The 70130-nt window shown below is 39.8% G+C and overlaps 6 protein-coding genes across 9 annotated transcripts in view; 3 read left to right on the forward strand and 3 right to left on the reverse strand.

Annotated features, from left to right (window-relative positions):
• The window catches only part of LOC110960055 (ranBP-type and C3HC4-type zinc finger-containing protein 1), an 11183-nt gene extending 8759 nt beyond the window's left edge, over nt 1-2424 (reverse strand). For 3 of the 4 annotated variants that reach the window (XM_022207123.2, XM_022207122.2, XM_022207121.2), the window contains exon 1: nt 1944-2423. In XM_022207123.2, coding sequence (XP_022062815.1) covers nt 1944-2207 — 264 coding nt within the window. In that variant the 5' untranslated portion in view covers nt 2208-2423. Of the gene's footprint in view, nt 1-1943 lie in introns of all 4 variants that reach the window. The other variant, XM_051953554.1, reaches the window with a different exon arrangement.
• A 2398-nt stretch (nt 2425-4822) lies between these two features.
• On the forward strand, nt 4823-10358 carry LOC110960054 (alanine aminotransferase 2-like). Its single transcript, XM_022207120.2, has 11 exons — nt 4823-4975; nt 5075-5164; nt 5255-5363; nt 5935-6068; nt 6164-6407; nt 6500-6579; nt 6676-6812; nt 9104-9272; nt 9369-9524; nt 9643-9755; nt 9919-10358. Exons 1-11 carry the CDS (start codon nt 4871-4873, stop codon nt 10007-10009), a joined length of 1428 nt encoding a protein of 475 aa, XP_022062812.2. The 5' UTR covers nt 4823-4870; the 3' UTR covers nt 10010-10358.
• dhx30 (DEAH (Asp-Glu-Ala-His) box helicase 30) lies at nt 10108-18838 on the reverse strand. The gene is made up of 19 exons (XM_022207119.2): nt 18645-18838; nt 18307-18443; nt 18102-18212; nt 17736-17990; nt 16732-16881; nt 16494-16646; nt 15668-16138; nt 14772-15155; nt 14587-14665; nt 14372-14476; nt 14092-14267; nt 13758-13964; nt 13584-13665; nt 13302-13495; nt 12242-12401; nt 11976-12133; nt 11588-11691; nt 11365-11504; nt 10108-10740 (listed from the first exon to the last, which is right to left on the reverse strand). Exons 1-19 carry the CDS (start codon nt 18814-18816, stop codon nt 10481-10483), a joined length of 3498 nt encoding a protein of 1165 aa, XP_022062811.1. The 5' UTR covers nt 18817-18838; the 3' UTR covers nt 10108-10480.
• A 1964-nt stretch (nt 18839-20802) lies between these two features.
• Nucleotides 20803-23386, forward strand: LOC110960057 (chymotrypsin-like elastase family member 3B). Its single transcript, XM_022207125.2, has 8 exons — nt 20803-20849; nt 21605-21693; nt 21922-22004; nt 22207-22332; nt 22534-22670; nt 22822-22964; nt 23057-23209; nt 23312-23386. The coding sequence occupies exons 1-8, from the start codon at nt 20810-20812 to the stop codon at nt 23327-23329; spliced, it is 789 nt and encodes a 262-aa protein (XP_022062817.2). The 5' UTR covers nt 20803-20809; the 3' UTR covers nt 23330-23386.
• On the reverse strand, nt 23372-31077 carry wrnip1 (WRN helicase interacting protein 1). Its single transcript, XM_022207117.2, has 7 exons — nt 30439-31077; nt 28787-28981; nt 27709-27947; nt 26313-26536; nt 24727-24882; nt 24276-24355; nt 23372-24160 (listed from the first exon to the last, which is right to left on the reverse strand). The coding sequence occupies exons 1-7, from the start codon at nt 31042-31044 to the stop codon at nt 23879-23881; spliced, it is 1782 nt and encodes a 593-aa protein (XP_022062809.1). The 5' UTR covers nt 31045-31077; the 3' UTR covers nt 23372-23878.
• Nucleotides 31078-42242: 11165 nt separating this feature from the next.
• Nucleotides 42243-53564, forward strand: mylk4a (myosin light chain kinase family, member 4a). The gene is made up of 15 exons (XM_051953765.1): nt 42243-43039; nt 45590-45727; nt 46194-46290; nt 46615-47026; nt 47800-48152; nt 48581-48686; nt 49202-49295; nt 49664-49773; nt 50115-50256; nt 50358-50428; nt 50538-50666; nt 51089-51241; nt 51336-51414; nt 51741-51795; nt 52018-53564. The coding sequence occupies exons 1-14, from the start codon at nt 42509-42511 to the stop codon at nt 51792-51794; spliced, it is 2469 nt and encodes an 822-aa protein (XP_051809725.1). The 5' UTR covers nt 42243-42508; the 3' UTR covers nt 51795; nt 52018-53564.
• Nucleotides 53565-70130: the final 16566 nt, after the last annotated feature.

Here is a 70130-nt window from a genome sequence, read left to right on the forward strand (position 1 = left end):
TGGAAAGTCTGAACACAGTTGAAACCATATGAAACCTGAGCAGAAGCGGATGGTTTCAGAGCGTCTAGGAAAATGTACCTCTGTGTTCAAAGCGGTGAGTGGAGTGCCAGGACTTCCTGTTAATCTCACTACTGCTCCATATAGTTATTTTTATCAACGGTACTTAACTTCGGCTCTCTTTATCTCAAAGAAAGGCTGTATTCACCACCACAAATGTCATAAAGAAGCCACAGCTGAAAAGTACAACAAAATCCCCCTTTTTTAAGGCTCAGCTTTAGTTTTTACATTCTAAGTCCCGCTATTTTCTGGTAAGCATCGTGGGTACACATTTAGGGGCTAAAATGTTCCATTGAATCAAAAGACGCAGAGTTCAAAGGACTAATATAGACTTCCCATAACATGCAGAGAGAGAAACTAGAGCTTCTCTGTTCGGATTCTCAGTCATCCAGGACGTGCTACTCCCAAGAGGTTCAGTGAAAACAACTGGACTTCTCTTTTTGGTTCATGAAGATGTTTCACCTCTCAACCAAGAGGCCTCTTCAGTTCCAGTTGCCTTTTCTGGCTTGGTTAGGTCCTTATCGGATAGGTATTCCACACACTTTTCTGCAGTGCCCTCTAGTCCTCTTGTTTCTCTCTTGCTGGTGTATATGTTCTGCTACTCATCACAGAGTGTATTATCTGAATTCCTGCCTTTGCTTTCCTTGTGTTGTGCTAAACTTGCCATTTCAAAAAAAAAAAAAAGAAAATTTGTCTATAGCTGTAAGGGTAGGCATGTTGAACAGATCCTGGTGGGTCGGTTCACTTCCGTCTTCAAGCACATTCATAGCAAAGTAGACCTATTACATTCTCTTACTTGGTAGGCGGTCGTGTGCCTTCAGCAGCATCTCTTCTGCTCTATAGCATTTGACAGATTAGCCGAGGCAAAAGCTGTTAGAGACCAGACTGAGTTGTCTGTATCTCATGCTGAAACGGAGGTGGTTCATGTAGTCTGAGAGTTTTCTTGACATCCTCTCGTACTCCTGTATCATTTGAAGAGCGTTCATCCCAAAGTGCAAAGCAATGTGTCTGTGTCGATCCTCAGTCATCCAGGTCTTGGTAATCCTAAGAGCTTCATAAAAAATTAAACTAGACTTCTCTTTTTGGTTCTTGAAGACATTTCACATCTTGCCCAAAAGGTTTCGTCAGTTCATCAGACTCCACACTAGTTGAAAAAAAAAAAAAAACTAAAAGAAAAGTTGGAAGCAAAACCAGATAGGGACCACAAAGGTAATCAGAACTGAAGAAGCCTTTTAAATAGAGGTGAAGCATCCTAAAGAACCACAAATAAAAGTCCAGCTGTGTTTAACTGAAGCTCTCAAGATATCATAAAGCTTTTTAAGCTACACATGACAACACAACACTGCAAACTCATAATTTGTTTGCTTTGAAGTGTTGCCAGAACAGAAAAAGACAGTCAGGGGAGTCTCGCTGTAGCTATTTATCACTGTAATCAGCGATGAAGTATTTCCACAGGATGCTGTTAGGATGGCAAGTCTGGAAAATGAAAGTGAAACTAAAAGTCTTCTGAACTACACTCCTGGTAACTCTCACAGCAAAATAAATTTTTTTTAAATACAAATATATCAGCTGCACTGTTTGGGGTTGAATTCTGAAGACTATGGAAATTGTCTGGTATGCAGTTGAGACACTGGATCCTTATGACAGCTACAGTAAAGTGTTGTGTTGCAGCCTCCTGTTGTACTGAATAATATTGTGATTTCATCCTCAAATCTGTCACTGCGGAGCTGCCTGTCTCTAGCCCAGAGCTCCATAAAATGGCGTGTACGGGCCTGAGCTGCTATAAAATATAAATGTAATTCGACACGGCAGTTCCTCACAAGCATACCTCAGCTGATAACTACAGCATTTCTTCTAAACAAACAGGTGTATGCGTGAAATCTCACCACACTGCGGTTTCCGCTTGTATCTCGCAGCGCCAGTCGGAACTCTCCGGCCCGGCTCGGGTCCATGCTGAGCTGAAGCCGCAGAGCCTCGCTGCCTGCTCCGGGGAGGCACAGGGGTCGGATCCCGGAATGGCACACCGAAACACGGACTGACATTAAAACAGTACTGCAGCAAGCCGTCGGCGCAGGCCCGCCGCATGTCGCCTGTTGGGACGAGGCAGGGACCGGGGCTGGAGGAGCCCAGCCGCCCGAGCTGAGAGCCATGTCGCGGACACCGGAGGCGGAGTGAGGGTCGCTGCTGCTGCCCGCTTCTTCTGCGGCTTTAGAAGCTCCACCGGTGTCTGAAGACGACGTGTTTCTTCACGGGCAGGCTGTGGTTGTCTCCTCGCCTCGCAAATTCTTCCATATCTACCCAAACCGAGCAGACAAGAAAAACAAAACAGGAAGCACAGGAGTACGTCTGTTATTTCACTCCGTAGAGAAACTTGGCCGTGAAATATCCGACCTCGTATAAATGCACAAAAAGACAAGCTGTAGAAGGAATGGAGAGAAACACTGCTTATATTTATTTACATTTTATTTTAAACACATCTATATAAAGCATTAACTGAAAAACAGAGTAATTACAATTCTATTTAAATAATAATAACACGTAGATGCCCTTCTTTTAACTACTATTCTAATGACTTGGAATTGTCCACTGCCAAAAACCAGATATAAACAAGTAAAATAAAAAAAAACTAACTAAGCCTGCTTTTATTTGTGCTTTACCAGAAAAGATGAACTACAGAATACTCCAGAATGCACATTGAATTAGTTTAATTTAATTTATCAAAAACAACATAGGCAAGTTGAATAACATGCACGCAGAATTTCTAGGATAATAATAATTAAAAGTGATTAGCTAAAACAACAAAAACAAAAAAATACAAAAATTTAGAAAATTCTAAACATACTAAAGATGAAGTATGCAAAGTTAATAAGAGTACAGGTAGTTTAGACCAAAGTTGGGGGAAAAAATCAAAAGCCTGATGAATTCAAATCAGTGGGGAAAAAATGTCTTAATTTTACTTCTAAAAATGGATACATTTTTGGTAGATCTTGTTCCAAGGTGAGCTGGTTCCAGCAGTGAGCAGCACAATGACTAAATACTATTTCACTGTGTCTAGTCTGAACTCTGAGCATCACTAACTGACCAGAAAACAAATCTCTGATATATTTTGAGCTCAGTACAATCAAGACTTACAGACCATAGGTATGGCCTTAAATTGATTCTACATCTACCTGGGAGCCAGTGTCGGCATCGAAGAATCAAAGTAATGTGCTCTCTCAGTATTCTAGTAGCAGCATTTTCAATGAGAAGCAGATGTTTGACGGTCTTATTAGGGAGGCCAGTAAGAAGTGCATTACAGTAGTGAACTCAGCATGACCATAACCATAAGCTGTTTTTCTATTCTACTTTATTTTTTCATTGTTTATTTTATCAGCAAGAAAACCAGTGTGAAAGCCAGTGGCAGCTGTCACCCTGCCGATTTTTACGACAAATTTAATTGTAAAAAAAATAAATTAGTTGTTAATATAGAAGAAAACACTTAAAAAGACACACAAACACTTGAGAAGAAAAGAGCAAAATGCTGCATAAAGACAGGCTACACAGCATTTTAAGGATTGTACAAGGTGATTATAAGGTCCTTCTAACATTAATGTTTCACTTGGCTCTTGTTGTCTGTAGCATCTGGGTTAAGATATTAACATTCCTGTTTTATTGGATTTCAAAATTTAAAAAAAATCTTTAAAAAATCATTTCATAGATTTGCAAAAAAAAATGAAAAAAGTAAAATAAAGCTGACAAAAAATTGATGTCATGTAAAGCTGTTGTATTTTATATGTATGTTATTCCAGTGTACATTTTCAAAAAAGTGAATTATCCCCATTGAACCATGATCTATGAGAAATGAAGAATGCCATTGTACTAAATATTGATTGAAATATTTAGTAATGGAGTTAACAGCGAGATATTAATGTTTATTGGGATTTTTTTTTGGTTTCTGACACTTGTGGATAAATAAACACGCATTATTGCTGTTCCTTGAACAAAAGAAAAAAAAACACCCTGAAAAACTGTGGGTTTTTGGTCAAAGGTTCTAATTCATAAACAACGTAAATGCTGAAGCTATTTTGGCAGCATTCAACTACATTGCCAGGTTCCATCAGTAGATTCACAGTCATGTAATGGCATCATCTAAAATACATCCTGAAATGTGACTAACTGGTAGCAACTATGGGAATTTTAGAAGAGGAGTGATGTGAGCTGCTTGTACGAGCCAGTTAAAGTTTATGCAGCAGCCAGCAGTAATTTATCAAATCTATCAGATTTGGTGAAAGCAGAAACTTGTCTGTGTGAGGAAATATAAAACTTATGTAACCTGATCTAAAGCATCTCATCAATAACACCAATCTTCTGGTGTTGTTCCCTACATGTGTAATACATAGTTTTCTCTCAGTTCATGGCTTTAATATAAACAGTGTGTAAATCAAACTAAGCAGATTAATTGATTAGTGATTAATTAATATCAACAAATTAAAGAACTTCCTACAAACTGTATCTAAATAGGTTAGAGCCTTGGTGTAGTCGTATTCAGAGAAGATGCTTCAAATATGTGAAGTCATGCTTTGTTAGGACAAAAAGTTAACACATAACAAACATGTAAATCATGATTCACTTGTTGCTGCTGAAGTAACTGAATTACAGGAAAACGGAACTGTACAAACATTAGATTGGCCAGTTTTTGTGCTTTCTGTTAATAAGGCACATATTAGCACACTGCGTTCATGTATGCCTTAATCTCCCTTTAACCACTCGTGGCTCAGCTCACATCACCTCACCACAGCTGCTGGTGTGATAGAAGGAAAGACAAATCACAGAGATGTCTGTCCTGCAGGAAATCAGCCAAAACGTTAGGAACATAAAGCAGTTAGAGTATGCGGCCCTTGCCAGACGAGCAACCCAGATCCAGAAAGAACTCAGTCAGGTAAAGATGAAAAGATCAGCAGTACATGGATACCACAGTCAGTTTTGCAATCTGTGGAAGGATATCTGGATCTTCTGTTTTTAATGTGCCTGTCCATAGGGAGTGAGAAAGCCCTACAAAGAACTGACTGATGTCTGCTGGGGTGATCCACACAGCCTCGGTGTGAAGCCTCTGACATTTGTCAGACAGGTAAACCGTGACCTTCAACGGTGATGCAATCTCATTCATCTAATTCATTTTTTATTGGACTAAAAATCCGTGTCGAATTGTATTTCACAGGTTCTTGCAGCATGTGTTTACCCTGAGCTCATGAGCAGCCACAAACTACCACTGGATGTCAGACAGAGGGCTCAGTGGCTGCTTGGGAAATGTGAAGGAGGGAGTATAGGTATGTGTGTGGTCTGATGAGAAAAAAATAAGTCAGTTCCCTGATTTACCACAGAAAATACTTTACGACTTACCTCTAGACATGTGGACAGTGGGGCCTCCAGAAATTTTTTATTGACTGGCCAGATAGGGCCAGAGAAAATCTTGGGTGGTTCACAAAAGCCAAAAGATTTAGCAAGTCTATTATGCTGTTGTAGCATAGAAACAGTTTGAAAACAATGCCAATATGAAAGTTAAAGGATTTGCACAGGCATACTTTGGTGTCTTATAATACAGTCAATGTTACTAATTATCCGATGTGCACAGAGTAATACAGATACGGATTAGTATTGTAGTTATTGCAGTGGATACTGTTCAAAAGAGCCCTGGAGACGATTTGAGCGGAAAATTCACCGACAGGCAAGACACCTGTAGTTTATTTATGTTTCCAGCACTGAAAAAATTGTCCAAAAAACGTAATATACAGTTGCAAGAAAAATTGTGTGAACCCTTTGGGATTACTTATATCACTTCACATCTTGTATCTTGTATATAAATATGGGAGATTTACAGAAGCTTCATTACTTCTTCAGGTTCGTATCCTGCTTCAGCAGGTATACCAGAAATAATCCAGAGAATGTCTAAATCCATAGCAAGGCGCGACGGTGGGGTTCCATGTAACCCTGAAAATGTATTCATCAGCCCTGGATCACAGTGGTCACTCACGGTAACATCTTTGTTGCTGACATCATGCGTATATGTGCTGTTCAGACTCATCCTCCTCAGCATCAAGGTAACACAATGTGTTTTTGTGCTCATTAGAACATTATCCATGTCTTAGTGAACGATGAGGCGCCACTCAGAACAGGTATACTAATTCCAGTGCCATGCCATGTGACCACCATTACGTCCATAACGTCGCTGGGAGCAGCTGTTGTCCCCTACTTCCTCAGTGAGGAGCACGGATGGGCCCTGCAGGTAGAGGAGCTACAGCGAGCCCTGGAATCTGCAAAGGGAGGCTGTAACCCGATTGCTCTGTATGTCATCAACCCTGGAAACCCAGCAGGTAGCAAAATTCAGTCAGCATGGTTCCCCTCAGTGGTTTTTCTATGAGAGAATGCATATTATTAGGGTGTTTTCATGCAACATTGTCTGTAGGTTATGTTCAAAGCAGAAAATCCATACAAGAGGTGATCCGGTTTGCTTCAGAGAAAAGACTCGTCCTTCTGGCTGATGAGGTGAATGTCTTAAAGTATTATTATCAGCCCAAGCATACTGTGAAATGTGAATTCAACTGTGCAAATCAACTTATGAATTCATATGTAACTCCTCAGGTCTATCAGGACTGTGTTTATGGGAAAAACAGCGAGTTTGTCTCGTACAAAAAGGTTCTGGCTGAGATGGGGCCTCCTTTTTCAGACACAGTGGAGCTGGCATCCTTCCACTCAGTATCCAAAGGCTTCATGGGAGAGTAAGTTTTCAGTCCTCGTGGATGAATAAAGTTTGCAATAGATGATTGTCTTAAAGGTTAAAGAACAACTTGCAGGTTGGCAAGCTCAGTGAATTAATATACAATACCAGTCAAATGTTCTGGAACACTCCAATTTTTCCAGTTTTTTTATCGGAAATGATGTATGTTAATGTCTCATTGTACTATATTCTGAGCTTTTGATTCATGAAAGTAGCACCATTTGACAGATCTAACAGCTGAACACACTCATGGCATGCTTTCCACACTAGAAATCAAATATTCTTCAGAAAGTTTTTCCCAACTCCGCTGCAGAAGTTCCCATAAATATGTGGCACTTGTAGGTTGCTTTGCTTTCACTCTTCTGTCCAGTTCATCCCAAACCAGCTCCATGGTGCTTAAGTCTAGAGACTATGCTGCCACGCCATGTTTGCAAGTTTACCATCTTGTTCTTTTTTCCTAAGGTAGTTCTGACATAGCTTGGACTTATGTTTTGGGTCATTGTGTTGCTGTTGGATGAATTCCTGACCAACTAGGAACATAGCAGAGGGTACTGCATGGTTCTGCTGAATGCTGTGGTAGCTGTTTTGGTTTAGGGTTCCTCTCACTCTGTACAAGTCACCGACCCTGGATCCAGCAAAACAGCCGAAGACCATCACGCTTCCTCCTCCATGTTTGACAGTTGATGTCACACACTGAGGAACCATCCTTTTGTCACTTGACGATGCACAAAAATCCTGCGTGATGAGCCAAAGATTTCAAATTTTGATTCATCAGTCCATAATACCTTCTTCCAGTCTTCAGTAGTCCATTGGGGGTGTTTCTAATTCTGATGTCTTAGCAATGGCTTTCTTGCTGCAACTTCACCTGTCAAACCTACAACTCCAAGTCTTCTCTTCACAGTTGAAAGTGAGACTTTCTAACTACGACCACCAAGCTGTGTTTGAAGCTGTTGCCCTGTGAGCCACCAATCCCCAAGCTGTTGACTCTCAGAAACTTGTCTTCTGATTCTGTTGTAGCTTTGGGGCTTCCAGACCTCTTCCTATCAGAATTTCCCTCAGTTTCTGAGTGCCTTTTGATGGTGAAGAAAATTCTAATCTATTCTCTCTTCTATTGATTGCCTTTCGTCGTTTTTGTAGCGACACACTACTTTCTGCAGTACAATACTGTTCAAATAATGCTCTCAAAGATATGGTGCCATGCAGGCAGAGGAGGTTGTAAGTAATCAAGAGAAGTTATTTGGTAGCACCAACTTTCAAGGCTTGATCAACCTCTATTGCTGCAAAACAGCTTTAAGTTGTTAACCCATTTCTTGTTCCCTGAAAAAGGCCTTTTTGTATAATTCTGAAATGTACATTATTTTTCGGGTTTGGGTAACCTTACCTTTATTAAACCTCTGGTAGTTCACCACTTACCTTTATACCATTGAAAGCCATTCATTGGACTTGAACTACTTGAATTTCAATTAAAAATTTGAAAAAATTGGGGCTACTTTTGACCAGTAGTGTAAAGGAAAATGAAGCAGAAACTAGAATTCTGGAAAAAGTAAACTAACAAAAAGCTCTCTATTTATGCACTGCAATAACATTCAGAATAGCTTTTTTGTAACAACGTTTTTCTGCCTCAAACATGACAGCTTGGTCATGATGTCACAAGAGCAAGAGTAGCAAAGGTAGGTCAAGTTTAACAATAAGAAATACTCAACCTACACTAATTTTGACAGTGAAAAGGGTGAAAATGTATATTAAAATACATTCGACAGGTGACAGCATTATAATTATGAGACTGTCAGGTGCAAAAAGAGACGAGGAACAGAAGAGAAAACTGCTATCAGCCAGAAATAAAAAATAAAAATGACACACTTGATTAAATAATCTCATTATGAGACCAACGAGCCAGGATGAGAGGTTGGTAACATTTGATTATAAATGTCCCAAATTATCATTGACATAAATGAAAAATAAGGCACTATAATTTGTTATAATTGGACACTTTTAAAAGATTATTAATGTACAGTATTTGTAGAGAATTATCAGTCATTATCCGTTTACACACCAGCTCCCACTTGAGGTTATCTACATGAGTAGTTCCAGTTACATCTGCTTACAAACACATAGCAATGTGTTACACACTATTTATTAAATGCTTATATACTTCTTATGAATGCTACATTAGAGGGCTTAAAGTATTACTGAAAAGTCCTTAAAGACCTCCGAAAACATTGTCTTTCCATCTGCTGTGAGCCGCTACTAATTTGACTGTACTGGTAACTTCAGGTAATTCTCATCCACCAGGTGTGGACTGCGGGGTGGATATGTTGAGCTTGTAAATCTGGACCCCAATGTTGTGAACTATATCTCAAATCTAAACTACGACACTACATCCGTGTTGGCTCAGTTCGCCCTGGATCTGATGATGAACCCTCCACGACCAGGAGACCCGTCATACCCCCTCTATAATCAGGTGAGAAATGCAGTTAATGCCATTTGGTTACAGACTAGCTAATGTTGTGCAGTGCTGCATTAGTTACTGTAGGATGCCGTTTTTTATCTTCTACAGCAGACACAAGACATCAAGAACATGCTGGTTCAAAATGTGAAGATGGCACACGAGGTTGTCAACAGCCTGCCAGGCCTCAGCTGCCAACCAGTGGAAGGAGGAGCTTTTGTGTTTCCAAGAGTGCTTCTCCCACCTAGAGCCATTCAAAAAGCCAAAGTAATGATTCTATCCACAGCAGGAAGTACACAAGAGCCCATTAAAGGGACAGTACTGAAAAAAATAACGTCCCACGTCTGCGATGAGTTCTAAAATGTGATATCTTTGGATATTTTAGGAAGAAGGAATGCAACCAGATACATTCTACTGTATGAGACTTCTAGAGGAGACAGGAGTTTTAATCACTCCTGGTTGTGAGTACAGACAAAAAGAGGGCACCTACCACATCAGGTACAATATAAAAAATAAATTAAACTCCATTTTATTACCACATTAAGATCTGATATGGTATGAATGCTGTTATATTAACTGATTGCTGTTTAAAAAGGACATTAAGTGCAGTGTTACATTGCATCTCACACCTCAGCTTTTTAACTCTCTTTTGTCTTTGCAGATTTTGCATCATGGCTTCTCAGGACACCATAAATAAAGCACTGAAACACCTGGCTACCTTTCACACAAAGTTCATGAAGGATTTTTCCTAAACAACAGGACAGGTTCCTGGTTTCTGCTCTCACTTTTATTTTTTCCCCACAGTTCAGTGATTCAGTGCAAGTAAAACAATCACACCGTTTTCTTCCTGTTGGCATGTTAGCGTTTAATGCAATAAATATGTTATTTTCTGCATACAGTCTATTTCAGTGACCTTAGGCCAATAATCCTTGTTCTGTACTCATTTGAGTAAGATCCAACTTCTGCTTTTCAGAAAGCAATGAAATACAAGCTAAAGTCAACAATCAAAATGGATTTTACATTGAGTTCATTCATCTAAAAAAATAATAATAATAATAGCAGTCCATGGTGTATTCCTGCTTCTCAAACACTTCCAAATAATTCAGAGCATTCACAGTTGACTCCAATACTCCAACATCTTAAACAAGAAATCCTTATCTTCTTTTGTTCCTCTGTACCAGCTCGCATATCCAACACGCACGTGAAGAAGGCACTCATCACGATTAATCCACCTCACAGTCGCTGTTGTGATTCTGAGAAAAAGGGTTTGACTTCGTGTTGTTGAGCAGCTCTACCAGTAAGGAGATGAGGTTTCCGTCTTGATAAGAGTTTGTGCTCGTGTTGCTGGGATTGTTCAGGTTTCGGTACAGCATGGTCTGAATGGAAGTGCGGAGCTCCCACAGCAGCTCCCACGTCTCAACCGACAGCTCACAGCGAACCAGAGAGTGTCCTGGAAATGACACTTCCACTCTGTTTCCATTCACTAGGGCACAAATAGGAGAGGAGTAATGTAATAACTATACATGATAAAGGAAATGCAAAAGTATCTTTACATTAACACAGAAGAAGTCATTTTCACTGGTTGGGAAAACAACTGAACTAAAATCAGCATTTTAGGCAAGATTAAGGAGGACAGGTAATCATTCAGTGCCACAGCCTAAAACAGCAAAAGAAACACATGCAGAAATGGCAGAAGTGTACAGAAACCCATTGTGATTTTGAATATTTCTTGGACGAGAGCGAGGTTGAATTAGTACAAATCTCTGACACAAACATGGAGTAGTATGGATAGTGTAGGAATCTGATTTCAGCAAGGCGGGAAAATATGTGGAATAAAAATATATACATTGGTTTTGATATTTTAATAAACTGTTAATGTGTCAAATAGTGAACATGCTAAAATTGGTGGAATGCTCCTTTAAAAGGCAAAATGTCCCCCCAGCAGAAAACAGTCTACATGGTCATGATTTGACTGAACATAGACATGAACAAAATAACCGTCCTGTCTGACGGCCTGGCTGAGGGTGTCCTTCAATCCTGCACACACTTCCAACCATTAATGAACACTGCAGTTCCTGTGCTACTAAACTCTTCTTCATAGTCCTACCTGTCTCTGCGATATCACAATCTGTGAGTAGCAGCAGAGCAAGTGGATGCACAGTAGAGGAGTCTCTGATGAAGACATTCCCGCTAGACTTGACTGCACTGAAGAAGGTCAACCAACGACTAGGGAGAGGCTCTTTTCCCCTTCAACACAGAAAAAAAACATGAAATTAACATGAATAATATGCAAGGAAAAGCTGAAATTCTCTTTTTGAGAGTGTTCAAACCTGTTCACAGAGGATCGGTGAAGCAGTACTGGCCCACTCAATGTGCGAAAAGACATATTGTTGGGACGAAAGCGTCCTCCTTTGGTCACAACACCTTTTTTTACCTGGAAACAAAGGAGGTGAATTCATGTTAAGGTGGACTGTAATCTCACAATGCATCAATAAGGATGTACAGCAGAAGCACTAGGTGAGACCAGCCACAGCGAAAAACTGCAATTAATTTTAATAAATGCTAATGTAAAACAGAGGACCAATGTCTAATATGGACATATACTTGAACAACTACAGAAATACATTTCCATGTCAGTCCATGCAGAAATAATTGCCTGTTCTTTCAGGGAGCACAGCAGGAAACCGTGCAAAGCCATTCTGGGAAGTTGCCATTTACCTGAATGAGGTTGGGATACAGTCCAGCCAGCAGCACAGCTTTAAGCAGCTCATCCTGGTGGCTGTGCTCATTGTAGAGAGAAGTGTAACGCTGGCACTCATTAGCACGAGAAACCAGGCCTGCTTCGTGCAGGTTGTCACTAAACTGAGAGATGAGGCCTGTAACAGGGTGAAACATTTTGTGAATGTTAACAAAAAGAGCAGGCAGTGTTCATTCCTAAAAGTGAACGAAGCTAATGTTTAAACAGGCCTGTGATTCAAACTAACCATTGATGAAGCGAAGGCTGCCTTTGGACAGAGTGTACTTTTCCAGAAATTCATCTCTGTCCTCTCTGTCGCCCTCCTGCTGAACCTTCCTCCAGCCCAGAACACCTCTGCTGAACACCAGATAGTCACTGTAGCCAGAGCCGCTCAGAGCCTCTTTTGCCTGGAAAAACACAAGACAGATGATAGAATACCGATGAAATAATGTATTCCATTTAAGTCAAATGATTTTTTTCTTTAAATTGTGTGGAAATATAAATCGAACTGTACACAAGAAATGAATCAATTACCAGCTTGACATTTTTCCAGTGATCAGTATTACAGCACCCTCCATAATTACTGGCACCCCTGGTTAAGATGTGTTAAAAGCCTTAAAATAAATTCAATTTTTATTGCAGAAGCATACTGTCACATTGAAAATTGTAGAAAAATGTATTATAGGAGAAGATTAGGTGCTGTTTTGTTGGCGAAAAGGGGTTGTACAAAATATTAACGTCAGCGGTGCTAATAATTGTGGCACACATGATTTGATGTAAAATAATTATTTCTTAATGTGTGATTTTTTTCCCCACTGAATAAATGCACTTGAATTAAAGGTTGGATTTTCCTCTTTTTTGTCACTGTGTTCCTATATTATTTAGAAAAAAAAAGAAGAATTTATTAGAAGCTAAAGAACACATCTTAACCAGGGATGTCAATAATTACGGAGGGCGCTGTATGTTCTTTGACTGATCCCTGTTAAATAGTGGATTTGAAAATGTACACTTTGGCTCTAATGAAGCTGCCTCTATTCCACTTACAGCACTATCTGATAAGTACAAGCCAATCAACATTGCAGGGCAACGTAAAATAAAGCCCTCTTTTACGGAGAACATAAATAAACAAAAGCATTTCAACAACGTTTTGTGCTGGAGATGGGGTTATTCAAAATTTTGACATGAGGATTATTTTTTTCTGTAGAAGCGTATTGCTTCTGAATATCATTTATCAGCCTCTTTGATTATTAATAATTATTGGAAAACAAATAAATAAAATGGGCCAACCCCCAGTAAAGGCATCTCACCTTGTTTACTAGTGCTCTGTTCTGCAGGCTGTTGTGAAAAGGGTCTCTGGTGAGGCAGGCAGCGACAGACAACATGGGCAGGACACATCTGAACATGGAGCTCAGGACCAGCACCTTCCCCAGCCGCGGGTCACACGACATACAGGCAACACGCTCTCCTAAAGGAGTCAGGGTCTCTGTTTTGTCCAGGACGCCTACCAAAGGAAAACACTGACACTGATTCCATCCTACCCAGAAATGGCAGCACTCAGTACAGAACACAAGCCACTGTGAGTCACTTACCTATATCCTGGAGAGTTCGGACAGCATCTCTCACAGCTTCTTGATCTGGGCTGTCCAATACTTGGGATAAGAAATCCACAGCCTCCACATAGCAAAAAATGACAGACCAATATATCAGTGAAAAATTGCTTAAACAGGATACAAAATGGAAAACAAAAAATTTTCTTTCAATACCTTGCAGTGAGGACTGTGAATTTTGGCCTGAACTACTAAACTCTCGAGCGGGGTACGCAGGATCTCAGGGATGGGGAAGGGAGTCATGGATTCCAGCTGGTGTCTTGGGAACAGGTGGTAGGACTGTCCTGGCTGGCATCGTCCTGCTCTGCCTTTTCTTTGTGTGACGTTGGAACGGGATATCCAAACTGTGTCCAGACAGGAGACCTGGAAAACAACACTGATAGATTATTAGTCAGATCCTTACTAGCTTACTGTTGTTTTACCACAAACCACACGATTTATTTTGGTGATATGCTCCGATACTAAATAAGAGCTACAGGCAAATGCTGACCTTAGTCCGTGGATCATAATTCTGTTCTTTGTGAGTTCCTGCATCCACCACATGAACAACATCATCTATTGTAATGGAGGTCTCAGCAATGTTGGTGGTGAGTACAATCTTCCTCTGGCCCACTTGGGGGCGCTGGAACACGGCCTGCTGGTCAGCCACTGACAAACTAGAATGCACTGAAAGAAAAATGGACAATAGTGTGATCATACCTGGGGAAAGAAATGATTGAAAACCTCGAAGACAGCATCTTGTCTTGCTAAATCTCTCTGTACTTTCTTACATGGCACGATCATCTGAGAACCAGAAGAAAAGTATGGTTTTCCCTCAAGTTTCTCTTGAACTATCCTGATGTCCTGCCATCCAGGGAGGAAACACAGCACTGCACCTGAAGAATGAAAGGGAAGGACTTTTGTTAAATAGAAATAAATACAAAATTTTAAAATCTACAACAAAGGCATTTTTTAAAAGGCCAGTTAGAGACAGTGCGCTACTTACCTGGTTCTCCGCGTCTGTCAATGTGTTCTATTACATCAGCTACTAAGTCTAGATCTGGTGTGACCTCATCTTTTCTGCCCTTTATCAAGAAAGGATACAAACACATGACAAGAAAAAGAAATTTAAAAAAGTCTTGAATATACTGAAATGCTACAAAAATCAACGAGCAAATCCCTTTGTTTCACCTGCTTGTCTGTCTGCACTCTCTCCTGGACCGGTGCTGGTCGTCCCATCTCTCTCAGCACGTCCTCCAGGTATCTGTCTCTTACTGGGTGCATGAACCCAGGCACCTTAACAATGGGGCAGCCTCCGAAGTACTGAGCCAACCTCTGGTTATCCCCAGTAGCGCTCATGAGCACTACTCGGAGGTCGGGGTTCTCGTCTAAGCTTGTGCGCAGTAAGGCCAGAAGCAGGTCTGTGTTTACGTCTCTCTCATGCACCTCGTCCACCACCACATGACTGATTCCCTTCAGGGTTGGATTCGACTGAAGCTTCCTCAGGAGGACGCCCACTGTGAGGAAGAGCATGGCTCCTCCACTATATTCTGGTGGCCGACTCTCTAATCTCACCTATGAACAGAGAAGAAACAGTGCATCACAACTCCATATTATTTATTCATATGTGAATTATAATAACAGTACAAAGGAAGGTATCAACCCCATAAAGTCCTTTAGTTTGGAAAAAACAAGACAGATCATTTTAAACTCCTGAGTTTAGAAGAAAAAATGTATTTTATGCCTGAAAGCAATTACAATACATTTAAGAAAAAAAAATCTGAAAAAGACAATCAAGACATCAAGCTTTCTGACACCTCAGCACCTGCCATGTCTGTTTTTATGAAACCAGAAAACGGTGTTTGCCTTAATGGCAACTTCATTGGAAAAAAAACAACAACCCTCAACTAACATTATTCTAATGCTTAATTTTACCCTTTTGTCTATAAATATCTGAAAATAGTCAAAAATGCCCTTTTACAACACAACGAAAAGCAGAAAATTCTCAACTAATTATTTCTAATTATTCTCGCCTCTAACTGACATAGTACAGCACATAACACCTTAATCTGTAAACCTGTATCTACCTGATATCCCACAGAGTGTTTAAGAGCTGGACCCATCTCCTGAGCAACACGATGAGCCACTGACACAGCGCTGATGCGACGAGGCTGAGTCACCAGGATGTTGCACTCGCCGCCTTGGCCACCTCTCACGTGCTCCTCCAGCAGGAAGCGGGGGATCCGAGTCGTTTTGCCACATCCCGTTTCACCAGCGATCACCACCACTCTGGAGGATCGCACAGCCGAGATCACACGCTGACGGTGGGCATCGACTGGGAGCTCCACACTCAGTCCAGGGTTCGCTCTTTCCCAGTCCTCCTGCAGGTGGATGTTGAGCCGTTGAGTCTCCTGTTCAGACAGCGGCCTCAACAGTCTGCCTGTGATGGCATCTGTTACAAGGTCCTCCTCATCCACATCATCTTCCTCGTTTACCGTCTGCTCTCCTCTTGCCTCTTCCTCCTCCCATAGTTTCTGTACTTCTGTTGCCACTGGGTACTGTTAAAAAAAACAGAGAGAGAGGTGTTAGTTTTAACATAATTAGGTAAAGGTGGCCATGAAAAGGTCCAAGGACAAATCTGAGAGCTCACCAAATAACTGAAGTGTTAAAAATTCAATTTATTTCACTGATGTATTCTTTTCGCATTTCATAAAATTTCCTTTCAACTGTCTAATCAAAAGAAAAAAATAACCTTAACAGCAGCTTTTTCAATTCAAGAACCTAAAAAAATCCCCAAATCCACAACAAAAGTACACATACATACATGCCCAGTATTTTTGCCATCTGACTGTGTGTATATAACAGTAAAAAGCTCCAAACCACTCATTCCTCTCACACGAGATCTGAACTGACCTGTGAAAGATAATCTTTCATGCTTTGCTCCAGGTATTCTGGGATTTCCAGTGAAAGTGGCCGTCTCTCCCTCTCTCCAGCTTCCTTGACGCTCTCTCGATGGTACTTGGCATGAGTCAGCGGATTGTTGTCCACATCCAGCAGCTCCAACTCCTGGATCAGGTAGCATGAATCAGATTTTAAAATACAGTTCTGAGTCGTAAGTAAAGGCATAGCAGTTTCCCAAAGCCGTCTTCACCTTCAGCTTCATGCAGGCGAGTGCTGCAGCTCTCCTCTCTGCCGTCACTCGGTTGCTTGCTGTGGCTGTGAACGTCCTCTCCTCAGGCCAGAGCAGACGAAGCTCACACTCCTTTAGCTTCCCTCCTGTTGTTCTGAACTGTATTAGCTCCTGTAGTAATACATTACAGTGTGACTTAGGTAGTGTAATACTTATTGGCTAGGATATGCTAAAAGTAAAAGATGATATAAGTATGGCAAATGCTGCTAAACTGAAGAATAGAGTCAAGACGTGTATGAAATACACATTGATGAAGGTTCTAGTAATCACTGATGTCTTGATGATGGTGTGTGTCTGTGGAGGACACACATGTACAGCTGGAAGATCACAATGTAATCTGTAACTTTGGTGGTGAAGACAAATTTCACGCTTTGTAGAAAATGATATACTCAAAACATAGTGGTGTACACCACTATGACTTTTAAAAGAGGTGTATCAGAAACATCATACATAAAGGTATAGCATGCATGAAATCTGTCTCAGAATAATTGGGCAATTTGAATATGTCTGGGCATATTTTCTGTAAAACATGACCTAATGATAACCTAATGTCCTCTGTAGGGAGTGATCTAAGGGTGAAATATGATAACCTGATGTCATGACCTGATCAACAGATTTAGAAAAGTATAATGGTGTCAAAACTCCCATCATGCGCCCTATAGGTGTGGAAAAATGACCAACTCTCACAGCATAAAAGACAACGCACAGCTCAGGATCTGTAGTTTTTCTTGGGGTGTTAATCAGTGTTAAGAACTATTCCTGGGTTTTTTACCAACAGTAATCCGACTGCCCTTGAATGCTGACTTCTATTGGTGATTTTTTTGAAAATCCTTCACGTTTGAACACCGTCAAATGTTAGACTCTGGCCCTTGATTTGGGACTTAGTTTCCACTTCATCACTTACAATCAATGACAAGACAAAAGTGATTAGCTTTCATTGTACAAAAAGGTAAACAGCTACCGACCCTGATTCTGTTGGATGACGTGGCCACCTGGATGACCCTGGTCAGAAGAGATTTAGGTTGTGGAAACAGGGAAAGAGCTTCAAAGACATTGGAGGTGTCCTCTTTGGGAGGAGACCGTTCAGCCGCTCTGACTCTTGTCACATCATCTGTCCAGCTGTTTTCTTCATCATCATAAAGGACTGAATGTAACCCTCCTCTACCCCGTCCTGCTCTCCTCTTGGGGAGCTGATTATTTGGACCGATTACACCCATTTCCTATTCACAAAGACAGGAAAGAGCAGGAAACAACGATTAAATATCATCTCAGAGTAGCAAGGCAAAAGGCAGATCCGTCTTATTATTTTTCTTTGAATCATTACAGCTTACTCTGAGCTTGAGACAAGCAGCAGCTGCAGCAAATCGCTCTGCATCGATCTTCTTGGAAGCATAACCCTCCTCTTCAATCTTGCAGGGCCACGTCAGTGAAACTGTGACTTTCTACAGGAATGATGCAATATAAAATTGATTTAACCACTAATACAAAGGTATGACGGGTGCAGAGACATCCTCTCATCATGACTTTGGGTCTGACCTTGACACCAGCATGTTCCGTGCAGCTGTACTGGATGAGCTGGGACAGGTCGCTGACCCCCAGAGACCTGGAGACCGTGTTGTGAAGGAGGCTTTTAGGATCTGGAAACTCCTTCAATAGGGCTGAGCTAAGGTTATCTAAACAGTAAGAAACACGTGTCAGACAGACAGCAAGGTGAATGATGTTTTCATACCACGAAACCTACAAATACATATCAAAGAATGACCCCGAAACATTAGCACGACTGATGTTTTTTACACATGGATGTCCTTGAGGTGTACAGGATCTGCGGGCTATCACCTGTCAGCTAACGTTAGCTAACCGGTATTTTCACTCACCTCGTTTACTCTGTGAATAAAATGTACCGTGTTCCTGAAAGCTCCAAGCTTTAGACCCATACCACCGCATCTCTCTGCTACAGCTGGACGCTGTTTTGCCGCCGGTATGAACACATTTGCCAATATTACACAGCGCTCTGAGTCGCACGAGTAAAACACCGGATAGCGCCATCTTTAAACTACACTTTCTTCTTCTGCCGATGTGAGGGCGGAAGTGACCGAGGGCATTCACAGCGACACCTCATGGCAGGAAGTAAAAATGAATGTTCACAAAGCTTTTGAAACTAATACAGAGCTGGTCTGAGATCAAGCAACTTACAGGCTCTACTGTAAAGTCTGGACAGGGAACATTTTATTCCATTTTATCTCACCGTGACAAATAAAGGCTCTTTTTTTCAAAGAGCAATCTGCAAATGGCAAGAATGTGTTAATTTCTTTGCAAAATATAAGGTGTTAAAACATGCAAAGTCACATGTGTTGTTACAGCCACAGCTTAGGCTGTGAGCTGTGACAGGGCTCTTAAAATCATTACAGATAAAATTTTAATTTAACTAAATAATTTTAAAAATGTAAATTTAGAATATAACAATAATAGTAAAAAGCAAGCAAAAATGGTTGTCATCATTTTACCCAGAATAGAATAGTGCAACCAGAATGAGTGTAAGCAGAAAGAATAAAGTGACTGGTAAATGGAGGTTATTTAATGGTTCATAAGTCCGACAGCTGAGGGGAAGAAATTGATTTCTGCCTGAAACTTTACATCTGTGAACACACTCCAATCCTGATCACATCCATGGGTCAATATGCATTCTCGGTCGCAGCAGCACCTAGTGGATGCACAGGACAAGCTCTATACCCAGTCTGAACATGCTCCAATCTGCCTAAAATTCTGCATGTGTGATCAGAGTCCAGCCCTCATCACATCCATAGGATGACACACACTCACAGTCGCAGCACAACCTGGTAGACATGCGTGGATTCACCGACCAGCAAGGATGCGAGGACCCATCCAACGCTGCTTGCAGCTTTAACTGTATTTATACTTTGTATTTATACTACTTATATTTGTGTATATACGTATTTATATTTTTTAAAAATATATAGAATTTTGAAGGGTTTTAACCATAAAATTACTTTTTTTCCCCCTGGAAAATTCATCGTCTTAACTAACTTTAATATTCAAACATGTTCGGTACATTTGTGGCATGAGTCTTATTTCTCTATTGGTTTTGTACTGTCTAAAAGTGCCACATTAATGACAGTGACATGATTGTGACATTGACTCAAAACATCAATCTATCCATAATTTCACTGTCAAACAGCTTGGCCGAAATTAATCTGTCCATTTATTTGAAAAAGCAAAAAAAAAAAAAAAAAATCAGGATTTTAGTTGTTTTATTTTATTTATTTTTGTATAAGGGGAACAATCTCTCCTTAACCATCCATTTCTGGCTTTCTTTTCTTGCATTTATATCTTTATTTAGACTCAAAAACCCTTTAAAATTAACAGGCTAAGTAGATTGTAAGTGGTGCATGACATCTCCCTTGTTTTTTGTAGTTTTAACAAAAGAGCAACTAAACTAAAATGTACACTGACCTTAACTGACACATGTATTTAGAATATTAGTTACACACTTCACCAATCAGTTCACAGCTTATGTGGCTGTTTAATGCCATAACTATTACATTGTCAAAGGCAAAACCCAATCTGTTGGGAAACATTCAATTTTCAGAAGAATTTCTGAGTTAAGTAGATTTTAAGATTCACAGAACTTTTTCCTTAGTTCACACGTTCATTTGAAACGCTAAAAAATGTCTTGATTATTGAGTTATTTTAGCTGTGTCTAATATTATTTAATTTTGTGAAAGGTAGTTCCTAAACCCCTATAAAAAATTATAGCTGCCTGAAATTTTTGGAGGAATAATTGACTTTCATTTTACCTTTAACTAGCTACAAAACACGGCAAGCACCAAAAAGTTGCATTATTGATCTCAGTCTGCACATAATATGTACAGTTGGACTTTTTTTTGCTTTAATCTGACTTTTTCTAAGTACACAGTGGTGTCACCATCTGTAGAATGGAAGGAACACTCCCAGGCTGTGTCTGGACTGATTCCCATAAATAGCTCTCATTGATGACTCACTTCTTTTGGATGAAGAAGAGATGAAGCTTGCACTTGTCTTCCTGTTGGCTGTCACAACTGGTGAGTTTGTAATAAATACATCATAGCTGAAGATTGCAGTTGCTATCTAACAAAAATATGAAGCATGTTGATTTTTCAGTTTTGTGTGGTTTTCTATGAAATGACCCCTTTGCATTTTTTTGTCCTCCATTCTTGTTTTGGTTAGACCTCAAATTCTGCAAACGGGAAAAACTAGGCTAAAATCTATTGTTTATTTCCATTCATTCCAGCTGCCAAGGGGCATGGCCTCTTTTTATTTATTTTGATTCACCCCTTATATAGTATCAATTTAGATAAGTATATGAAACTGTTGTGATGAGAGTTTTATTTATGTCTTCAGTTGCCTTTTATTTCGTTTGATGTTGTGCCACTAATGAAGTTTGTCCAAGTTGTGCGATGGTTTGTGTGGGGTCATCTGTTCTGCTGGCCAAAGATAATTCACAACAATCTGTGCAGTTATCAAGAAAAACATGCAGACAGGGTTTTACTACTGTTTTTAAAACCAAACATGCCTGAGTGGATTATGTTGTGTTACAGCACCATGTAAGCCATTATTTATTCAATACTTGTTATTCATTTAGTCATTGAGTATTAATTTAGAATAGCAGTGCATTGCTTGAGAGAGCTGTGCATTTAAGACAGATTTAAACACACCTTTGTGGCCAGTCAGAATCCAGAGTTCTCTTTGGCTAATGCGTTAGTTGAAAGAAAGGCATATGTACATTGGCGACCCTCTTATTTAGCTTGTCCGGGTTCTGTCTCTCATGGTGGTGAAGTGTCTGGGTGTGGTGAACCCAACTATGAGCCCAACATCAGCCGTGTGGTGAATGGTGAGGAGGCCCGTCCATATAGCTGGCCATGGCAGGTGAGTCCATCTAACAATGCCAGCATACTAAAGCCAGTATACAAGGTGACAAAGTAAAGCAATTTTCAAAGATACTGAATTGAAAAGTACCTAAAAGACAACAGTTTACTGATCTAGTTTCTCACCAGACATGTTGTGTCTAATCATGGTTCAAATGAATGCTATTGTCTATGCATTTCTACAGAATATTTACCTGTTGTAAGCATGTCAGTTTTCTTTAACACTAAGGTTTCTCTGGAGTCTTTCTTCCCCACTTGTGGAGGAACTCTCATTGCTCCAGACTGGGTGTTGACTGCTGCACACTGCATCACGTGAGGAAAAGCTTCTATGTTGCATCTCAGATATAAGCAGTCGTTTTTAAACTAAAGCGGGATGGAAGGTAGCTGAGTAATTGAAATTAATGTGCTCCATCCTGAGCCAAAGAGTGGTGTCCACAGAACTGATGTGCTGCAAAACTCACCTTGGCCAATCCTTTTGCTATGGTATGAATAAAGTTTTTCTTTTCCAATCCAGATTCCACACATACAGGGTGGTTCTTGCTGAGCATGACATGAACAAGGAGGAGGGACCTGAACAGTCTATCATGGTGGCAAAAATGATCATTCATCCTAAATGGAATGACAACTGTGTGTCTTGTGGGTAAGCTGTTGCTCCAGGTCTATTATGAAGACACTCTAGTGTTCTAGGAAGAGGTGTTTATTCTAAGGATTTCTATTGAAACAGCAACCAAGTAAATCAATTTGACATACATGTAAACCAGCGGGGGAGGAAAATGCACTTTACGTAATTATGTGGACTCAGCAAATGACGTTTCACTTTTTGTTTCATTCTGCTACATAGGAATGACATCGCCCTGCTTAAACTGGAGAAGAGTGCCGTTATCAATGACAAGGTTCAGCTGGCCTGCCTGCCACAGTACAATGCTGCTGTCACCCACAACCAGCCCTGCTATGTGACAGGCTGGGGTCGTCTTTACTGTAAGACCTGCTGCTAACATCTGGATAATGTGGGGCGTGGTGTATGTTTGTGTCGTTGAAAAGAAGGAATTGTTCTGAAACCTGTGGTGACACATCAAATATTATTCAAATTCTCAGTTGTTGTTACACTAAGCATACATTTTCTCTTTAGCTGGCGGGCCTCAGGCAACTACACTGCAGCAGGCCCTGCTTCCCGTGGTGGATCACAGCGTCTGTAGTCAAAGTGACTGGTGGGGTAGCTCAGCAAAGACGACAATGGTCTGTGCAGGAGGAGAAAGCAAGTCAGCATGCCATGTGAGCAACAACCACATAACGTAATGTTCTATTCATGTAAAACAAGCGGACACTGTTAACTGGGCCTGTATCCATCTGCCATCAACATCCAGGGCGACTCTGGAGGCCCTCTGAACTGTAAGGGCAGAGATGGCAGATGGTACGTCGAAGGAGTGACGAGTTTTGTCGATGGACGTGGATGCAACACCCCTAAGAGGCCCACAGTCTTTACCCGTGTGGCTTCTTTCATCCCTTGGATCAGTGAGGTGAGGGGAGCAGCCCAGAATCCAAAATCAATCATTACACATAAATCCATACAGAAGGCTCTGAGGCATGTACAAACTTAATTTTGTGACCTTTCCTTGTAGACGATGTCCCAAAACTGAGGTAGTTTGAAGAAATTGATCATGGCGTGACAGAACAATAAATGAAATGTCCATATACTTGTTTTTTATTTCTTCAAATATATACAAGGCTATGAGAAATATAAAGTATTCGTCAAATAAAGAAACAGCCATTTTAAGCAGTACAGTAGGTGCAAAATTTTCAAGGATAGTGCAAAGGTTTATCTTAACATTGGGAGATTTAACAAAGAAAAGGTCTAAATTACAACAATGGAAATACAAATGCAAATTGTGAATATTCATCCACTGTATTTGACCGGATTTGGGACGATTATGTGAACAGTTCTGAACATAACTGAAATGTTAAGTTGTTCAGTAATTTGAACAGAACATGACTGATGGACTCCAAATGTAAATTAACTTTTGGCAAATGGTTAGTTTATGAAAACATAAGCCCAAATTCTAACTGTAAGTGATCAACAGCTGCAGTTAAACTTCTCCCACAAGCCAGCATACATTTTTCTTAAGCAAGCTTTGGCTTTACATTATTCAGAGTAAATTATTACAAAGTAAAAAGTCAAATTATCACTCTCATGGGCCAGCAGGCGTCCATCTGAAGAAGTTAACGTCTCGCAGCTCTTCAGGTAAGTACTCCTGCTCTACAGGACCTTTAAAGGCTGGGTTGTATTTGTAGCCTTTAGCGTAGCCCAGCTGTTTCATCAGCTTGGTGGGGGCATTGCGGAGGTGCAAGGGGACAGGAGGCAAAGGGCCTTTGTGTTTTCTCAAACAGGCCTTCACATTATCATAGGCCATGTAGATTTCCACAGACTTGGGGGCTCGAGCCAGATAGACCACACACTGGGCCAGAATCACCTGGCAGCAAATGAAAGAAAGACGGGCAACACAGGTAAACACACAAGGAAACAACTTTTGATAATTGCGGTTATGTTACAATTAAAACAATCACTGCCTGGCCAGGTGATCCTACCTCGCATTCAGGCATTCCAATGAAGTGGCAGGCTTGGAAGGCGGACACAGCCTGAGGGAGAGCGGCGGGATCTGCCAGTCCTGAGAAAGACAACGATGCAACACATTTCATTACCCCAAAATATTAAAAGTTTTCAAAATCATTATTTCATTTAACAGTTTGTGTGTGCATGTCAGTCTACTAAGGATTTTATTTCCTGTAACTCTATGCAGTTCATGTACCCATAAAGTGTTTTTTTTTTTTAAAACTAAAAGAAAATATTTAAGGGTTTAGATCAGCACAAACAATACAATCAAATCTAAATCTTATAAGCAACAAGTATGATGGGATAGGTGGGTCTGAATAACGCAATCTCCTTCCAAGTAATTGGTAGCTGTATATTGTCTGATGACCGTTGGAAAATTATGAAATAAAGAAAACCTGAGTTGCTGTGACACATAAATTCACCTACCCACATCCTCACTGGCGAAGCGGACCAGCCTGCGAGCTACATAGAGTGGATCCTCTCCGCCCTCCAGCATGCGACCCAACCAGTACAGAGAGGCATTCTCATGGGAGCCTCTCATAGACTTATGTAATGCTGAGATACAGTTGTAATGCTCCTCACCTTTGAATAACACACCAGTGAGAGAGGGTCATTCTTCAGGTGGAATCATTTTCCCAAGCTTTGAACAAGGTTTGAAGGACATTACATAGGCATTATCTTAGAAACGGAAACACTGCATAATCCAAAAAAACAAAGACTGATCAGACCAAATAAAGGGGCGAATAATGCGTCTGATAAGGTCATTAGCCAGGCTGAGGGACAGTTTCATCACACTGTGAAGTAGGGAACAGTAAAGCTCAATCTTTTGGGACAGCTGAGCGTTATGTAACAGGGCAGTGTGGAGGACTAATAAGCCTTACGAGGGGAGTTATCCATGAATGCTCAGCAAAAGGCGTAGATGACCGGCTAAAATTACAACATGTAGATTTGAAAAACTCAACCTATTAATAAGCACAGTGCTGATGGGACTGAAGTTGGAACGAAGAGAACAAATCAAACTCTGAATCTCTGCATTTGTAAGCCATCAGTTATGAAAACACCAAATTACAGCATTTTGGGGGCTCTACAAAAAACAAAATCTCAAAAAACAAGAACAAATCTATGGTACTCCTAAACAACTTTGAGCGAGGATGTAAATAATGCCAGGTTATGCTTTGCTGACTTTGTTCACCTACTTATCATTCAATGCTTTTCAAATGAAAGCAACATGAAGACATTGTGGTCAGAGTTATTGAAAAGTAATGTGATACGGCTGTTAAGCTCAAAGCATAAAGGTATCTAGGTGAAGGAATTATAGCAGGTGTTATGAGAGAATTTTCAAGATGTGATTTGTAAAATATGAAGCCATGTGTCGTTGTGCTGTCTGACACATGCCCTAAATGATCCTTTTAAAATGCCTATTGTTTTATTGAAAGCACCTTTGTCTCAGGTCATGATTGCCAATGTTTGAAGTCAAAGAAATTTGAAGTTTTAGTTTTACTTGATCGATTCAAGTGTATTCTAAACAGAAATGTGCTTCAATCTGTGACTCAAAACAGAGTTTCCAGCCCCTTGGCCCTGATCTGGTGCTTGTCTTGGAGTATTTGCTGTTGGGCTACCCTTTTACCCTTTGGTCCAGGCTATGACAAAATTGTCAATATATAAACAGGCTGGTATGCAAAATAGCTTGAAACACTAAATTTAAAGCACATTCCTGATTTTTTTTCTCCTTTTACAATGAAAAATGCATAAACTTGGAGCAGAAGTGCATTTTCAGAATATCAGATTTGTCTGAAATAAGACAGGATGTCTGGAAAAAGACAAAGCCAGAACTATTTAAGAATATGTTATAGTAATATGAACTGGAATCATTATTCACAGCCAGGCGTACAGTGGTCTACACTAAAGATCAGTCAGTTTCCATAAAAGAAATTTAATAGACTCAAGGTTCACAGGAGTTTCTTTGGATAATAAGACCAGTAACATTCACAAGACAGGTACAGTGAGCTTACCAGCTTTATCATAGAGAATATGAGATCTCTGGAGACCCTCCTTGATATGCTCCTCTGTCACCAGTATCTCCTGAGGGGAACCATTTTGGGCTGACGCGTTGGGTCGGGCCAAGCTCACCTGAGCCTGAACAGCCAGCTGGAGACTGTTAAGTGCTGTTCTTGCATCACCATCACAAAGGTAAGCGATAGTGTCCAAGGCTTTTTGTTCAATGAAAATATTTGTCCTAGAAACAATAATATAGCAGACATACTGTATCAGTGTTAATATTTTATAATATATATATATATATATATATATATATATATATATATATATATGTGCAAGGAATAAAATGTATATGTATATATATATATATATATGAATCACAAATACAAATGTTATAGTGAGAGATCTTTCCTTTTGAACTCGTCAGAAAACGCATGAAAATGTATCGGCATTGTTACCAAAACAACACCTAAGGGCTCTCCTTCTCAAAAATGTCACTCTGAATGAGAAAAATCACAGAATGCAAAGTGACTTTTCATTCATCCATCCATTATCTATACACCGCTTAAAGCTTCATTAGGATCGCGGGGGGACCTTGGACACGTCACCAGTCTATCACAGGGCTAGTATGGAGACAAGCATTCACACCTACGGATAATTTAGAATTACCAATCAACTTGAGCATGTTCTAGGACTGTGAGAAGAAGCCTGGAGAAAACCTACGCATGTACAGGGAGAACATGCAAACTCCATGCAGAAAGATCCCAGGAAGACCGGGACATGAACCGGGGATCTTCTAGCTGCAAGATGAAAGAGCTAACCACCAAGTCACTGTGCAGCCCCAAAGTGACTTCTCAGTTTATTGTAAATATAGCAATTTTGTCAATGTCTGGATTTTACAGAAGTGACTCATTCATCCAGACAGCTGACCGGTTTGAAGAGATGATAAGTTGTTGACACATTTTGGTCCAAACCTCTGAACTAAACCTGCTCCTCTGCTGGAGAGTGTCCGTTACCACCGTGATGTGCCCAGGATAAAGGCCAGCTTCACTCTAGTCTAAACCTCAAATTAGCTGCCTAACCCTTTAATCTCAATACGTGTTACAGGCCCAGATTTCAGTGCATCCCAGACAATACAGCTATCACATTGTTTAGACACGCGTCTCACATCATCTGCTGCTAGCAGTAAACAGCTGTCTACAACTCTACCTCCTCTGTCAACATATGAGCCCAGATCAGAGCTGAGGGGATTGCTGCGGCTCCATCAACTACTATCACACGCCTCCCATGTATTACTGAACTGAACCCACTAAGCCAGGAACAGAAAAAAAGGAAGGCCTCCCACTTGACCAAAGAATTTTGAGTTGTCATGTGTGACACTACAGTGAGGAGCAGCAGGGGAGCACTTACTCATTTCCATCTGTTTGGCCTTGATCTTTGTTTTTTGCTGGATCACGTCCCAGGATTTTGATCCCAAGTCTGGCCACAGCCCTGTCCAGGATCAAGCCCATTGCTTCCACAGACAGCTTCTCCAGGACCAGCACTCTGCATCTGCTCAGCAGGGCAGCGTTCACCTGAAAGGACGGGTTCTCAGTGGTTGCTCCAATCAGAGTTACCGTCCCGCACTCCACATGGGGAAGGAAGGTGTCCTACAGATGTGGACACATAAAGAGTGAAGACCAGCAGGCAACTGCAAACACCGAAGCAAAAAAGATAAAGACTGTGCCTCTCTGAAGTCATGGTATATTACAGGTGAGTACTCTACTACTTTGTTAATTCTTTATTATGCTGGGAGATTTGTTTATAACAATGGCATACCCACAAAACAAAGCCACTTGCATTACTATGCTGTGTGTTTTCATGCTTATCAGGTCACAAACAAGGATCTGGATAGGTTCTTTTTGCTATCGGATATGAGGATTTACTTTTACATAACACAGGACTTCCTAGGCTAAAAGCAACTGTGTTGAATGTAAAATTAACAGATGCAAGAAGAACCCTGAGTAACTGCTGCATACTGGCAATTTAACTGAAATATATTTTATATATTGTTTGGCATAACTATTTAAAAAATATGGGAAACTGTTTACATTATTTTCATAAGTATGGTATTGTTGAAGAGGAGGAGCAACCAAGTGTTTATTTCGAGTAAACATATTTTCGCAACGGTGTGGTTAAGACAAGCAGGCTAGGTTGTAAGATATCCATACCTTTAATTCCTACACAGAAAATAGAAAGAACACTGTCAAACATGATCATCTTAAAACTCTACAATAAAATCCAGTAATAAAGACACAGACATTGGTGTTACTTCATATGTGTGGTGCAAAAATGGAGGATAAACCCAAACATTACTTGACTACCTGTAGTATGACATACAGATTACATCATTGTGTCCCCAACAGCTATTTTGACCAGTGGATGGATTTTCTATCCAAAGCTGGCACAAACTGTAATCAGACTACACTTTTCTGTCTCAATACTCCACCTGTTGGGATTTGTTGAAGCGGTGGATTTCATCAATGAACAGGATGGTCTTCCTCTTGCACAGTCGGAGCTCATTCTGCGCCTGCTTGATCGTCTCTCGGACGTCATTGACGGACGCACTGGTGGCAGACAGTGTAACAAAGCGGGCTGCTCCCTTCTTTTTGCTGTTGCTGGCGATGATGTGGGCCAGAGTGGTCTGAAGGACAATAAATCACAAACAATACTACTGGATAAATGTGTGAAGGACACAGGCAGATCATATAATACAACTTCCTCTGAGTGTCTTGTAAATCTCTTCACTGTAATCTCCAACTCCAAAAATAACCACTGAATGGAGAAACCTGAGCGCTGGAAGACAAATGACAGGGCGAGCTAAAGAGGTAAAGTGTTAGGAAACCATGTTGACAAAGTCTGAGGATGGCGAGCTGCAAGACAACAATCCATGCTGGCAGCTTGGCATACTTAAGAAATCATTAACATGTTTGTTCACAGCCGATAAAGAGAACAAGTACAGAGCTCACAGCCACAGATTTCGTAACTCACTCTTTCAGCTGGGCTTAAAAGTTTTACCTTGTTCACTTCTTTTTCAAGTTTTAGCTGAAGAATAAAACAAAAAAACATGGCACAGTTATGTACTACAGCTATCTTTATGCTTGCAACTCTAAAGTTGAAATGTCATTTTAGTTCACATTTTTAAACAATTATTATTATAAAACGTTCCATTAGAATATGTGGAATAATGTGGTTCTATTTTTTCTTTGTAAACGAAAAACCTTAAGCCGAACAAAGCTGAAAGTTACAATTTATCCAGTTAATGAAAGTTATATTTTTCAGCAAAATTCTGACATATCTATATGTGAATTCTACATCTTTTATCCCTACCCTTACCTTCAATAATTTACAGAGTTTTGTTATTTTCTTGCATTTTAAAGACTCCACAATTTAGTCAATCAGTTAATTTGACAGTCATGTCCATTTTCAAGCAAAACTACCCAAAATTTGCTGCTTAAATGAAATAATGTGGCATTTTTCTTCTTAAGAACAAATTGTAAAGTGACTGTTTTGAAAGGTTATTGAAATTAAATAAGTAATCTGAACACATCCTGTTGAGCTGTTGAACATGAGCCAGCAGTCACTATTTGATGACATCCCATGGTCAAAGCCTTTCATGAATAGATAAAATAATTGGCAGTAAAAACAATAATGAACATAATCCTCATTTGCTTTACACTAGATGAAAACATAAATAGATCAAAAGATTAGTCCTTTACAAAAATAATCCTGTTTATATTTTCAAGCTTCAGTCATAGCTATTTGGGGTAATAACATCAGAAGGATGCATTACATGAGAGCTTAAAGGATTATTGGACAGACAGGAAATTAATCAACAGGAATTTCTGATAAATCCATTCGGTGGATTATTTTGTGGAATTGTATAACCTAAAAAAATTGTAATGATCAACTTATTAACTATCATCGAAAATAATTAGTTGCATCCCTGGAGCTGGTGGGGCTTCAGTGAAAAAGGAACATCTGATTCAGAGACTGTGAAACCACAAGTAATCATCTACTTTACATGTAAAATTGGACGACACTGAGTAATAAACGGCAGAGATGCTGCACCACACCGGATGCTTCATCTCTGCTCCACACCTTTCCACAGCCCGGTGGTCCCCACAGGATGAGAGACGGGATTTCCTGGGAGTCCAGAAGTGAGCGGAGGAGCGTTTGCTGACCTACAACTTTACTCTGACCGAAGTATTCCTCCAGGGTGTTGGGCCTCAGTGTGTCCGCCAGAGGTTTGTGAACAGTGAGCAACGTTCGGGGAGACAAATCATGAGCTGCCTTCACAGTCTGCCCAGCTCGTTGGTTCTTCACAGGCTCTGCTCCGAGCTCAGCCTCAGTCAGTAAACGTTTCAGCCCCTTGTTGACAGACCCGGTGGGACTTTGTTTACTCGTAAACAAACCGTTCCGTTCATTTTGAACTGACACTTTCCCCTTGTTGGCGTGAAACATAGAAAACATGGAAGAGGAGGAGGAGGAGGAAGAAGAAGAGGAGGTGGTGGCCGCAGTCTCCGAAGTCATGCGAGTTTTCTTTACCGGAGGTTCGCTGCCGTGTGCTGTGGACGGACTGCTGTCGGTGTCGCTCTTTAGCAGACACACGTCGAGGTGTCCGTTAATTGTATCGGCCGTAAAGTCTTTGAAACAAACCGGACACTGCACCGACCCCGGAGCTGCGTCTGTCATGTCGGACGCCATGTTGTTCTTACCCGCTCAACTTTTGACCTGTAATCACGTGACCAAAACACAGCTTCGATATAAAAGTTATTAGAGTTGTTTATGACCCAAATTGAGGCTCAACACGTAAACCAGGCGCGACACCCTTTTTTCTAACAAGCTAGTAGAAGGCATGCGAATATTTACTTATATTCATTCAGCATTTTTAATGGACTTCCTTTGATTTATTTCCTATCTGTGAGTTTACGTGCGGATGAGACGGTCGGTCATTTGGCTTTTTCTGTTCCATTTATACAGTATGTTTACTGTGGGAGCACATTACGTTCAGAATGGAAAGAAAGTAAAAAATAAACGTGAGACTTTAATTCGCTATTATGACCCGCTATCTCATTAATGCGAAGATTTAAAAAAAAATGTAAACAATATCCAGGTGTCACAATTACGCGATGATGAGCAGGTACTGAACTGCTTCAGAACTTGTCTGAGAGTAGTCACGTTTTAATGATTTCTATGAGATGAAGCTAATCTATTCATATTTGTCATTACATCCAATTATATATATATATATATATATATATATATATATATATAGCTTATAAACGAATCACAGTTATTTCTGCATACTCATTTTTTCCCAAAAAAAATGTACATTATATACAGGCTACAGAAGAAAATAAAAACGTGGCTCATGTTGCAGCCCCCACAGTGAAATTCATTATATCCAAGTTTACATCTGTCCATACAGGATTGATATTTAAGCTCCTTTTCATTGGGTATTTCACAAGAATAAAATATGTTTCCCACTGCATTGTACAAAAGTCACTAATTGCAGCAGCTTTTCAGTCAATACTGGATTCTGGTGATGTGTTTATACACACCTTAACAGTGACTCATGAGCCCTTGGACTCTGTTTTTCAGATTAACTACTGGTGATAATTACAACACTCATTGTGAGCCCTATCCTAAGGTTCGTAATCGTGTTTCATTACCTTACATTACCTCCTTACCTTCTTTTAATTCAAATGATTGGATTACACTGCAGGTGGCGGTTGTCTTTACTGAGCTTTACTTGGGCACCTGCAACCTGGAATAAACTGCAGAATGATCTAAAGCTTGACTCATTTTTATTCTATGGGTATTTAAGGGCTTAAACTTAATCTCATTCTTTCATTCATTAATTTATTTTGAAATCTTCAGTGCTCTAAATAATGTGTTTTTGTTATTTTAATAATTTTTTCTCTTGATATTGTATTGTTGTCCAAATTTCTATTGGCGCCTGCATAATTTATTTTCCTTAGGATGTTGTAAATGATGCCTTTGTACTTCAGTGCATCTGAGTTTTAATAAAGGTTAAATAAATAAGTCTCTCAGGTCATTCAATTAACATTAAGTTAGAAGTAGATTTTGTTGATTAGGGACCTTAGTATAGGTCTCACAGTGATGAATATTGTAATTATCACCAGTGTGACTCATGCTGTGTAATGAGTGTGATTTTAGCACAAACCTCGAAACTTCAGTGGTGGTCACATAGGACCTCTGGGTTCTTATGTTAATGCAATGTTTATTGGTATATATTAAACTAAATTACACAGGCTGGTAGGTTTAAGTGAGGTTTGGTAATTGAATAACAAAGAAATAAATAATAAAATGGAATACAGTAAGAAGCTGCATTAAAAAAGTATTTATAAATAATTACTTGGAACAACTGAAAATTACATTCCTAAATAAATATAGCAATCATGAAAGAATTTTATTGAGGTTGTATAGATAATTTAGTATTTAAAAGAAAAGAAAATACACATACGTAATAATTCTTAATGCTGCTATTTTCTTACAAACTTTAGTGGTCCTTTACCACAACTTTCCTCTGTCTTTCTCTCCTTTTCTGCTCAGATAAAAGACCTGGCCAAGAGAAACACGCCGGAGAGGCCAGCGAGGCCGGGAAGATGGAGAGAAAGCTCAGAAAAGAAAGGGCTGGCAGCCAAGTGTCCCCCTTAGGGAGAAAGACCAAGCTCAAGTCAGTTTGTCAATGTGCCAGCAGCCGAAACATGAACACGCTGGTCATAATTCCTTATTTAGAGAAGGTGAACACCATGCGCTGCTTCTGGGAGATGAAGTTTGAAATGGAGGTATCCATGAAGTTTTTAAATTCCATTTGAAAGATACTCATGCTATGCTATATTTTCTTATGTTTTTTCCTTTAAATATGTAGGAGCACCAACATAATTAGGTCAAATTATGAACAAAACTATGTCCAAGTCTACTCTGAATAATACATCTAGTGCAGCTTTCTCGGTTATTTTTAATGGTTATTTCATATGATAAAACAGACCGTCAGAAACAGTAATTTTGATATTTATTAGAAAATAAAGTGGCAAAATATGATCATATGTTTAATGCAGACTTACCACACTGCACAAGTGGCAAAGTTAAGGAAAGGTGATGGATATGACTTCAGATATGCTAAATTTAACACTAAGTAGAGCCAAAAAAGTGTAAAACAAGTAGTCTGGGATTCAATTAATCACATACTGCAGCTGGAACATAAGAACTGTAAAGCAAACTGGGAGATTGTGAGTAATCAAAGAACAATTTTGCTTCTTTTTTTCTTCATAGCAGCTATTAGGTCCATTTGAGTAGTGAGAACATAGCTCCCATCCAAAAGTGACCTCATTATTGTTGTTGGCAGAGCTGGTGGTGAAGCCAGACGAGGTTGGGGAGTTTTCCAGACATGCTACATGTAGCTTTGACCGGTCATGTTTGGTGAGATGATGCATTCTTGGCATTGTCGCTTTTATGTGTTTCACACCCAAAGTGTATTTGTGGTGCAATACACTGAAGACTGTGCTGTTGGGCTTTAAAGGCCTCAGTGATACCAGCTTTGCATTACTCCTTAGAAGTTCACTTGGATTGGCATTTAGTAGTTATTCTGTAAATTAATGGCTGTTGTGTTTACACTGGATGAAGTACTATAGGTGTGCAAAGACTAAGAGTTTCTATAAATTTACCTCAGTTGCGACTGTGGTGTGTAAGCCCTCATCATGTGATAGTCTGTGTGACATTTGTGGCAGTAATCTAATAGCACAGGCTATTTATTTACACGATGTCCAAGTATCTGTGTTGACAGCAAGACTTGACCCCCTCTCACAATTCTCTCAGTTTTCACAGCCAGTACCATGTTGCACATTCTTCTGCTTTTGGACTGTAGTTCACATAGTTTATGAGAGGAGGATATGGGATAAAAAGCATATAAAATTAAAGGCTTGCTTCCATGTGAAGATGGATTGACTTGATAGAGTGACAGAGAGCTTGCACCTCACACACCCTTTGCTGGCACCTGTCACTCTTTTGTCATGAGGACAGACTGTTCGTCCTTTGGCCGCAAGTGCTGATTGGTGTGGGGGAGTAGACTGAATTAACAGAGGCTATGGAGGATAGTGTAGTATTAAGGTTTGGGCAGTCCTCACCCTGAGAAGCTGCTGCCATCTCTTCCAACCCTCCACTTGAGACGGCTCTCTCTAAGCTCCAAGAGGCCCTTTGTAGTTAAAGATAGGTAAAGAAGACGTTGCTGAGGAAGGATGAAGAGTAAAGTGAAAGCCATGGCTAGCTGTGTCACAGTGTGGAACATGTGGCTTGTCGACAGCATGTGTCTGGTTGTTTCCTACTTCTGGCGTCGGCTGTGTGATGTGCTCTGCTACAGGAGGAGACACAGAGTGTCTGCGTTTAAGGTACAAAACCGTTGGGCATGTAAACTAATACTCAAACATTAGCTAAAAGATACTAAAACATATTGGCATTCTGAAACAAATGTAACTTGAATATTAATCAGGTAATAATAGCAGCAAATGCAGTTGTTGTTGGTAGGTTCTTTCTGCATGAATTACTACCTAGGAACAATATTTTGTATTGTCACTATTGTTGGTATTCGAAGTCTGTTGTAATGTTTAATGATCTGTCAGGTGGGCCACAGACGATTTTCAACTTTTTAGCACAATTCTGTTGTATTTTGATTTATTCTAGTCCCTTGAAATAGACTTAATTGCACTGTTACAGAACCAAAGCTCAGGTCCTGCAGCACTTTTCTGGGTTTGCTAACACTCATGTATAAGATGCCTTGAAGATGCTCGATGTTACCATGGTTATGCTGCATCAGAAGCTGATTTGGCGTTAGAGGAAAACATTGCACTAGTAGCGTATGATTATTTTATGTAGGCTGAATATCACATATTTATCATCATTTAATGTCTTATTGCATACAAATGTGGCTATACTACAGGATATAATTACTACATTTTGAGTTCTGTTTTTCATTTCTTTGAAACACGAGCTGCGTTATTGTTCATTACTCCTTATTAAACAGAATGCCTAGCTAATACTATAAATACCATCAAAAACTCTGGGCTGTCTTCATAAGAGAGGGCAGCAGCTGGTGGATCAGTAACACTTAATAGCCTACATTACTCGATAATCTCATTGTCCTCATAGAAATGTCTCACAAGAAAGGCTAAATGACCATTTCGTAAAGTATTTTCTGGCATATTAGGGCCGTATTTCTTGTATTTTCCTCTGTCTTTTGAGTGAAATATCATTTTCAAGTGTCTCCATTCCATAGTTTACACACTGAGATGCATGAAGAGCTGTAAAATGAACCACGGCAGGTAAAGAGCAGCTATGTGGGAGAACATTTTATGCACTATAGATTAGACTTTCTGGATAAATGTGATCAGATATATACTAATTTGCATTCCTACAGCTGTATTCAAAGGAATGCCCAGATTCTGGTTGTTTAAAAGTGTTGCTTGCTGCTTGAATCTAATCAGGTCCGCAATACATGACAACAGTTAAAAATATTCAGCGCAAGTTTTGTATTACACAATGCACAAGCTGCCAACAGGAGGAGCATCACAATGATGTTGTTGTATTGTGGCATCAGCATCAGCTTTCATGAACAGTGGTCTCTCAGCCGCTTTTGATGACACAGACAAATTTGGCAACTAGTGGAAATCCTCTTCAATCATAGTGCTATAATTATTTTACCTTTAGACAACACACGAGTGTCACAAAGACAATTCAATGACATGAGAAAGTATCACTCATTATCTAACATTATTGTTGTAAAAGTAGAATTTATGGATGAGCTGCTGCCTCAGATTGCATTAGATTTTACAAGTGTACCAGAAAAGCAGCCACCAAGTGGACATCTGTTTCATTCAGGAACCTGTAAGCACTTTTATGCAATCTTTTATGAAATTAAATACTTACTGTTGCACTCACTCATGTCATGTTATGCTTCATCTAAATGTCACATTTAATTGAATTAGTTAGCTCAACATAAGGTGGATTATCGTTTCAGCAGTAATGCAATTCTCAATATCTTTGTGAAATGTGCGCTTGGTTGTTTTGATGCGAGGATGTTTTGCTTTGCTATGGATAGGAGCTGGAAGGCTACGTCTGAGATAAGAGTTGCTGGTGTTTATCTGAGCAGGGTTAAGAGAATCTGGTGCAAAGGTACAGCGAAACTCGAGTTCACTCTAGTGGTAGAGCACAGTGGGCACAGTGTAGTTTTTCTGAGTCATGAAACAGGTTGAGAATCCTTCCTTTGCTGCCACCTAGTGAGTTTGCGAGGCTCAATGGAGTCGCTTGACTTCATGGCTACAATGGTGACGTCAATGTAAATTGAACAGACTTGAAACCTTTACAGATCAATGCAGGAAAGACAAAACAATACAAAGTAATTTTACTTTTAAATGTCTGCAGCTCACCACAGCTCAGTTCAGTTTGTCTGCTTTGACATTTTTCCGTTATTTACTTCCATCCTTAGTATATCCCGTGTCCCTGTGTTGCATAGAATTCTTACTGAGAGACTTCTGCCTGGCAATAAATGTAAACACTACTCTGTATACACCACTGCTTATAAATACACACGTTCTGTAGTTATCCTTACGGCTGTGATAGTATACCTCAGAGACAAGCTAAAGCCCTCTCACCCTCTCCTGTTTCCATTCCTCTCTTGGCATTTCAGAGATCCACACTGACATTTACGGTCGAAGATCCACATGTATGCGACTAAGCTTTCTTTGCATTCTGTCACTACCTTTAATATCCTTTATGGCGTCTTCAATGTAAAGCGCCTCTCTCGTTTCCAGACTGATAATAATAGTGCATCTGGGAATATTTTCCTCAACAGCACAACACTTGATGTTGCTGAAGTGCAATTGAGGAGACTTGAGCTGAATGGACGTAAAACCACCAGAGGGTTTTTTTTTTTAAATTAATAATTGGAATGGTGCTCAGTTAAAAAAGATTCATTGTGCTCAGACCATTTTGATGTAGTCTTTGTGGACTTCACTATAGAGTTGAGGTTACATTATTTTAAATTGTATTATTGTTTTTTTCAACTTACTTGTCACATGTGAATATTTGTTGGCTTTCTCTGTCCTCTGGTTTGAACCTAAACAAGTCAACTTGGATGGCTTTAGACACAATTTTTGTTTTGTTTTTTCTGCATACACTACCAGTCAAAAGTTTGGACACACCTTCTCCCTCAGTGCCTTTTATTTATTTGCATTATTTTTAACATTGTACATTAATATTGAAGATTAACCATTTTTTGTTTACAACATAGTTCCATACGTATTTTTTTTATAGTTTTGATATCTTCAGTATTAATCTACAATATAGAAAATAATGATTTAAAGTCACTGAATGAGAAGGTGTGTCCAAACTTTTGACTGGTAGTGTATGCAATGGTAATGGATGATGGCTCTGGTCAGTAGAACAATTTCTGGGGGAAATGTGGAACTTTAAAGTAAAAACAGCAAACTTCAAGCACTAAATCTTGCACTTAAAGATTTTGGTTGGACTATCAATGAGACGTTACGCCTCTATCATCCTTTACACAGGTGAACAATGCCCCCTACTGTTTGAAATAAAAACTTCAGCAGCATTGATATAAGATATAGCCAAACCCTTTTAAATAATAAAGTAGAGGTAAAAATGATTACATTTTCCATTACAAGTAAAATTAAGTGACATAAAATTGTACTTTGAATGAATTTACTATTTGACCACTGTTGGTTTGTCCCAAACTAACCAAACCAACTAAAGGCTCACTTAATGTTCCGAGCAAGTCCGATTTTAAAGGGCAGCAGCTCATATTCAGTGAATTCCGACTATATTTGGTTACTTCGGGATGCATAATATGCACTAATTACATGAAATGAGAGAAACATATTTGTGTGTGTGTGTATCTCTAATGTAGTTTAATGTGGCTTTATAAAATTATGTAAGAAAAACCAAAAAGTCTGTCAAAGTACTGCAGTAAAATGTGTTTACATGCCAAGAGAAAACCGGAGATGACAGGGAACGAACAGAAGAGGGTTCTCAGACATTAGCACGAGGAGTTAAGTTTCACGGTTGTCGCACGCATTTAAGCCCACAAGTTTCCGAGAGAAAGTATAGCCAGAGCTGGCAGCCAGAGAGGTGTGTGAGTCGAGACGGGAGAGGTGACTGGACAGTAGCCACAGCACACATACCCCATGCTTCCCAGGACATTGTGTTCTCTGCAAGGGAGGTGGCGCTCCATTTTTAACAGTTCACCTTGTCTGGGTGCCAGACAAACAGCCTAATGCTGAGGGTCATGTAGGTCACAGTATTCACCTCTTTTACCTCTCCTCATGTAGAGTTTCAGGAAAAGCAATGGAACAAAGAAACAACATTTAAATGTATGTATGTATGTATGTATGTATGTATGTATGTATGTATGTATGTATGTATGTATGTATGTATGTATGTATGTATGTATGTATGTATGTATGTATCTATCTATCTATCTATCTATCTATCTATCTATCTATCTATCTATCTATCATCCATTCACCCGAGTTCATGTTAAGTTTAATGGTGAATATAAACTATCAAGAAAAAGTCTTCTGCAGTTTTCTGCCATATGTGTATTACGTGTATATGTGTGTTACCCAGGCAATTTCATGTTTTCCATGAAAACTCACACTTTTATTCATGTTCTAACATAACTGCCAAAGGCTTTTCTAATAATCAATTAGCCTTTCAACCCGATTAGCTAACACAATGTAGCATTAGAACACAGGAGTGATGGTTGCTGGAAATGTTCCTCTGTACCCCTATGTGGATAATCCATTAAAAACAGCTTATTCCAGCTAGAATAGCAATTTACCACATTAACAATGTCTAGACTGTATTTCTGATTAATTAATTTAATGTTATCTTCATTGAAAAAAAAAATGCTTTTCTTTCAAAAATAAGGACATTTCTGAGTGACCCCAAGCTTTTGACCAGTGATGTATGTAAAACTTTATTAACAGAAAACCTGTGGGCTGCCGTACACACATGCATATTAATATAAATACATATCTAACTTTCACAGACTAGGTGAGAACAATGCAGGGAGAACATGTCACCACAAGTTTCAATAAACAGATAAGAATTCAGACAGTTATTTCCATGGAAAATGTCTCTAAGGCCTTCATTTTGCCATTAGCATTCCTTGATATCAAATATTCCCATAATTCTGCACCAATTTATTACAGCTGCAATGATTAATCAGCAAATTTAGTGCCAGAAAATTAATCTGCAATTATTTTAATAGTCACTGACATGTTTTAGTTATTTTTGAAGTAGAAACATCACATATTCTCCATTACTCGCTCATTAAATATAATGATGGGCTGCTTTTAGCCATTTATCATTGTAAATTGAATATGTTTAGCTTTTTGTGTAAGTCTGGCAAAAAGTTTCTCATTATTTGTTGACATTACATTGACAAAACAATGAACTGGTTAATTAAGAAATAATTTGCATCATTACTTGCAGCACCAAAATTTCATGTACAATGGTTATATACTGGATTTATAGTCTGTAGTACTTTCCTATGTATCAGATTTTAATTTCACAGTCATTAGTGGTACAAAGGATACGTGGTGACCTCAAAAGATCGAAGTTTTACTATTTAAAGGAGCTATTCCCTGTGCTCTATATCAATTTAACTTTGCATTTTTTCCACTCAAGAAGCCCTTAATGTCAAACTACGACTTCAACCAGGACACGCACATATACACAGACATAGAACTGTTCAGTATATTTCATGGGCTTTCTGAACACTTACACACTTGACAATGTCTCCAAACATTCAGATAATTTTGCTGTCACATTAACTAAACAACATTTAATCATGCGCCAGTGGACCAGGCAGAGATTTCTCGGCTGCCTGTGCATACACATGCTTTCTCTTGGCAGAGAAGGTGAGAGAGGACTTTGAGCAGCGGTCATGATGCTGTAACTTTCTTTGGCTTTAGTTTCACTGTAAAGTGTGTATAAACTTGATATTTGCTTTATGTCATAAGCCTCAGAGACCTAAGGTCTGTTTATATCCACTGTGGGGTTTAATAACCTCAGAGAACACCCCACGTCTAAGCAATGTGATAGTCCCACCATAGTCTTCCATGCTAATATTTCATGTGCAGCAACACAGCAGTTTTAACAGTGTCATGCTGCATAACCCATTTCTTTCCCACTTTTAAAAACAGATTTTTAACAGGTACTTTAAATTCTTCTTGCTGCTTTTGTGGAAAATCCTGTCTGGCTGTTCCGTGCACACCACTGTATTAGAAAGTTGACTGTTCGTGCCCCTCAGATTGACACAACATGCTGTGAATGACCTACGTTGTCTGTCATCTGTTGGTATCCAAAGACAGGTGTGCGTCCATGTCTCTCCTAGAATGATTGATGGGTGGTTTCATCTGTTTCTGCCCCGTCAGAGTTACTTGTTCTTTCCGCTGTAGCCATCTTGCTTGAGTGATATGCAGTGGGTCAGTATGCTCTTGCGAGTCTCCCCAGTGTGGGAAGATTTCTGGAGGCTTTACGAACCACAGCTTGGTTCTTGTTTACACAAGAAAGAGGTTCATGTGAAGCTTGATGTGGTGACTTGTCATGAAATGAGAGATGACGGGTAAACTCCTTTCCTTTTGCCTCACCTTACCCCAGTCAACTCCCCTCCATCTGCCAAGTTCACATCCTTCCCTGGTGCTTGCCCCCATGAGCTCAGAATGGCTTGAGTCACTGGAGTGAGGCGAGTTTGGCTGAGGTCACCGTGGCTCAGTTTGGAGTCTGTGCCTCTGTTGTCAAATATATTTCACGGTGACTCGAGCAGAGCTGGATTTTCCCTCAGTTCTATCATCCATGAATTCATGGGGACAAAATGAATTCTGGAAGTTTGTGGAGTTAAAGTTATCAACAAACAGCTTGATTGATCCAGCAAAAAGTACAATACAACCTCCAGTCGCTCAAATAATCGTGACTATATTATTTATTCTCTATTCAGTGTTTGTTTTAGAATTTACTACCTGTTTATACCCTGTGATTTGACATAGACACGTGTTTGTTGTTCCGATAAATCATACATATCTTGATTTATAGGGAACTTGGATTACGGTCATATTACAAGTGCTCAGTTAAAACTGATCCCCTACTCTTTTAAAGGAGGTTATCAGTGGATGTTTTTGTCAGGGAGAAGGCATCAAATAAATCATCCGCGTCACCCATCTCCTCTTTCAGCTCGAGGGCTGAACATCTTACTGTAGGTCCCCCCTGGCCGGGAACCACAGGCTTCTTCACATTTCCCCTGAGACAGAGTGCAAGTTACAGGCATTCAGGAGATACGGTGGGAAGCTACATTGCAACATGGTTCCCATTCACAATTGTACACAGACAGAACTATGTGCAGCAGTGCCAAATAACTTGCAGCCAAGTCCTTACAGACTCCTCAGTGTCAAGACCATTTTAATACAATACTAAATTTTATTTACATATATTCTATTTTGACTTAATTTTTATGGGCAGATTATTCAAAAATGTGAACTACATATGTCTATCTGTTTCAACCAGTTAGCAACATTTTCAGTTCAAAAGTTGTACAAATCAATGAGCATTGTTCTTCTTGTCTTACACACAGAAGAGGAACTGTGTACAGTGACCATTCTGACACCTCGAGAGCGAGTGACGGTGGTAGGCTTAACACTTAAAGGCTCTCAAATGTCTCATAACTCAAGCACTGCCAAGCCCCCCTCCCTCCACCGAACACTTGACCCCTGCTGACGTAGGCTGTGCATTTACATTTAGGGACACGGGCTCACTCCATGCTTAATACCATTTCAAGAGGAGCAGCCGCCAGGGATAAAGTTTGTGGGAAACACAAGTGTGGCTTAACAACAATAAGTTTGCTTGAGAGTTATAGTTTGAGAGATTCAAAATCTCTGTTTATGTTATTTGTCATCTGTTGATCGATGACCTTTGATCTAGAATATTTTTTCCTGGATTTCCTTTTGTTTTTTACTTTTCCGTTCTGTCGTAGAGCTGGCTACGATATTTGAGAAAGAATTTTTGTCTGTATCACGGACGTTATTAGTCCTATTTTTTTCCCAAGTTGGTGATTGTTATATCACTGGAAGCCATGACTACGTTGGGAATAAGTGCAGCGGGAGATGTCAACAGTGCAGGCTTTGACCTCATTCAAACCCGCATAGAGTCACTGAGCAGCAAGATGGACAAGCTCATCAACATTCAAGAAAAGGTCCTCAGCCGACTAGATGGGATGTCTCAGGACATTGACTTCATCGAAAAGGATATGGAGAACCTGAAGGTAGACAAGGAGGAGATCCATCTCCCTCCCAGGGTAATGAACCAGACCCAGGTGATGGGGCGAGAGGTGAGGGAGATCTGCCAGGAAATGAGCACCATAATGTCGGTGGTGAACCAGCGGTCTGAGCAGCAGGCTCAGAAACTGGAAGGGATGGAAAAACTGGTTCTCAGCATGCAGCAGGTGATCAGCTTCATCGGGGAGACGGTGAAGAGTTCAAGGGTTATGGAGCTGATGTTCAAAGGCCGAGTAGCTCGGAAAGGCTCCAAACCCAAAGACTCGAAGGGAAAGCAAGCTATAAAGAGGAAATCATCTTCAGATACAATAGCTAAAAAGCTTGACAAGGTGAGACAAGCTGATACTTAAAATATCTGCTTCAAGTGTGTACCTCCTGTCAAACGTCTACATTGCTGTATATTGTTTTGGTATAACCTCGATTTTGAAGGAACATAGCACAACTTTTGTATCGGTTGATATGGATTAATTACTCAATAATCTGCTAGTTTGGATTCTGAAGTGTTCATTTATCATTTTGATGTATCTAAATGTGCCACTCATCATAGCCCATCCATCACCATGAATATCTAGTCTTGTTCTTTTCTATTTTTTTTTCTGTTTTGATTACGATTTCTTAGATCATAGCGGGATCTTGCTGTTCTTGGCTGAGGAAATGAAAGCGATCATAGCAGCAAAGCTGACCACTCCAACCGTTCTCCTGCCTATAAATGTGACTTGGCTTGTGTGTTAAATTCCTCTTATAATGAGCCGGGGTGAGAGGCAGTGTCTGGGCTTCGGCATGCATAAACTTGCCAGCTGCTGATTAAAGATAAAGTAATTAGGGACACTAATTCTATATTGATAAATAAGCTACTGCACCACTAAATATGTCAATGATAGCTCATATAAAATCCTTATTTAGCTCACATTTATGATTGCTGGAGCTCTACCTGTGCTGAGTGCAACATGGCGTTGTTGGCATCAGGCTTACAGTGAGACCCCCCAGCAGGGCATGAGTGGGCCAGAGTGAGGACAGGGGTGAAATTTGAGTGGACTGGTTTGGAAATGCTGTTTTTGGCTCAGGGCGGCAGTGTTTGTGATCCAAAAGGGCTTTAACCCCTTCTGCTTACCAGGAATCAAATGCCAACAAATTGTGACGAGTTAGTCTTTCTCACATTTCTGTTGATCTGTTGTGTGACCACTACTTGTCTTGCTTCTGTCCAAGTTAATTCTGTGCCAGTTAGGGTGCAGTGTGTTTTACACCTCTGGTTCGCAATAGCTAGCCCCTATGTTGTGAAGTGGGTTTTGTCAGAAGTCTGTGCCATGTGATTCTTTACAAATTACTGAACTTCCTGCAGCGCAAATAGCTCTTCGTAAAACTTTATTGGGAGTTCTTCTGATAAAGCTGTCAGAGAAGCTTTGAATTGAGGGTTCCAGTAAATGTCTGCATTTAACCTTGAATGTGGTTTCAGAAAAGCTGCTGAAGGTTCAGAAAAGTAAACATGTATACCGGTATATGAAAATGCAGTTTAATGGAGGTAACTGTTGCTCCCACTGAGCTATCAGTACAAGTATAGTGAGCAAGTATTCCATGATGCTGTTTTGACATTTTTAACGTAATTCCTCAAAGTTGCAGTTCTGGCTGGAATGCACAGGACAGATAGTTTCACTCAAATACACAACGTTGTTTTCCTTTAAGACTAAAATTGCCTGTAGATGACAGTGAAGTTACCCCCAAATCAAACCTGAGATTTCTGTCTCTATTATCCAATCCTTTGACAGGCCATGACTCTATATAAAGGTCACAAAGTGCTGCTTGACTTCGGAGGCATGAGTTGCTCTTACAGATATCACCACACTGCTATCATTTGCGTAGCTGCAGAGATTTTATCTCTACAAGCAAAGAGCAAGCTCACCTGAGTGGCAGTGACATTATCACATTATCGAAAATACTTTTGTCACAGTCCACAATGGAGCACTCCATTTTTTATATCCACACTTGTGTTAAATTAAGATGTGACAGATTGATTTCAAGCCCGTTAAAGGTATGGATCACAATTTTATGGGTGGATTAATACCCTGGTGATTAATGACCACATACCACTCTGAAGGTTTCACTGTGACTCACGTTTCAGGGAATTTCTGTTGTCGTCAGAGTGCTTGTCAGGTGGTTGCTCTGTCTTCCTCCACCTCCGGAGGTGTGAGATATTTTACAAGTAATTCCTGTTACTGTGGCCTCAACACGCACTTCCCAATCTCCCAATCAGGGGTTTGAACTACTCTGCTGTCACTGGGGAAACACTGCACTTGAAATATCTCCTCTGCTGTTTGCCTCACGACAGCATCTAGAAAACAAGTGTTAGACACCCCCAGGTTCAAGACAGGTTTTTTCCACGCTAACCTGTGCAGAGAGTGTTTAGTGAGTTTCCTCAGCTGAGAAATTTGAACAACAGCCTGCAGTCGCCTGTAATATTTTCCACTCCGGGTCAGCATTGCATTCCATTGCTGAGTGCGACAAGTGATAAGCTATAAATTCACTGCCCTGCTGCTGTCTATCCATCAGCCACGAATAATCAAAGGCATGCCATTATACAACCCAGTTGGTGCACAGAGACATGCGATAAATGTGCTAATTTGTAAGCTGAAAACAGTGTTGTATGTTTTATATGTGACAGTAAATTCAACATATTGAGCTGTTTGTTATTTCGTCAAGTCATGTATTTGATTTAGCTTTGATTCGTCCCGTTCTGTGCATTACATGTGGCTCTAATCATCATATCATCATATAACATCATATAACCTTGTCTTTTTTCACTGATGCTTAAATTGTGATATTTCTTCCATTCTGTATGCATTCTTATAACCCTGCTAAGCGTTGCCATCTTGTCTTTTTACTAGAGAACTACCTCTAATAAAGCCACTAAAGGGAAACAAGAGATAACTCCTGCATGTGAGCCCAGTTCTCTGCAGACTTCTCACAAGATAAAGCTCCACGGACCAAAGCATTTCCTCGCCTCTCGCAAATGTGGAAAGTTTGTAGGTTTATTGTGCTGAAAGACTTTATTCTTACAGGATTTTGTGTTTTTATTTATCCTCTGTAAGCATGTGTGCTTATGCATTTCTGGCTGCAGGTGGTTACTTGTTCTTCATGTTTTGAGCTTAAATGTCTGCCTTCATACTGTGGATATTATTGTGATAATTTTATTGATGAAAAAAAAAACATGTAAAGTTTTTGCAGCCACAACGGAGATGTGACAACAAAGAAAAGAGAAGAAAACATTGGGCCTTTCAGTTTAGTATTAAACAGGACCTATGTGATCTGGCTGAATTGTTTATATATTTTTTTTAAACAGAAGCATTAAAATCCAGGTGGACAAAACCCAATCAATGAGATTGTAGCAGACATAATTTCTATGAGGTCAAATTCAGTGTTGGTAGACTGTATAGAATTCTGGTTTTGCTGTTTTTTTTATTGTTTTCTTTTATTTTTTGTATTTTACAGTTGAAAGACCACAAAGCCAAAGATGGGACAGATAAGCCCTGTTTGAGCCCTAAGGGTCTGAAAGCTCAAAAGAAGATGAAGCCTCTAGATACAGCAGGTGCTGAGATCAACATACTGTTACTTCTGCAAACTCCAGTGTCTCTTTGCCAGTCAAAATAATCTGAGACACAGCAGCAGCAAAATGTAAATAAATACACTTATATGTGTTATATGAGAGAACCATCTTACTGTACAAGAATCATAATTTATTACACTGTGACACAGACACTAGATTCAGTAGGTCAGAGTGAAATATTGGTCAACCTCATGCTGTTTTCACAAAAAAAAAAAAAACTTCAACCTATTAAATATAGAGAGAATCTGTGATGAATATTTAACAGGCTGAGACACTAAATATAAATTCTCTTTGAACTTTCTGTAGAAAATATCTCTTTGAAGAAGCAGGTTTTGCTTCTGGAAGAGGTGCAGAAACTCAACAGGGAGAATGCAGAGAAATCAGGTCACCAGCTCACCCCTGGATACCTGGACCTGGAGGCTGGTGTGTCCCCCGAAGATCAAAAGGCCGATGACCCTGAAAGCAACTTGGTGGACTTCCTGCGTGAAGACTCCCGCAATGCTGTGGCTGAAAAACATGAGGCTGTTTGTGAGGAGGAGAAGGTGGGGGAAAAGGTGCCTGAGGAAGAGGCAACACCTACAGAGGAGGATGCAGTGAAAGAAGAAGAAAAACTCCCAGAAATAAAGGAGGAAGTGCCTGTTTCTGCTTCTGAAGAATCAGCTGAAGTCCCAGAGACCCCTGCCTCCCAAGAAGTTGAGAAAGAAGTGACTGCAACAAGGTATTTAAAGTTTAAACCTAGTAAGAGCTGCAGGTACTCGTCAGTAAGCGTATTTTAGCCAACAGAAAATGAATCTGCAACTCCGAATATGGCCCTGATTTATTTTAAAACACAAAACATTTTGTAGTTTCACGCTCTCTGATACGAGAATTTGCTGTGCGTGCTTGTCTCACATTATAGTAAATTACATATTTTTCAGGATTTTGGAGAATTTGTTGGATAAACTAAGAGGTTTAATGACATCACCTTGTCTTTTGATGAAAAATTTTCACTTTTCTGATGTTTTATTGACCGAACATTTGGCAAATGACATATTAGAGTAAAGCAATATTACTTTTTTTCAGATTTGATTTCACTTTTTTTTTTTAAATTTAGCAAACTGAGCATCTTTATTCTCCTGTGGAAGCAGATCCTATTAAAAATTTTTATTTTTTTACACAATTCTGGTTTGCAAGGCTTTCATTTGTAGAAACCTTGACGATAATTAATATAAGTTTTAAGCTGCCAAGAGAAGTAATTTATTTAATGACTTTAATTATAATAAAATTGGAAAAGTCAATATTTTTGCTTTGCTTTATTAGATCGATTAGATTAGACTAGATTGTTGCATCTACTCTCAGATGTATGTTGCTTTGGACAGAAGTGACTGCTAAATAAACCTGTAGAACTGTAGATTTTTTTTTTTAAGCTAAGCACACATTTAGGGACCAAATACTTCACAATGAACGATGAAAATAACACAAAAGAAATAAAATCCATCAACTTTGATCCAGCAGTGATGACCACAAAGACTCCTCACCATCTCAGAAAGCTGAACAGGACCAGACATCAGAGGTCAGCGGCACAAGTACCAAGCGCTTTGTGACAGAGGAACACTTTGTAGTGGAGGAACACACAAAGAGCCAGGTGGTGGGAGAGGAGGAAGAGGAGGAGGAGAAGAAAGAAGACAACGAGGAAGATGAGCAGAAGCTGGAGTCGGAGGGCTGGGCCGTCTTCAGGGCTGATGGAGTTGAATTCCAGTTTGACCTTAAACAAAGGCTGGAGAGGGAGGTGAAGGAAAGCGAATCAGAAAATGATGCTGAAAAAGTAGCCGAAGATGATGATGATGCTGAGCGCTACTTTATTGGTGAGTCTCAACTTCTCAGATTTGGGCTTTATTGAAACCAATTTTTTTACCATTGAAAGACTGTGTGAAAGTAAGTTGAAGATGAATTAATACTTCTTTGGCATAATCACAAAATCTTCACACTGCTGACTGTTGAATTTCTATATTTAACATTACTTTTGTGGCTAGAATTTGAACTAAACTGCTCAGACGAAAGAGTTTATAAAACAAAGCCAAGTTACTCCTCTGTGTTATCTGGACAACAACTGTATCTGGAGTTGATGTTTATCATAGCACGTTAGTCCACAATGTGCTAACTTGATTAAGGAAGTCGTGTAGCCTTTCAAGAGCCTCCCTAGCTGATTATCGGTGAAGCTCGTATGTTCTCACACTGCTTAGAACTTATTAAAACAGATTATTTAATTTCTCTTGTCCCCATCCCACTTTAGACACCACCCCTCCTCCAGCGGCTCCTTTTAATCACCGCATTGTGTCTGCCAAGCCCAACCAGATCAGGAACTTCTACACCATCAACTGGCAGGAGATCCTGGGCGGGTGAGTGCCTCTTGTCAAGACTCCGTGAAATTCAGAACAAATGAAAGCTATTGATGACAACTTGATCTGTCACAGATCAAAGACAGAAAGAAGTTGCAATTCCACATAAAGGCTTAATTGCGTAACTCCCACCCCCCTCCTCTCCTTTCCTCTCCAATGGTTCATAACTTCAGAGTCACGGCAGTTATTTTTACTTTAGGCCCGAGTGGTATGTGAAACTGTATCCCTGGTGCCAGCTGGTAGCTAATCACTAAGTGTTAATCCAAGTCTTCAAAGAAGAGACACAGCCCAGCTCATATTTAATGAAATAACAGATTAGGCACGACGCTCTTCAAAAACATCCCCTTTTGAAGGAAGGGCTGTTTACGATTTGTCATGGGAAAGCATATGCGGCACGATCGCTGCCTTGTCCAGTGTTTCTAGGCCGCTGGCATGTATGATTTCATTTAACAGAGCTGAAAACTGTTGCTGTGCAGACACAAAAATCTGATTTCTGAATGTTCCCTATCTTTAAGGGGTCGCTTCGGCCAGGTACACAAGTGTGTTGAGAACTCATCTGGCCTCACTTTGGCAGCAAAGGTCATCAAAGCCCGGAGTCAAAAAGAAAAGGTACATCACCTGTCCAGCCGCAAAACAGACGGCAACATACACTGTCATTACAATGAATGGATCCTATTTTGATAACGACACTGAGGGCTATGGCACATGATATAAAAAGCAGAGGTCCAGTTGCAATTTTTAGTTCTTACTAGCACACAAGGCCACACTTGGAACAGAAGCAGGGGGAATGCTTCTCACCAAGGTGAGAAATATTTGACCTAGAAGAGAAGATGCATAGTCTCTCTCCTAGCAGGGAACAGCTGACACCTCTCATCGTGTCCGTGTGTGTACTTGTCGGTCTGTCTGTGTTTTTGTGCGTCCTGCGTCTGTGTGCATTTGTCTGCTTCTGCATCTGTTTGCGCCTGTGTCTTTGGTAGGAGGTGGTGAAGAATGAGATCCAGGTCATGAATAATCTGGACCATGCCAACCTGATCCAGCTCTATGCAGCTTATGAGTCAAGGAATGACATCATCCTTGTACTTGAATAGTATGCTCCTTCTTTTATACTCTCAGCACACGCTTAGTTTATTTGTCACCTTATAGAAACATACTGTCCTTAAACTTGTGATATTAAAGCTACATCGGCAATGCTCAGTAGAGTTTTTTTGGTTTATCTTTTAAATTCTTCATTAAATAATTCATTTAATTTAATTATGTTATTATTATCTTTAATTATTATTATCTTTAATTTTAATAATGTGAATTAAAGTAAAAATATTTAATATTCTTGTTACTGTAGGTAATTACACAAAAAAAATCAATGTGTTAGATTCAAAATCATTCAAATGTGGCTGTAATGTTTATTTGTGCATCTGTTTTTGTCACTAGTGTTGGTGGAGGGGAGCTGTTTGACAGGATTATTGATGAAAACTACACATTAATGGAGCTGGACGCTGTGGTGTTCATCAGGCAGATGTGTGACGGGCTGCAGCACATGCACAAAATGTCCGTCCTACATCTCGACTTGAAGGTAACAAAGTCATGTACATCTATTTAATGTGATATGCTTTGGACATTGTAAAACAAAAACAAGTTTTGTCAATGATCTTGTTTTTCACTGTTAAATTTCAGCCGGAAAACATTCTGTGTGTGAGCAGAGTCACTAATAAGATCAAAATCATCGACTTCGGTCTTGCCAGGATGTAAGTTTCAGTGTTTACTTCTATTTTCTTCACTGTTTTACTGACTTCTGTAATCACACAATGTATAAAAAATGTCATTGACTTGTATTTCAATCATATCCCTGATTAGATATAAACCAAGGGAGAAACTGCGCGTGAATTTCGGCACTCCAGAGTTTCTCGCCCCTGAAGTTATCAACTACGACTTTGTGTCGTTCAACACAGACATGTGGAGCCTCGGCGTCATCACCTACATGCTGTAAGCAAACACACAAACACACATATCTATCCATCCATTATCTATACAACATTTAATCCTCATTAGGGTTGCTGCCAGCTGACCTGGTGAAGGTAGGGGACACCCTGGACAGGTCACCAGTCTATCATAGGGCTACATAGAGAGACAAACAAGCACACTCGCATTCACATCTACAGGCGATTTAGAATAACCAGTTAACCTCAGCATGTTTTTGGACTGTGGGAGAAAGCCGGAGTATCCAGAGAAAACCCACGCAAGCACAGGGAGAACATGCAAACTCCATGCAGAAAGATCCCAGGTCCAGGCCGGGATTTGAACCGGGGATCTTCTAGCTGCAACAGTGCTAACCACCGTCCACTGTGCATCCCTGAAAATACATATGCACAAGCTAATGCTGAAGATTTCCTCTCTCCTCCTGATAGCCTGAGTGGCCTGTGTCCCTTCCTTGGAGATGATGACAACCAGACTCTGAATAACATCTTGGCCTGTCAGTGGAACTTTGAGGAACAAGAGTTTATGGATACATCAGAAGAAGCCAAAGACTTCATCAGAAGACTCCTGGTTGTAAATAAAAGGTATTCTTTCCAAATCCACCTGACTAGAACAGATATTAATATCCAATGAGATGTAGAATCTGAAAAATATTTGTCTTATTGTGTTTCTCATCAGTTGGAGGATGGGGGCCTCTGAGTCCTTAAGGCATCCTTGGCTCTCTGACTCTGCGCTTCATCACCGTCTTTATACAAAGGTAGAGCACACATCTTACACAAACTTAATCCTCCAAAATAGTTGTAAAACAACAAAGAAAACCCTTAGATACCAATATAATTCCACTTTCATTGATATAGGTCTCTAGTAATTTGAGAAAATACAAAAAAGTTTGCTGCTCCTAACGTTTTAAAGCGCTGCAATAAGTAAAATATGCAGTTTATTTAAACAAAAGTGGGAATAAGAATGACATTGAAGGAGCAAGAAAAGCTATGTTCTGTCATTGTCATTGTTCTAGTTAATAACTATTAAATATTTCTTCAGTATTGATGCAATGTTATCTAATGTCTTTTGCCTGTTTTGCAGAAAACTATGTGCAGATCACGGCGATCATCATGTGTGCCCACGACTGAGAGTTGAGGTGGGTCTGAACGTGTTGCTCTTCACCCATTAAAGTCTGCATGTTTGCATACAAAAAAATCAGAATATGATTTTCAGAATTCCGCATTCAGAGGCATACCTTCAAATCATCCACAAGGGGGAAGCATGTCTCAAATTTTGGGCCAAGTAGCAGGAAAGCAATAGAATACCTGTTTGTCAGAGATCTGAGATTAAACCATCTTCTTAATGTCTCTTTTTATAGCTCTGCAATGATGTGACAGCTCCAGCTGTGGCCACTTGGACCAACCCTTCTGTCCATGTAATGGACCTCAATTACAATCTGTGCATCTGTGAGGTGGACTGAATTTCTGGTTACTCCCCAAAAACCTTCTCTTGACGTGATCCACTGTGTTTTGTAGCTGTAAGCGATATACTAATGCAATTTATAAAGGAAAACAGTTTTGGTTCATTGGGCTTTAATACTAGATAGTCCCACTGTGTACTGTATATTCATGAAAACCTTCTTCTCTTGAATGCTTTTTAAAAAAACTGTAATGCCAGAAAACAAAGTGTAAAACAACAAGAGCAACTTAGAACTGTAATCAGTTCAGTAAAATTACCATGCAATATACTACCTTTGTGAAATTATTAATGCTCATTTATTGTTGGAACTCTGTCAGGGTAAAGTTGAATCAGCTGCTGAGTTTTTAGTTTGTTGGTAGTGTTTTAATGGAGTGTTTTCCATCTTGTGGTATATGGCACTTCCAAATGGTGCTAAAGTGATAATCTGACGTAGCTTCATAAGACACATATTATCATCATATACTTGAGATTGAATTTGTGTGGCCTTGAAAGCTGAATATGCACATTTGAATATCTACTTCACTTTGAAATATTCACTCATTCTTGTTTATTTCTAACCAAAAACACTGTGTTGTTATCATTTGCTGCTTTTTTTTGTTTGTTTTCGGCTGATAGATACTAGCTTTACATGTTTAGATACATACCTCAACGGCTATTGTATAAAGGCTACAGCAAGATTCATATTTCATATGAACAAAATGTAACTTTTGTGCTGAATGTCTCCCCGTTCTGTTATAAATGCTGTCAAAAATTACTTTTCTTTTTTTTTTTTGGCTGTAAATAGCAGCCTAATAGTTAATTCAAATTCAGATTTTCATAGGGGATGGACTCCATAAAAATAGTGGGTGTCTAATGTGTGTATGGACAGAATGGAATTTGTGTGGTGTCAAAACCTGTAGTATGTGCACTTTATATTATTTATTTAAACAACAAAAATACACAACTCGACTGTGGTTCCACTGGGAAGACTTCTATGGTCGGATCTCCTCGTGTCTCCTACATCTGTTTATAGAGAAAATACATTTTACCTTAAAAGAAACACTTCAGCAACACAGTTTATGTCTTATCAGCAAAGTCTGTTATTTTAATTTTCTGTTGCATGTTTTTATGTGTTTGATCAGCCGCTAAAGCTTAAACTTCACGCGCGGAGAAGTAAATTTTTTTTTTTTTAATCTTCATTCACAGCACTGTAGACGCTTTTTTCACATAAAGTTATCTTTAAAATGCCTTCTGTGAAGGTTCACTGACTGAAAGTAATACACTATCTACCTACTGTTGCCTTAGTTTGTTAAGACATTATTGGGGCTACATTATGTGCTTTTAATTTAACGTCATGATGAATGTCATGCTGATTGTTGGAACACTGAGTGCTAGTAAAAGAAACTGTCATCACTGAGTGTTAACAAATTCAGCATGTATTTGTGAAGTGTGTAGACACCCATTAAACTGATATCGTGTCTTAAAGAAATGGTTTGCTTTTATTCCTTATTTTTAACAGAACAGTAGTCACACTTTGAAAATAAATTAGGGAATTTCCCCCAAAAATAGGAGAAGCTAATATCAGACCAGTTTTTCGAGCACTTCAGTTCTGAGGATTTTTATTTATTTATCTCTAAGACAATCTCAGCAACTTTTTAAATATCTTTAAGCAATATTCACTGAGTGAGATTAGGCTCTGTTCCAGAAAATACACTATTTTTGGTGAGAATTTTAAAAATCTCGACGGATAGCCTCTTTAAAGCTAAACACACAAACACACGCTCTTACTCAGGATGAAAGTAGAGCTGATTCCAGGAGCCTAATAAAGAGCATCTGAGGGAGCCAGTGTGTGCAATACAGTCACCTGAGAAAATAAACTGTGTGTGGGATGATGATGTCGGGGAAATGGGGTTGTGACTCAGAAATAAGAGGAATAGAGTGGGTATCAGGAATTCCTACTGAGGACAAAGGAAGGGTTCAAAGACTGAAAGAAATAGAATGACGGTAAGGAAACTAGTCTGAGTTTGTGAGGATGTGTACAGAAAAGCTTCGGTCTGCTCTGTCTTTTAAAGGACAGTAAGGTCTTATTTTACAGAACCCACAGGGTTAGTCAAGGATAAGTGCAGACTTTATGGGGGAGTACCATGGGAAACATGTATTTAATTGTACAGAAATACCAGAAAAGCAAACTGTCCCACCAAAAAGCATAGAAACCCAGTAGTTGACTTCTTTTAAATCCATAGTTTCAGACAGTCTTGGCAAAAAAAAAATGGAAGGGTTGAGAGAATAATTCACTGTTTTGATTTATATAGCATGAACTAGACAGTGACATGAGAGATGGATGGGAGAGACAAACTGTTATCCATCCGTATGAAAACCTGAAATCGTCTTGAGCTTGAGGAATTTCTTCGGAGAAAGCAAACAAGAAGATACATGTGCAGCTAAAAATGGAAAACTACACTGGGAATAATAGTGGAACATCAGATGTCAAAGCCAACTAGAGAAAGAAAATTTGATAAATGAGTGTATATAAGAGATAATGCTTAGTAGGTTGGATTTGTATTGTGGCTCTTGCGGTTGTATTATCTGTTAATGTGCTTGTGCAAGTGGTGTGATGAGGTCTCCTCATCAACCGAAGAAGGAAAAAAATAGAAGTTTGAACTAAACCTGTGGTAGAGTTAGATAAATGATAGATTTTTGAGCATACAATCCTGCGCTGTTGTTATCTTGCTGGAAAGACCTATGATTCTTCAAAATGGTCTGTTTTAAAGACTTTGTGATGCCACCCATACAGTCAGGTCACAACAGGGTGGACCCACCTTCAAGCTCGATTGGGATGGAGTTCTTTTAATCATACAGGTTTTGACATACTGCTGATCCGTGAGTTTAAAAGTGGTTCAGTTTAGTTTCATCACTTCATAAAACCTCAGAATTCTACAGGCCCATGCAAATTTCTTGCATATTCAGGTTGACTTTTATGTGCATTTTGGTCTGCGGTGGGGTTTGCAGGCATGAAATCACAGCTTGTTTAGTGTTTTTCTTATAGTCTGTACAGATACTTTTGTTCCTGCCTCATCAGGTCCTTAAGGAGGTCTATGGCAGCTGCTGCTTTGAAATTCTGCTAATTCTTTCATTCCCAGGACGGTTTTCTGCTGTAACATGAGTTTCAAACTTGCATAAGACAACATTATGTGGATCTTTTACTGGAGGTTGGCTTTTTCTTGCAATAATATAGAATATTTGCAGAAGTTTAAAAGCAAAAATAATAGTTTCCCATGACAATCCTTACACAGTGCGGTGTAGATTCAGCAATGAAAATTCAGCTAGTCATATGTTCCGAGCTTATGAAAACTTGACAGCTAGCTGGATGGATAGATTATTTTTTGTTGGCTACTGTATGTGTGTAACCGTCAACATTATATGGACCTTTGCTAGAGAGACTGGATATTTTTATGGAAAAAAATCTCCTCCTGCTGTAGTGTACATGTATTAAAAATAAACATTTTTACAGCATTTAAATAGAACACCTGAAGACATTAAATTTCAAATACTTTCCATAATGATTTCCTACCTAGTACTGGTTGTTTTGTTTAGTCTACTGTTTGTTTATTTTCACGCATCATTTCATCAGACACAAAAGGTTTCAAGTTAGCAGCGGTTCAGAGAGAGTTCATACATTCCTGTATTACAAACACAGGCACAGAGAATCACAGTCAGTTAATAGCCATTACTCCGAACATGCGAGTCGCTTGGCAAAACAGGTGATACTGATTTCGTCCAAGGATTTTTTTTCTTTCCTCTACTCTTTCTGAGTTTCTTTCCTTTTTTTGCATTGCTTTTCAGGAGCCTGAGGGTTGGGAGCCAAATTCAAGCTCTCGCTCTATCCCTGGTCCAAGGCCCAGGTTGGAATGGTGAGAAATTCAATTTAAGAGGAGAAAAGAGGCTCCAAGAACTGCCCCTCCACCACCGCGCCTCACCCCTAAGTCCCCTCCATCCACATCTCCAGGGGCGATCTTGAGGAGCCAAACCAAAACCAGATGGACTTATTGGACCTAAAGATAACAAATAGTGCCTGAGTTGCTGTCAGTTAGAGACCACCGGAGCAAAGAAGCTGAGAGTGGAAAAAGCTTATTGACATGTCTACCTCTTTGTCCTACTATGTGATATTATTAATATTGACAAGAATTATAATGCAGTACAAGTGAACAAGAAAGTAACACAGAAGTTGCTGCTGAGGTAAGTGTTTCTGAGAGGCGGGGGCTTGTAAGGGCGAAGACAATAGCTGTAGTTTAGATGTAAAAAAAAAAAAAAAAAGGGAGTTGCGTGCAGAGAACTGGTGCCATCTTGGCTTTGGGAAATAAAACTGTCAGCGCTGACCTGAGTCTCTAGGTGGCACACTCTTTAGTTTGTTAGTCGATACTCCTACCACCCACACACATTCTGTAAGAAAGGACAGAGAAAGAAAAAAGGCTGAGGGTGACCCCAGAACTTCTCGCAGCCTCCCTCCAGACGGACTAAGAAAGTGTCCTTTGTAACAGGAGTTTCCTGCATGTAATTAAAAAGTATTGGGCCCTGCTCAGAAGGGAGGAGACGAGGCTCGGGGTTGAAGGAGGCTATGTGAAGGGTAAGATTCCCTTCTTCACTCTTCGTTTCATGTAAGAGCCCCTGGAGCTGGCCCTGACGTTTGTCCAAACAAGAGGTGCTCTCTTACTCTCTCTCTCTCAAAGGAGGTCCGGAGAGAGGACCAGCCAGTTCTCAGGGCCTGGGGGCAGGTGGTTCTGATTTGTGCGGGAGGGAGGGGGGACAGACCACGTTTATGTTCAGTTAATAGCAGTACACGTGTCGTCACGTCCAGTGGTGGGAACATGCTGGGTGAGTGATGTGTTTTTTACACAGCTGAGATCTGCCACCAATAAGAACGCAATGTCCAATTATCCCTTCACAGTTTTCCCCCCAGAGCAGCCACACCTGGATTCCACTGATATCACTGTTCTTCTGTGTAATCAAGACCGTGTAACTGTGAAAGAAAGGTTAATAAAAAGCTGAATTCATAAGCAATATAATGCAGACTTGCAAAATTCAATACGCTGAAGGGTTTTCCTCCTTCAGTATTAGTTAGTCTGGCGTGATCAGCCGCTTTTGGAAACTTTTTTTTTGTGTAGCTGACATCTTTTAGTTGATTTGCCCACTTTGTGACGATGCCATCTTTTAGCATTTATCCTTTAATTGTCACATGTGGTTACACTGGCTGCCATTAAGCAAAAACTAAATGCCTTAAAGTTGTTATCAATAATTTTGACAGTGTAATAGGGTTCACTTATAATAACAAACCTACCATCTGAATTTGCAGCTCCGTTTGGCATCATTTTTAGGGTTTGTTGTCTAATTTTTGCCTACTTGGCTTGCAACTAACTCTAGGCATAGACAGTTAGCGGTTCACTAAAAGTTTATGACACAGGGATTTCAGCAATTAAAGAGCTGTTATTTCCAGTAGGAGTTCAAAAACAGAACTTATGGATACCCAATGTATATTTCACAATAGGTCAAACTAAGGGTGATAGTATGTCAGTTTCCCTTGCATAAACTAGCCAAAAAAGGCAGTTTAAAACTAATTATCCTGCCCCTGCGGGATTTGATGCTCTTCGAAAACGTGTAAAATGTGTAAAATTAGTCTAATCATAATTCAACAATTATGATTTGGAGTTTCAAAGTCCACATGTGCTCCACATTGTGTGAACCATTTTTTCAGTAACTGTACAACATGACTTTGGAAATGAAAATAGCTCCCACCCACATACAGATTGATTTCCAGATGAGGGGGAAGCACGGCAGCTTGCTGTGTCCAGTGTTTTCCGTCGGTGGTTTCAGCTCTGATCAAATGGCCATGCTGAAGCCTTTAATGATCTTGGAGGTTCCCTGCTGCTGGGTCATCTGCTTGGCTCCATATCATCTCCAGGTTGGGCCCTACTGCTGGTCAGGCGGTCCCACAATGAGGCCCTTTCCATCAGACTTCTATTTACTCATCCCTCTGGCTCACCCCTCGGCCTGCACGGGGTCTCTGTTCATTCTGCCAGCCCTGCTGAGAGGCCTCTGTGGCCCAAAGAGCCACAATCCATCAGGCCTCTGTGTGTGTACGTGCTTTGCTCTTTTATGCTTTAGCTCTTGCTGAGGAGTCTTTGCTGAAGGAACTAAATGGAGCCAAGCGCCTTGTTCAAACAGAGTGAAGGAGCATGTTCTCTGTCTTTGAGGTTAGTGTGTGAACACAAGCTTGTGTGCAGGCGTAGGTGTATGAACATGCTGCTTGTGTGTGCATGTTTTATCACTTTTATTTGTCCAGCCAGACAAATGAACCCCTTCATGACCCCTTACTCATGCAAACATCTACTTATCCTGCCCACAGCATACCCCTGTCATGTTTTAGTGGATCTTCTTTATCTAGTCTCTCAAAAGACTTGCTCACACACATCTATGCTTGCATAACTTTCATATGTTACAGAAAACAGCATGTTAGCCGTACATAAGCGCCTTAGATATCCATATTGTACATGTCTCAGTTATGTTCTTCCATCCCACCCACAGAGTTTGTCCTCCCTCCCAGAGCACAGTGATCGATGAGCAGAGCCTCGGTCTCCATGCAGCAGGGACTGTACTGAGGGGAAAAGACCCTTAGCCTGTTCTCTGTCCGACTCCCAAAAACAGCTACCACGGCCAACAAAAACACAGCACAAGGCACCCAAATGGCAACCCGTATGGCTGCTGCTATTGTAGTGTGAAACGTTTCCCACGATGGAGCCCAAGACGGGATAGCAGGATTAAATGGATGACACAACCCTGAAATTGAGAGACAAGGGTCAGGCCGAGGTGAAGCAAGAGATGTAATGATTTAGTGGGTGTCGTCTCAGTTTCGGTCGTCCTGAAAGTACAGGATTGAGAAAATGCGTGCAACATTTGCAACACTGTATATTACTAGTGGCATTATATAACCACAGCAGCCATATATTGCTGTCCAGCACCATTAACTTATTTTTAAAGGATAACATCCCTGTGGGTGTTGATCATAGTGTGGGTCACTGCTGGGGATCACTGATACCTGACCTAAGCTAAAAATTCCTTGCTGGTTTGTTCTTGGTTTGGCATTTTTGGGCTTGCCTTCATTTCAGGCCAGTCTGCTTTTAGACAGGGGAAACAGGAAAGGAGTCACAGTGCTGCGGTTCACTCTTCGGGCCATATTCACTTGACCACACAAAGAGCCCATTTTGAGGGAGACATTTATGTGTTGTGTGGCAGGCAGTGCAAGCAGAAAAGATTTACTGTGTCTGTGTCTATTCAGGGGCGTTTTGGATGATGTTCATGCTCTTACTGGTAGGGGCCGGGGATTTACTACAACTGGGAAATACTGTCAGGTAGATGTTTCTGACAACAGTGAAACTATTTTACTATGAACCTTTTTGCTGTTATCATCACCGGAAATATGAATAAACAATAATCTTTTGTTTTAAATTTAATCAAAGAGTTAGTTAGAATTAACTAAATACACTATTTACTGTATATTAAAATACACGACAATACCTGCAACTTCATGCACACATTGGTTTGATTCCTAGAGAAAGATTTATTAAGCGCATTGGCTGTATTTTAGCAGATACAATTTTTATTTAGCACATATTAGAGACCAGACAGCAAGAACATTTTAAATGTTACATGACAAAATAAAATACATTCAGTAATAAACTTAACATTTTTTTTGATGATATCTTTTGGCAATTTTATTTGAAGCACTAGCCCATGTTCAGTTTTTATATCCTGAATTTTAGATGTATTTATTAAATTTTTTAGTTTGAAACAAGCCTACAAAGCAAATATAACAAAAGACAATGCAATTGCAATAAAAAAGCAAACATGGTTCACTCACTGCGTCTTAAATTTCAAAAGCAATTACAAGAAAAAACTTTAAAGTAACCTATGAACTTTGAGTTTATGTATTTTTGAAATATATGTGACTGGAATATGAAAAACTGTGATCGATGGGCGCATTGCACTTTATGTAAATGTGTGTGTGGGCATGGAAGCTGGTGGGAGAGGAGGAAGCTGTACCACTGAGGTAGCACTTGGAGTGACTAACAATGGCCCACACATATCCTGTGGCTGTCAAAATCTTGAAGACCCTACACAAACACTTTGGAGTCAGGGCCCACAATTCCCCCATTTTCCCCTCAGCGTTCCAGGTTTTGTTTCAGTTTGGGGGAGTTTAGCACAGGCTTGGAAGCAATATTTTGTCATTTATTTTCCGCTGGAAAATGCATTTTTCAGAAGCTTGCCTTTTTGCTGCGTGTTTCCTTTTATTGGCGGAGACACAAAATCTGAACTTAAATGTGCTTTTTTAAGTTGAGAAGCTTCTTCGTTGGACAAAAGAGAGGATTTCTAAGCATGGAACATCTGAGGAGATATATTGTCCATGCAGCAATTCGTTTTTATGCAGACCCTTCAGAAAGTTGGGAAGCTGTCCTGCTTACTATAAAACACAAGCATGATTTTCGAAAAATTTGCCTCACACTTTCCCTTTATGTGCTGTCTCAGCAGACCCCCACTCTCCAGCCTGAAAGGGAGATTCCATCAGAACGTGCAGGCCTGCACAGCTCACATCAGCATGGGGAAAACACTGCTGATTGCCTCAGAAGCGGGTACCCACTTTCCAGAAACTCAGCAGAAAATTAGTGCAGAGTGCTTACACGTTGAGGGTAATACACACACACCTGTGTCCCCTCCCAGCTTCTCTCTCTGGTTCTCTGCCCCCTAAAAGTAGCCCTCGAACACCTCGTATACAACACATCCAAAACAGATTCCAATCACTCCCTCGTGCCCTCATCGTTCAACAATGGCAGCCTTCTTGCAGAAAATACAATGTCCTGCCAGTGAGCGTTTTGAGAAAACCTTCAATAGCTGTATGTGCTGCTTGGCCAGCGCTGTTTGCTTTAATGGGTCGCTGACAGACTGACCTAAGCAGAACTCGTTTTACTGGCCAGAATTGGGCCAGCGCTTTCTTTGTACATTTGTAACAGCTTGCTGTCACTGAGTTCAACAATGTAAAGAGGACCACCCATGCAAAAATAAATGTCATGATGGAGCTTGCTGTGGTTGCGTTTGTGGTAGACTGTAGTTCTGTGCAAACACACCACATTACTGCTGACAAGGAATGGAGAACAGTGTGGCTCCCGACCAGCAGAGGGCGATCAGTGCACTGGAAAGAATCCCAGTACATTACCAGGCCAATATGAACTCCCTCCCGTTTTCTCAGAGTGTCAAAAATAACATCTCCCATTACTTTCATGGCAATGGAGGAAATTTAAGAAGGATGGTATGAAAACCTCCTGCCAACCAGAGCTGAGACAAAATGTAACGGTAGAACCTGCGAGAAGAAGTAGTTCTTATTTAATGCCTGCGTAAATGGAAGGTGCAACATCTTCTTAAGTTTGCTCCTACGTCACTGTAAAAATCTCATTTCTTCATGGATTTCAAATGGCCACCAGCTACCGTAAAGCACAAAAATCCAGAGCAGTGGAGGATCACATAAGAGGTCACCTGGCCACACAATGCGGCAACATATCTATATATTTCAAATGTCAAGGACTGCTCACATTTAATCATATCTTCACCCTTTGGCCTGGTCCACGGTGTAAAAAATCCCCACCACTAAGCCACTGTCCACGCCACTCCCCCACCCACTGCAGCACCTCTCCCCGTTGTTCCCATAGCGAGGGCCGTCACTGACCAATCCAAGGCGGCCGCCAGGACCTTGGTGGTCTGGAGAGTCTCCGAGGTGGCACAGCCGCAGGGCTGCAGAGAGTAAACAGGACACTGGGGGATGGAGGGATGGAGGAAAAGGGATAGAGAGATGAGAATGTGGAGTCAGCAGCCTCTCCGCCCTGCCTGGGGAAGAGGAAAGCCTGTAAAGCCTGCAGATTCAGAGCTCACACAAACAGTGGACTGCCCTGAGACTCAGCTTAGTGGATAAGGCTTTGGCCCAGACAGAGGGGGTAGTCAAATAACTGCTGAATTAATATTCCTGTAACTTGAGTTTTTCCACTGGAAGCCCTTTTGTTAGATTTGATTATTTTATTAGAGAAAACTATTTTGGGTTTGTTTAATTTGTGATGATCAATCAATGGAATTAGTTCATTATTCATTTACTTGCCCTACCAAGCTCTCTGGCTTGCAAAAAATTACTCAAGGGTTGCATTAACACCTTACGTGAGACTTGTACTTCTCCCTTTAGAAGATATTTTGCACTTTTGACTCCAGCACAGTTATTACTTATTACATTATCCTACAAAAAATTACACCGTATAAAAATAAATGTATAAAAATGCGGTCAGTGATTAATTAACTTTACTTGGTCCCCATTGGCAGACAGCCATGTGAACGTGTGGAGTTTTTTAAGCCTGTGCTAGTGTTCTTTAATATTAATTTTATGTTAGTATTAAGTTATTTATCCAAAACCAAAAGATATTCTACAATTTCTACAGTTTCATTTAGCAGACACTTTTCTCGAAAGCAGCGTACATCTGAGAGTAGATATAACACAAGCAAGGATCTAGCCAGGAGAAAACAACCTGGATAAGTGCCATAGAACAAGTTAAAGTGTGATAATAAGACCGTGGTGCCTACAGGCAGTATAGACGTAATAGATTTTTAAATTTTTTTTCTATTTTGCAATCTGTCAATTCTGAACTGGTAATAATTCACTCATTTAAAAAAAAACTTTCTGTGATTATGTACAGTATGTTTTGTAATTTAAAAAAAATCCTGGACACACAGTTTTGGAGAACTAAAGATATTTTGGTGGCAGTTTAAAGGTCGGACTTCACTTGTTGAGTCGAGCACTTAGTTGGAACAGCTATATTTTGTGTAATCAGGCCTTATCTAAAACAACACAGACACAAGGGGCATAAAAACCATTAGTAGTGGATAAACACTAACCTGACTGACCCACGGATTCAAACTGAAATAAGATGAAAATGAACTCCACCTTGATCGTTTTGTAAATGTAGCTTGAATGTAGTAACAATAATCCACTAATGTGATATTTAACTGTAACTAGAGGCACATTTTCTGCATTGTAACATTTGGCTAATCATACTTACTGCCAGTTTACTCTGGTAACATTTTCAGTCCAGAGCATTTACTTGTCATGGAGAATTTTTACAACATGGCATTGTTACTTTCACTTAAAGATCTGAATTTGCCCTCCACCTCTGACTTGTGGACAAATTACAGCTGATAACAACTGCAATTTAAGTTTATACATGAAAAGATGAGCTATCAAACAACTGAAGGTACAAAAACAGACATCAAAGTGTTTGCCAAAATGAGGTTTGAAGATAATTCACAAAGAAGTGTGGAATTCACCAGTGCCCAAGTCTTAAGGGACCGTGAAACGAGTAGCCAATATCCACATGTTATACACACCACCTGTTTCCAATAATATTACCCTTGTGGGTGATGACAGGTTGAAAAGTGATTTACCTGAGCTGGCTTTTATTACAAATCTTTCTTGCACCATTCCCACTGCTACTTAAGGAATCAGACTGGCTTCATTGTGGAAGTAAAACCCAGTGGTGAAGAGCGTAGACGCCTTCCAGCCGATTTTGACTCTCATGATAAAGATAAATGAGGTGAAGTGGCACAGAGGATTTGCAACAGGTATCGTCACTAAAAAAAAAAGATTAACATTATTTGTAGGAGAAATTCAATTTCCCAAATAAAACACTGATTTCTCCAAACATCATGTAAAAGATTTAAAACAAATAAAATCGTCCGTAAAAAGGAAAAAAAAAAAGAAAAAGAAAAAACGTGGACTTTGCATTAAAGCTAACCATGACAGCAAACTGTGTCTTCTCAATGGAATTGTCCTTTGAGAAGTAATTTTTTCCACCAGTGGCTTTTTCATTATTTTCTTTTAGAATCCACATCCAAAGCAGTGTACTTAGTCCATGTTTTCATAGATTCAGAACCAGTCATCTGGGTTTTGTCTCTCTATTTAATGTGCCAAAAGGGAAGGCAGAGATGGAGGCTGCTCTACCAGGAAATATAGGTATCTAATAGATCTACTCCCCACTCACATTTTGACAGCAATGGCAGGTCTGGTGAACTAATGGCATACTTCTCCTTCTGCCAGGGGGGAGAAATACACCGCCACAGGGGAAGCCACAATCCTAATAGACAGCTGGAAAAAGAAAGGCAGACATAAACTACTGCACGAGCTGCCCCGGGAAGAAGAAGACGCTCCGCATAACAAATAACGTGTACTGAATTAGGACGGACTTTTATATGATTCTTTTTATGTGAGAGGTTAAAATGGGGCAAAAATATCCACAGATAATCTAAATTCGATCGTATTTCACTGAGACATGTGCTTCCCCTTTCCTGGATTGCTGAGGCATGTAATAAAACCCACACTGTTTGACTTGCTTCCTCTGAACCCTAGAGCTCATAGGAATGGTGTTTAAGGTGATGTGAATGCCTATGAATTTCATATTTCAGGGAGAGAGCGAGAAACCAAAGCAGGCAGGTAAAAAGAATTACAGAACTTAACCCAATAATAACCCGAAAAATGAGTATTTGCATGACAGCACCACAATTACATTAGCGCAGTTAAACAATGAGGTGCGCATTTTGTCATAACTAATCACGAGTTTGGGACAATTTCATAAATCAACAGGGATTCCCATAAACATTTAAACACTGAAGTGAAGACCAGAAAATCCTTCTGCTATACTCACGAACTGCAGGGTGTTATCAAAAATAAAATGGGGTGCCAAAAGAGCTCTAGAGATTATTATCTGGAAGAAACATTCCACTGAGCAGACTTTAATAAATGCAATGGAAGTAAGCATCGTTGGAAACAAGATTCAGACAATTAATTTGATGAAGCACAGCCTTGGAACACAGCCAGAAGAGCGGAAGCATTAGCAGGGTTGCTGCTAGGTGACGCAAAAAATGACTAAGATTTGAACTACAATCGAATAACCACGAACAATACAGAAACGGTGAATCATTTCAAAATGCAAAGTATGCTGCCTTTGAAACGATCGCAATTATTTAACATGTAATTGGTGTTATACGATCATGCTGAATTTAGGTCTCTTTTGATAATTAATAGTCTCTGCAGCGTTTTGGGAGGCGAGGGAGCGACAAAAAAGGAGAAGAAAACCAGCTGTGTTTCATAAGAGAAAGACCAGAATTTAAAGCATGCTTGATTTGAGAGCCCATGAATTACTTTATCCTGGTGTGTGTGTGTGTGTGTGTGTGTGTGTGTGTGTGTGTGTGTGTGTGTGTGTGTGTGTGTGTGTGTGTGTGTGTGTGTGTGTGTGTGTGTGTGTGTGTGTGTGTGTGGCCTCCATGCTTGCCTTTCGTGTGCTGGAGTGCAGAGCATGAAATGGCTCTAGATTGCCTATGTTTGCCCTCAGAGGAGCGCTCTTTCGAGATCATATCCTAATCCCTCAGAGAGGCGGTCCACAGGGTCGCTGCTTATTCAATTAGTCTGAAGCCGAGGCTCTAAACATGGCGGGGCAAGAAAGAGTGTGAGAAAGTGTACAGATACAGCGCGGTGGTCCCTGTTTGTGTGTGTGTGTGTGTGTTAGAGGTGATGGTGTGGGACTGTGGTGGAAGCTGCATCCCAAATCTTCTCTGATCTGGCACTGATTATGTGTCTTTTATTATGCAGGTCAGGAGAAGCAGGAATCAGGAGATAAGAGCACGAGAGGAGACTGAAAAATATTTGGTGATATTAAATAGGTACTAAGCGCAGATGAGGTCTCCTGCCAGAGGGTGGCGCCTACATGACATCTCATAAGTAGGTGTTAATAACTCTGGGAGCTTGATAAAAGGGACAAGAGAAGCTGTGGCCCATTCCTGAGGGGTCATCGCTAAGCCTGAAGCCCAAACCACGCTGCTTGAGTGGCAGCTGTTCAGTTACCTGAAGCTATGGTCACCAGCTCTGGTTTTCAGGCCGTGGGCAAATGATCTTGTTCTTCATCTTTTGTGAAAAAGAGAGCGCGAGAGAGAGAGAGAGAGAGAGAGAGAGAGAGAGAGAGAGAGAGAGAGAGAGAGAGAGAGAGAGAGAGAGAGAGAGAGAGAATAGAAAATTCTTGGACTGCAAAAGCACCATCATTGGCTTTTATACAAACAGGATGTACAACATGGAACGGTTTTTATGTCTTTAAATGAACTGATGCTTTTGATAGGCTGGTGGAATATTGTGGGCCAAATATTACCTTATATCAAAACCTCAAAGGTAAAAAACTAAAAATGTATCTTTAGATACATCAATGACACTCCACGAACAAAAGTTTACAATAGGCTAAATATAGAATAAAATAGTCTGCATATTTGTTCAGTAGTTGGTGTTATGTGAGTGCTGACCTAGTTGATTAGATGAATAGAATGTTCCAGAAAGAAAAAAAATATTAAAACAATGAAAGTGTGCTGTTAGCATGTAAATGCGTTAGTGTCCACATATGAAGTTTTCCATACACAAACATGTACAGAGTGATATCTAACATTAGCAGAGGCACAGAATGAGGAGTAGTAGTTATTTAAAAGATGGACAGAAGGAATTAAACATATAAGAGCATTGCTGTTTAAAGGGGACACTGGGTTCCCTGGTTCAAAGTAAAATAACTGCACAAACTGCCTTGATTAAATGGAATTTCACCTTCAGGAACAATCTGAGCCTTACTCGGTATTTTTGCCACAATCTAAAGAGACAGAGCATAAAATTTTATCACTTTACAGTGTGACAACAGATGAATGACCGTACGACTAGAAAACAATATGATGAGTGCTTACATTTATTTGATAATTATGCATATGAAACTACATTGTGCATTTTTCTTTATTTAAATTTTAATTCAATCACAAAGGACTTCGTGGAACTCATTATCAATCATACTCGCAGTTATCTAAAAGAGAACTGGGTTTCAGATAAAACCTTATCTAAACCACTATAAGGGGTTTGGATTTTTTCTTTTTTTTAAAAAAACACTCTTTGCTATAAAGCTGTCCTGTGACACTGCTGCATTCATTTATCTCTGCAGTTAAGATGACACAAAAGCTATTATTATTTTTAGTAGGAAGGCCAAAGTCATTAAAAACCATTCTGTCCCACATGACCCATTGTCTGACAACTAGTGGGACAACAGGTCCAAGTACAACAGCAGTTACAAGTGCGACTCCAAAACATAAAGAATGCGTCAGGAGGACTAATAAAAATGTCTGAAGCTAATTTGCCATCTGAGAATGTGCCGGATTGTAGGTAGTGAAGGAGCCAAGTCAGAGCAGAAACAGCTGGTTAAAGCAGTTGAGAGGATGAACGCCTTAATTTATTGTGTCATCAAACACAACCCTCTGAACGTGTAAAGATGCAAACTCATGAGAGTCTGGGATAAACCTCAGCCAAAAGGCAACACGTCCTCCAAATTAAACTACCTATCCTCCAATATGACCCACATAAACATACTAGTAGTTAGAGATACTGCATTATACACTTAATCTGTTAAAACTGTCAAAAGGAACACAGTTCACTACAGGGTGTCCCTAAAGTCAGGACACATAGTAAATTGATTAGGTTAAAACGCTTAACCCTTTACGCTTCAGTGCATCGTAGGTGTACCACCGGCGGTATACCTACTAATTTGCATAGGAATTTCAAGAATGTCCGACGGCTGCAAACCCGATAATACAAACACTATACGCCGATGGAAAGCTTAGATTCTCATGAATCCGCCGGTATAAACCACTTTCAGATGCGATTACCACAGCGGGTGAGAAAAACACATTTGTCCGACAAAAACAAATATTCATCCATCCGTTCTCTATACACGGCTTCAACGCACACAGCGCGACTCACATTTCCGTGTTCATTATTACACACAGAAAAAAAGATTCCACAAAAAACGGCCATAATCCAACCTTTTACGGTACATCCAGACAACACAAGCCAGTAAACTATTTTGTCCAAAACATGTCCTGAAGTTGGTATAAAATCCACGAATCGGTCGTTTTCAAGGAAATGCACCTCGCGATGTGCATCCAATATTCCCTGTATTTTTCGTCATTTTTTTTAAATTTAAAAATAGAATATTAGCGATTTTTTGTACTGAAAACGGCTGGAATTGACTGAAGCTTAAAGGGTTAAAGAGTAAATATGCTAAAATTGACAGCAATGTGAATTTATACCGTTGAGTTGCATTGACTTGAATCTTGCAAAGTGCATCCACCTTTACATCACAAATGATTGAAATCATATTGAAGATGTTATTTGTTAATAATCCCATTGAATAAAATGTTGTTCAAAATTTCATGTCTTGAAAATATGTACTTCTGCCTCTGTGTCCAGACTCTAGAGACACCATGTACACTACTGTTCAAAAGTTTGAGGTCACCTAGTTGGTTTCATGTTTTCAATGAAAACTCACACTTTTATTCATGCGCTAACATAATTGCACAAGGGTTTTCTAATCGTAAGTTACCCTTTCAACACGATTAGCTAACACAATGTAGCATTAGAACACAGGAGTGACGGTTGCAGGAAATGTTCCTCTGTACCCCTATGTAAATATTCCATTAAAAATCAATCGTCTCTCTTGAATAGTCATTTACCACATTAACAATGTCTAGACTGTGTTTCTGATTAATTTGATGTTATCTTCATTCATTATCTTCTCTTTCAAAAATAACAGTGACCCCAAACTTTTGAAAGGTAGTATACATGTTACCTACTTAAAATGGGAACTGAAGAGCAAAATAAGGCTGGTGCTTTGTTGATCCATCTATCAACCCCAAACTCCCCACATGTGGACTTTGCAGTGTTATTAATGTGACTTCACTCCCTCCATCCCCAGTCATATTTGCTGCAGCCATCACAAAGCTTTGTGACATGAACATGTCATTTTGGGGCAATTTTGGAATGTGTTTTCTCAAGACCACTAGAGGTCTTAATAAATATCGAAGATGGAATATTGCATCTGAAAATCACCTAAAATAGCAAAGAGAAAACATCTTCAGGGTTTTAACTCTCTACTATTACTCCAACCTTGACTATCTTCTGCAGCAAATCTAAAGTCAACATTAAATAAGAAAGCACTAAATGCAGTTTGGTGTAAAAAGAGAGGTCATTTTGTGCAAAATCTGGAAAAAAAAAACCTCTAATACATTAAATGCTCCTAAAAACATCTCTTATTTCTCACTGCTGGATCCGATTTTCACAGCACTGTCTCCTCCCTTGTCTGGGGGGAAAAATGGGAATATTTCTGTGTAACGGTGAGCTGATAGACAGTGACACTTAGACTAAACAAGGTGGAGGTGATGACAGGAGCTGCGGAATCCTATTGTGGAAAGCCAGCACTGCTTGTCACTCTGGAGGTTTACTGGCTGTGACATTAAGGTGCCACGTGTACCACCAAATCCACCTTCAACCCTTTCCTGACTGTACTTGTAAGTAAATGTGACATTTTTCACCACTTCACGCACACCTTTCAATCTGCACTAATTTCATACTGTAGTACCACCTTTTTAGTTTTTTAATTATAATCTTTAAATTCTTATATTTTAAGTAGCAAGCACATTTGTTTGTTTTTTTCAGCTAAGGAAAATCTTAACAGTTTCTACTACAACATTAAAAAAGGGATAACCACCTTGGAAAAATTTTCCAAAGTAAGAAAAATCTGACTTTTTAACACAAGTTTTTCTATTCTATCAACTTTGCTTTATTAGACTCAAGTTACAAATTACTACTTCATTGTCACTAAAAAGGCTGTAAACCTGAATGTAATCAGGTTAACTCAACTCAGAGTTACAAATGGAAAGTTGTGAGAGTGCACACTGTTAAAAAAGGGGAAAAATCCATTAAAAAATTGAGAAAATAAACTCTTTAAAAAAGTGATGGAACCATTTTACATCTAAAAACTGTAGAATGGTGAAAGCAATGGTAGATAAAATCATATCTTTTGGTGATTTAAATACAGCAAAACTGCA

Source organism: Acanthochromis polyacanthus, chromosome 9 (genome assembly GCF_021347895.1).
Source record: "Acanthochromis polyacanthus isolate Apoly-LR-REF ecotype Palm Island chromosome 9, KAUST_Apoly_ChrSc, whole genome shotgun sequence".
Taxonomy (NCBI): domain Eukaryota; kingdom Metazoa; phylum Chordata; class Actinopteri; family Pomacentridae; genus Acanthochromis; species Acanthochromis polyacanthus.

What these genes read in the sequence shown, in the direction of transcription:
- LOC110960054 (XM_022207120.2), top strand. Translation starts at nt 4,871, where the DNA reads ATGTCTGTCCTGCAGGAAATCAGCCAAAACGTTAGGAACATAAAGCAG. An exon ending in TCGTCCTTCTGGCTGATGAG is followed by an intron (nt 6,580 to 6,675) that starts GTGAATGTCTTA and finishes GTAACTCCTCAG; the next exon opens with GTCTATCAGGACTGTGTTTA. An exon ending in CATACCCCCTCTATAATCAG is followed by an intron (nt 9,273 to 9,368) that starts GTGAGAAATGCA and finishes TATCTTCTACAG; the next exon opens with CAGACACAAGACATCAAGAA.
- dhx30 (XM_022207119.2), bottom strand. Translation starts at nt 18,816, where the DNA reads ATGGCGCTATCCGGTGTTTTACTCGTGCGACTCAGAGCGCTGTGTAAT. An exon ending in CTGCTTGTCTCAAGCTCAGA is followed by an intron (nt 17,991 to 18,101) that starts GTAAGCTGTAAT and finishes CTTTGTGAATAG; the next exon opens with GAAATGGGTGTAATCGGTCC. An exon ending in CCGAACTCTCCAGGATATAG is followed by an intron (nt 13,496 to 13,583) that starts GTAAGTGACTCA and finishes TTCCTTTGGTAG; the next exon opens with GCGTCCTGGACAAAACAGAG.
- LOC110960057 (XM_022207125.2), top strand. Translation starts at nt 20,810, where the DNA reads ATGAAGCTTGCACTTGTCTTCCTGTTGGCTGTCACAACTG. An exon ending in CATATAGCTGGCCATGGCAG is followed by an intron (nt 21,694 to 21,921) that starts GTGAGTCCATCT and finishes TTTAACACTAAG; the next exon opens with GTTTCTCTGGAGTCTTTCTT. An exon ending in ACTGCTGCACACTGCATCAC is followed by an intron (nt 22,005 to 22,206) that starts GTGAGGAAAAGC and finishes TTTCCAATCCAG; the next exon opens with ATTCCACACATACAGGGTGG.
- wrnip1 (XM_022207117.2), bottom strand. Translation starts at nt 31,044, where the DNA reads ATGGCGTCCGACATGACAGACGCAGCTCCGGGGTCGGTGCAGTGTCCG. An exon ending in GACCACCGGGCTGTGGAAAG is followed by an intron (nt 28,982 to 30,438) that starts GTGTGGAGCAGA and finishes ATTGTCCTTCAG; the next exon opens with ACCACTCTGGCCCACATCAT. An exon ending in TATTCTCTATGATAAAGCTG is followed by an intron (nt 24,883 to 26,312) that starts GTAAGCTCACTG and finishes TGTTATTCAAAG; the next exon opens with GTGAGGAGCATTACAACTGT.
- mylk4a (XM_051953765.1), top strand. Translation starts at nt 42,509, where the DNA reads ATGACTACGTTGGGAATAAGTGCAGCGGGAGATGTCAACAGTGCAGGC. An exon ending in CTCGCAAATGTGGAAAGTTT is followed by an intron (nt 45,728 to 46,193) that starts GTAGGTTTATTG and finishes TGTATTTTACAG; the next exon opens with TTGAAAGACCACAAAGCCAA. An exon ending in GACTTCGGTCTTGCCAGGAT is followed by an intron (nt 50,429 to 50,537) that starts GTAAGTTTCAGT and finishes ATCCCTGATTAG; the next exon opens with ATATAAACCAAGGGAGAAAC.